This window comes from Acinonyx jubatus, chromosome B1 (genome assembly GCF_027475565.1).
Source record: "Acinonyx jubatus isolate Ajub_Pintada_27869175 chromosome B1, VMU_Ajub_asm_v1.0, whole genome shotgun sequence".
Lineage (NCBI taxonomy): Eukaryota > Metazoa > Chordata > Mammalia > Carnivora > Felidae > Acinonyx > Acinonyx jubatus.
The window spans coordinates 20,957,280-21,029,368 of NC_069382.1; the positions used below are offsets into that span (position 1 = coordinate 20,957,280).

At 38.0% G+C, this 72,089-nt stretch overlaps 1 protein-coding gene and 1 pseudogene across 1 annotated transcript; both read left to right on the forward strand.

The window, feature by feature from the left end:
- Positions 1-34,033: 34,033 nt before the first annotated feature.
- LOC106972636 (putative elongation factor 1-alpha-like 3) lies at positions 34,034-35,939 on the forward strand. Its single transcript, XM_053216355.1, has one exon. It carries the CDS (start codon positions 34,996-34,998, stop codon positions 35,803-35,805), a length of 810 nt encoding a protein of 269 aa, XP_053072330.1. The 5' UTR covers positions 34,034-34,995; the 3' UTR covers positions 35,806-35,939.
- A 140-nt stretch (positions 35,940-36,079) lies between these two features.
- Positions 36,080-41,721, forward strand: LOC128314261 (elongation factor 1-alpha 1-like; annotated as a pseudogene).
- The last annotated feature ends 30,368 nt before the right edge of the window (positions 41,722-72,089 follow it).

Consider the following 72,089-nt stretch of genomic DNA (forward strand, 5'->3'; position numbering starts at 1 on the left):
AAGAATATAGCTGGGCCATGTTCCTAGAGGAACTAGAACTCCTTATTTGTGATTTTTTAACAATGAGATTTAATCATGTCATTTTTATAATTAAAATAAGGAAAGGAGAAAAAAACTGCTTTATTCTTTGTTTTATTTATTTTTTTTCTTTTCTTTTTTTTTCTTTAAAAAAAAATTTTTTTTTAACGCTTATTTATTTTTGAGACAGAGAGAGACAGAGCATGAACAGGGGAGGGGCAGAGAGAGAGGGAGACACAGAATTGGAAACAGGCTCCAGGCTCCGAGCCATCAGCCCAGAGCCTGACGCGGGGCTCGAACTCACGGACGGTGAGATCATGACCTGAGCCGAAGTCAGACGCTCAACCGACCAAGCCACCCAGGCGCCCCTACAAGCTTTGTTTTAAAAGAAGCAGGCATAGTTATAGGTATATCATGATCTGGCACCTAGCCAAATCTCTAAAAGAGTATTTGTACTGTAAATTGACTGGAACACAGGTTTCGTATTTGACTGACCATAATACAGACTGTCCCCGAAACAGACTCCTTTTACATATAGAGGTGTTTAACAAACTTCCTCCAACCATTCCGATTAGTTTGGAGACCATTCTAAATTGTTCTACTTACTAAATCTCCTTAACTTAAAAAATGCTTTACTTCCCTCTTTAATCTATGGTTTTTTTTTTTTTAAGCACATTAGAGATTGTTGTTTGTGTGTTTTTCTAAAATGTAACTGATACTTTTTCTTTCCTAGTAAAGTTCATGGTTGTCTGAAGGATTATGATATGGTTTGGAGGCAGACGTTTACAAATATTTCCCTTGGGTTCAATTTTAAGTTGATACAATTTATAAGCTGGGTTTTAAGTAATTTAGGTGATTTTTTAGTGTGGAACCCAGATAGAAATCCAATGATTAATCACTGCCTCCTACTTGATGAACTCCTTCAGAGATCAAAGGATAACTTATTAGCCACTTAGAAAATACAACAGGTTGGTTAAAGCCCATGGAGTCCTGAACTGTTCTGATTTCCAAAGTTACCTGTCAGACTTTGAACTAGAGAAAAGTGACAAGTTGAAAGGACTAAACAAAAGTTACCTTCCTGAAGGGGCTGCTGACAATGATAAAACAGTCATTCACAGGTAGCCTGTGTGGGGGTGTTTTACCCCAAAGATAACAATGCAGCTTTCGTGATGGTGTTGAAGTGTATTTCTATTTTGGTACTTAATTTTTCTGAACACAAAGCAGTCTGCATGCTGTCAAATAAAAACACGAATGTTGAAATCTGACAAGTTATTTATGGTACATACTTCCAGAGCATGTTGCATATTCTTCCAGCACTTTTCACAGTTTCAGTGATTTAATTATTTTGAAATTGTCGATTATCTGGCTTCTCAGCTATACCATCAGCTACAGAGGAAAGGGCTGTGTCTGTTTCGTCTAAAACTGTCTCCACCTGTTAGGACGGAATCCAGCCCTCGGTGTATACTTATTGACTAACAAACATCAAGCCGGATCAAAGTGCGGTGAGATCTTTCCAGCACTTGTGGGTTAGGCTCGTAATGGGAACTTTAGAGCTTAAACTGCAAACAAGCACTCCAGTGTTGGTGGCTTTACTTGGACTCCTGTTCTAAGGCTGCTCTTTCAAAAACTCGTTCAATAGGATTTCTACTCATTGGTATAATCAGTGGTACCTATATAAAATTACTTTCCCCCATAGTGCTCTGCTCTCTGTTACCCTTTTCTCTTCCACTCTTTCACTGACGTTACTTTGTCACTTCTAGGCTTTAGGGCCAGGACTGGGTATTTCCAGTAGGGACCCCATTTTTGTCGATTGATTGACTGCTTGGTTGAATATGTAAAAAATTACCAATTCATCATTAACATAAATGTCCTCATTGAGTGAGCTGCTACCAAGAAAATAATTCTTAAGCAAAAGTCACATTTTGGCTTAAATATATTTACCCCAGTCCTCTTGGTGGGGAGAGAGAAATTATGAAATATCTAATGTATTATAAAAATGTGAGTTATCTGTAAATAAAACTAGCCAGAACTCAATATTGGAACAGATGCTATCCCCATGGAAGCACTGTCATTAAAAATAAACTGTTCTTAAATATTTACAATTTTTTTTACAAGTTTACAAAGCCTACTTTCATGTTGCATCTCATGTAATCCTTAAAACCAGGAGTTTTTTGGCATGTACTTTACAGAAAAGGAAACTGAAATATAGAGACATTCAATAGTTACTTAGGACCTACCGGTTTGTCGGTTTTCAGATTTTACAGTCCACTGTCTTGAGGAAAGACTCAAGACTTCTCTTGGATCTGCTTTTCATGTTTGGATGGGTTACCTTTCCCATCTGAACCACATGGGTTGGGATGGTTTGATTTCCTACAAATTTGACATAAAAACTAAGCACCATAGAGCAATGTCTCTGTGATTCCAAGATGATGGAAGCAAATGTAGTTAGAACGAAGAAACACAAGGTGATTCAAGCTGGTGACAAAATTCTCAAAGATACTTGAAAACTTCTTTATTTAGTAGTGTGAAGTTTTTTAGCCTCTGAGTTATGGATTTTTTAAAATGAGGCATATCATTGCAGGAGTGAAAAATAAACAATGCTTTTTGTAAAAGTTGATTGAACTCTCTGTTCTTTCCCTTAGTCTCTCCTCATACACATGCATGTATCTTATTAAAACGTACAAGATCACTATTAAATTCTGCATTTGCTTTCTATTCTACCCTAAGATTTTCTGTTCTATTCCTAACATTGAATGGAGAGCTAGCTGGGATGTTCGGAATGGAGAATTTTTATTTCAAAAGATGAACTTCAAATAAAATCTTTGATATCGATTTTGGATTTTACTCTTGTTCCAGCAGGATTTAACTTGCAGTAGGCTTTCTTTTACCACGTATGTGACTTGAGAAAAAGATGTGAAAGAAATGGTTCATCCAGGGTCACTTAAGAGCTTCCAAATGACCATAGTGGGCAGCTTTTGGCCTTTGGATTAGCAAAAGAAATAAACTTGTCTAAGAAAATCCCAACTTGTTGTTATCTGAATTTAAGACATTGACAAACATTTGACCTCGATGGTCCTAGTAAAATGAGACAGTAAACATATGAACTACTACTTTTCTTTTTTCCTTTCTTACTCTGTTGCCCAAACTTAAAGCAACATTGAGTAAGTTTGAGACTTTTTTGATTTTGACATTGTCAATGCTGTCAGAAATGAATAAGGTCTGTATTCATTTCATAGGTTGATATACTAATATATTCATTATTTACAATCTTAAGAAGAAATAGAAGTGGTGAACATTTTAGAATTCTAATTTCTTTAATTCTCTGGCTCTCTAGAGGGATGGATTCTAGAAGACAAATATAATACCAGTTGTGATGTGCCTAATTTACTGTAAAACTTGCAATCAAATGCAAAAGAAATGAGCAATATTTAATTTACCTTGGGAAAAATTTAGAATACAGTAATAAATAGAGTCGATACAAAAATATTCAGGATTTCACTAAGCAGAAGGTATGGAAGTTTCTTTGTAAGTTCAAGATTTGTATTTACCATCTCATTGCCAATTCATTATTTAATTAATGAAGCAAACTGTGCACCACGATTACCAGTCCTTGTTCCAGGCTCTTGATATTTGTAGGCTAACAAAATAGACAAACAAAACAGATAACATAATCCTGCCTAACAATTACCTACATATACAGTGTACATTTTATGCACATTTATGCTGTGTTTAAAATGCATGTGCACTCTTAATTTTGTAACACAGTAAACAATGTAAATGGTGCACCTAAAGGCTAAAGAACCATTCGAATGCATCATATTAAGTCACATGTTAGAGACCCATTATTCATGATCCAAAAAATACTTTGCATACACAGCATGGAAATGCTATGTGAAAAACTTTGTCGATCTTAGTGATTGCATAATCATGGAGTTGTCAATCCAAAAATGCAATAACTTGATATGGAAGGTGGATGAGAAAAGCTCAGATACTGACATCTAAACAGCGTTGTTAACCCATGCGATTGTTTCCATAACCCTCAGTGATGCAGTGCAGTTTTTTTCTTGATGAAGTATACTTGTCAAGCCATAGATGATCAGTGTGGCTTATAGCTGCACATTCCATTTGGGTCACGCAAAATACGCTTGTTGGGACTTCTTCATCTATTTACAGGAGACTGGAAAAGGAGGTGATTCCCTCTCCCACTACTCCCCAGTACGTTTCACACTGTGGCTGGAGAATATCTCTGGAAAAATACCAACATTTTCTGAAGTATAAGACATAATTTCATTAAATTATATATCTTTCACTGATTTTTTTAAGTTTATTTACTTATGTGAGAGAGATGGGGAAAGAGTGCATGCGTGCGTGCAAACGGGGGAGGGGCAGAGAAAGAGGGAGAGAGAGAGAATCCAAAGCAGGCTCTGCCGTGACAGGGCAGAGCCCAATCTCCCCGACTGTGAGATCATGACCTGAGCTGAAATCAAGAGCTGGACACTTAACTGACTGAGCCACCCACGTGCCCCGGTCCTACACTGATTTTTAAATTATTTTTGGAGATTTTTATTTATTATAAATTATTTATGTATTTTATCCATATTTATTAAATGGCTTATTTATTTACATTATACTTTTTTTATACTTAGAAATACGTTGAATACAAGTAAAATGTTTTAGGTAAGTTTAAGAACCTATAGAAGAGATTTAATAATCTTTCTACACCGAGAACTAAATAAAATCGATGATTATTTAAATGGCTGGTTGTTTTTAGACACATTGGGGCAATTTATCTGAGATAGAGTCATTCCAGCAAGCCCCTTCCAAAACCCAGCAATTCACCCAACTTAAGCATTTTAATAAAAAAGACCTTCTGTTCCCGTTGCTTTTGTCCCAGAAGCAGGGGGAGTGGGGGGCTGCGGGGGAGGAGCAAACTATAGAGTAAGCTTTTAAAAACAGACAAAATGATATTTTCCTTTAGAATGGGCAAGGCAAGTTTCACTGAAAGAAACACATCTCAGGTAAAGCTAGTTTTACTTTTATTCTTCATCTTCTTAAAACTGACTGGAGAGAGGCCCATTGTGTGCCCTACACTTTTTGTTCTGGGCACCTGAGCAGCGCACAATGTATCACTTATCAGTGGAACAAAAGACTCCTTCATCAGGCAAGGGCTGGGGAGCATGACAGCTGCAGACTCAGAGCCTCTCTAGGCTGCTCCTTTGCTGAGACGGAACAGGAAATAGACTATTCATGTGGACTTTCATGTCTGACCCTATTTAATTTGACTCAAGTAAGATTAGCCTCTTTCAAAACATATCCATCCATGTTGAAGGGTAATCCTAGATCTTTGCTTCTTATGAGAGACTTGGTTCAGAAAATGTAGAAAATAATTTGTATTAGGTGGATTTTACAGTAGAAACAATAACGATTTTTAGGTAACCAAAGAAAGAGTACTGCTGTATATTTTGAACAGCTTACATTTTGGAATATTTTTTTATTAAAAAATGCAATATAAAAATAATAGGTTTTTTTTCCCCTGACTGCAAGACCAAAGAAAACCAGGAAGGTTTTGTGCTGTTGAGGATGTAAATAAATACTAAAACAATTCTCATTTCATTACATTGTAGTTTAATTCTAAATAGTGATCTTGTTACTGAGCGTATTCCTTTCCCTTTATGTAAATATATTTTTCTTGTAGCCTTCTAAAATTATGCTTGTATTCCCATTGAACTAAGACAAAAATTCTGTTTGGAAGGTTACTTAAATGTAGAACTCTAAATTCTTGAGCAATTATTGAAAGAAAAAACTTTTTTTAATAGCTCAAAGAGTTCTTGGCTGCTATGTAGGTCACCCCATGTTAGAATAATTTAATGCAGAATATTTCATGCATAAGAAGTCCACACTGATCACATTTTTTTCATTCCATTTTTTGTGTGTCTCTGACATAAATGTTTGAATAATCATAAATTCGAATAGAAATAATGATATTTATGGTACCGTATACTCTATGTCAAGACTGAAAACAGGATAATGTTGTATGTTTGCAAAATGATTAATTGTAAAACCGTACTGAAAACTCTGGAGGAAGGAAAGTCTATATAAAAAACTTAATAAAGTAAAAACATTTTACAAAACACCTAAATTTATAGCCGGAATCTTAGTGACTTAGTAAAGACATGTCATAGAGAGGTTCTTGTTTCAATAAATAGTTAAGAATTGCGTCTATCAGTTTTTGCCAGTAGATGCTTCTATAAGCTTGAAGATAATTTTCTTCTTTCCCACAATTACCTCTGATCTCCTATAATATTTATGTCACTGGTTTAGATACTGAGAATAGCTATAAAACAAAATGACTTATTTTAAATAGTTTGATCATAAACACTGTTAGTCACTTGAATCACTGATTACAATTATTTTTATCACAGTATAATTACAAACTTAACGTTTTGCACAGATCTAAGCTTTTATTCAGTATTTTCTCATCTGTGTCAGGTCAGAACATTGGTCCAACATTCAATAACTAGTACCTGAAATGTGTATCTGTATGTTGCTTTTGTTATAATTTGGCACCTGAATGTATGTGCATCTCTCTCTCTCTCTCTCTCTCTCTCTCTCTCTCTCTCTCTTTCTAATCTATTGATCTAGGTACATAGAGTATATATATCTATATAACTACATAAAGATATATATATACCTATATCTTTAGATATAGGTATATATATGTACACCTGGGTCCATATAAAATGGGCCTGATAAAAATGATCTTGTAGAACATCAGGAAGAAGAAAAACATACTTGTCTCTTTAAAAATATTCCCTTTTTCTTTACTTTTCATAAGATTTTTGTTAAATTGAAATAAAAATGTTGAAATAATAAAAAAGGAATTTGAATTGAAAATTGATTTCTGAAGATCTTTTTGAAAAAAAATTTTTTTTTAGTTGAGAACTTAATTATTTACTGCTGCTTTTGATAATGTTATTTGGGCATTGTTACATTATATTTCCTCCAACCTGGTTGTGTTTTCCAAAACCTGGCTTTTGTCTTCATCACCTTCTGTTTTAAAATCAGCCAACTCATCTGTGTTCCAGAGCTATTGTTTCCCTCAACTTACACAGTGGGCTGTAGAATTTACCAGGCATAATTTTTCAGAATAGCTCAAATTTTCTTATTCTCCTCCATTCTCAGAATGTCCAACCATATGTGCCCTGATCATGGTACAGTTAGAACCAATGTGTCTTTTTTCAGTTTACTTTTAAAAATTCATTGACCAACATCTGAGAAATGTTGGGCTTCAGTAGCGTTTCTTATTCTCTTCACAAACCTCTTTCTTCATTTCTTTGCCACTGCTGTAGCTGTTAGCAAAGCAGTTCATTCTTTATGATGAAATACAAATGACTCATCTTAACAGTAAGAGCATGTATTTGTCCCTGATATTCCTTCCTTCCCTCCTTCCTTCCTTCCTTCCTTCCTTCCTTCCTTCCTTCCTTCTCCTTCCTTTCCTTCTTCTTTCTTTTTCTTTCTTTCTTTCTTTCTTTCTTTCTTTCTTTCTCCTCCTCCTCCTCCTCCTCCTCCTCCTCCTCTCCTCCTCCTCCTCCTCCTCCTTCTCCTTCTTGTTTTAGTTATCAGAGGCTCATTTCTTTTCAATATTGTTCTTCCAGGGAAAACAATTTTTGTAGATTGTATAGCTGCTGGAAAAATGGAAACTATTAGTGTCCTAATAAAACTAAGCTAAAGAGAAAATTCGCCTCCTTTATTGCTTTCTTTTCCTCTGCTGGAGTCGTTGTTCTTCTATACAATTCTGCCTTGATATTCCTTGTTTTCTTATTTTTATTGCAGGAATTTACCTCTTTTAACCTGTGCACTCTGCAATGCGGCGACACGATGTCTGTACATCTCAGCCCAGACCTTGGGAAACTTGCCTGTTTTGGTGTGCATCAGGTATGTGAGTATGCTTGGACAAATATATTACTGATGAAAATCATGGCCTCTCTCCCCTCCCTACTATTCAGGCTGGTTGAAAGTCATGGTTTACATACTGTAAACTGTACAGTTTTATGTGCTCCCATGACTTCACTCTCTTTATACCAAAGGACCCCCAATCTATTACTTATACAGAGGTATTTATCTTTCATCTCTGATTTACATTGTATGTGCATATGCCTGTGTACATCCGCATGACCAGGCTTCTGAGACGAACCTTAGTGTCTTCTGTGTTCTCTTCTTCATGCCCCTTACCCATTCAGTGCTTTGATTCCACTAAATGTAGTTCTACCATCATCGTGCTCTCCTTGGTTCCTCTCTACTTTCTTGTCTGGATGATTCTATTTGCTCCCCAACTCTTCCAATGGGCATTTCTATCACTTCTCAGTTACCCTACTTCCTCATGATGCTATTAGAATTATTTTTTGATGATTGAACTTCTGTTTTTAAAAAGTTGGTAAGTTGTCAGCATCTCAACAGAACAACCAACAAACCTTAACATGGCAGATAGAATCTCATACAAAGTGGCCCAAATCTTCCCCTCTCTTTGCCGTACCTTGTTACCACAGAAAAAGTTCTGCACAGAGCCTGGCACGTAGTAGGCCCTCCATGAATGATTGTTGGTGAACAAGAAGACACTGTGTAGGCACCAATAGCAATTTAAAAATAAACTAAAAATAGACAAATAGAAATGTGTGAATTCTGTAGCGATGCAAGCAATGGTCTCATTCACTGGCTTTTAGACTCTAGCATCAGAATTACCCACTGGGCTTGTTAAAACTGAGATTTCTGGGGTTACATTCAAGTTTCAGATTCAGTAGGTCTGCGATGGGGCCCAAGACAAGGTCCTGTGATGGTGCCACACTTTAAGATCTACTGGTCTAGTTAATACCATGTAAATTGTTAACAGGGATGAAAGTCATTAGTTTTTTTGTTGTTCACTGGTGCATCTAACCAAAGGGCCTACTCTTCTTCATGGCACTCATGTGCCATCTACATAATTTCTGTTGTATCTTGAAGTCTTCCAAATCTCCTGTGATGGTTAATTTTATATACCAACTTAGCTAGGCAATGGTACCCAGCTATTTGGTCAAACACCAGCCCTGGATGTCCCTGTGAAGCTCTTTTAAAGATGATATTAACATTTAAGTCAGTAAACTTTGAGTAAAGAAGGACTACCCTCCCTAATGTGGGTGGGCCTCATCCAATCAGTTGAAGACCCTAAAAGAAAAGACCCTGGTCCCTTGAGGAAGAGGAAATTTTGCCAGCAGTAGGCCTTTGGACTCCAGATGCAATGTCACCTCTTCCCAGAGTCTCCAGCTTGACCAACTATCCTGCAAATTTCAGACTTGCCAGCTCCCATAATAGAATGACTCGATTCCTTAAAATAAATCTCTTTCTACCTCCCATTCCTCCCTCCCATCTCTCTCTCTTTTCTCTCTCTCCATATATATTTCCTAATGCTTCTGTTTCTCTGGAGAGCCCTGACTAACACACCCAGTGTGTCCAGGATTAAGAATCACTTGTCATCTGTACTCAGTCTTTTCCCTGGACTGTATAAAGTGGATTGATGCCTTAAAAACTATAATTCTTCTAGTATTTTGGATAGATATGATATAAGCACTAAGATAAAAAAAAGTACTATTCAAGTGTAATGTAAATTATATTATACACGTGAGCCTTAAAATTTCTAATCTTTGCTTATACTAACAAAGTCCTTCTGATTTTTTTAATGACTTAGCTACTTAGAGAAGTATTAAGCTAAGAAATAGAATATAGAAGAAACAGTATGCCTTTTCTTTTTATTTCCATTCAAGAGCTAACACTTTTTATTGGCAGGCCAGTTCAATTAGGAAGAGAGAAAAAATTAATGGTCATTGCAATGGTTAATAAAATAGGGACAGCAATGTTGAATTTAGGATTATCACTCTAGTTTCTAATTTCTTTAAAGGAATGCAGTGGTGCCTTTGTTTAGTTGTGTAAATGTACACTATTTTAAGGAGAAATAAAGTGCTAGAGAAATAAAGTGGAAAAGTAATGAAAAAATGTCCCTATTTCAAGCTTCTTTGTTCATTGTAAGAAAAATATTTTTCATTTTCTCTTAGTTGTAGGTCCTTCAGTGGCTTGATTACATTTCAGCAGAAAGAAGCATTGGGGACAGCATTTTGTCCACTTTCACACTAAGGAACATGATCATCATATATACATTTTTCTCTTCTCTAGCTTATACCAATAGGAATGTAAAGATTACACTAAATAATTGCATAAACGGTTACTTCCTGCCAATATAAAATGTCTTTGAGCACAATGGTAGGGTCTTTCTCCAAATCACTACTGACTTTTTGGTCTGACCTACGAAGGGTAAATCACATAAGCTACTTAAAGTTGGAATAATAGTCTTTGCAGATTAAAATGATGAAAGCTCTAAGGCTGGCGTGATGCCAAATTTTGATTTCCTGTTGTACCTTTGGGGCATCGTGTGGCGAATTTTGCAAAGTTGTTCTTCTGTTTGGTGTTCAGGTACTTTTCTGCAATTCACTCCAATTTAGCTACTGTCCTACTTTAATAGCTGGCAAATTTTTGCTCAGGTAATAAGTTCTAAGAAACATGACACTCTGATATCATTTTCACATTTATTAGTAATACGGCTGTGTGGACTAGAGGGTAGGGCACAGATTTGGGGCAGAAAGAAGAATGGGTCCAAATTCCAGATTTGCCTTCTATTAGTTCAGTGATCTCGGGCAAGTTAATTAACATCTGGGTAAAAATTATGAATAAAAGTGTTGTGAGAATCATCTCAAATAGAATGATGCATATAAAATGCCTAGTATGATACTGGTCACTGTTTTATCATTTGGGAGAGAAATGCATTTCCATTTCAGTGTCTTCTAGGAATCTCCAATTTAACAGCCCAATATTGGACTCCCGATCTGCAGTCCCTGCAAATGTACTCATCTCAGTTGATGGCAAATCCATTGTCCAATTACTCAGCCTCACCTTTTCTCATTCCCCACATAAATCTTTGAGGAAAGCTTTTAGATTTCATTTTTTACTTACTGCCATTTTGTGGCAAGCTATCATCATCTTCCCATTGGGTGACTGCAGTGGCCTCCTAACTTATCTCCCTGCGTTCAGCCTTGACCCATTAGAGTTGATTTTCAATAAAGCCAACATAGTGGTCTTTTAAAAATGTATGACAGAACAGGTCACACCTACTCATGAACCTCCAGTGGTTCTGCATTTCCCCCAGAGTAAATGGCTCACATGGCTCTGTGTTTGGTCCGAAGCTGTATCTATTGCATCAGCACTCTGTGACCTTATATCTGCCTTCTCTCCCCTAACACATTTCTCCAGGGGCCTTCCCTATTTCCCTTAACCTGTGCTCGCGAGTTACCTTCTCAGGAAGGCCTGCCTTGACCATGGCACTCCAAAATCCTTTGACCTTGCTATACTTCTCCATACGATTTACTACCTTCTACTGCATCTGATAATGTATGATTTACCATGTTTGCTATTTATTTTGCTTCTCATGTTACTGTCTCTCTCTCTCTCTCTCTGCTAAAATATAAAGCCCACAATGGCAGGGATTTTTGTTTTTTTCATGGACATATATACCCAGCACCTAGAACAGCGTCTGACACATAGTAAGCTGATGCGTTATTTTTATATACATATATAATCAATATCATGTTGGTTCACCATTAATTTAAAGATACACAGAACATTTTCATTTATATTATTTTCTTTGAATTATCACTTGTCTTCTCCCAAAGTACAATGAGTATATTATGTAGTCAGGATTCAAATTCATGTTTTCTCATGCTGTTCCTATTTTTCTTCCTCTGTTTATTACACTTCCCTTGGAAAGGTAATAGGAGAGCATATCTAAATTTGGATCAAAGAGTAATATGATTTAATCTGTGCCTTAGGATCAGTCATCCAGGGGAAGTATGTAATGATATTGAAAGGAAAAGAGGCTTTACAAATATCAAGGAGGACTGCATTAAGCTTCTGACATTGTTGATAGAAACAGATCGTGTGAAAGTATTTTTAGGGTAGAGTCATAAAACTTTCAAACTGGGCTTGAAGGGCTAGAAACAGAATTTAAAGATGACTAAAATTTGACCTTGAATAATTAGACAATAGGGCTATCAAAAAAGTTATTTATTTTCAAGAGGCTCAAGGAAGACAGTTTAGTCAATAGGACTAAATTATTTCATTGCAGTTATTAGTTACTGAGATACAAGAACCTCTCTGTTCAGTCTACACTATATTAACCCATTTTCAAGTTTCCTAACATCGTAGCAGAATTCATGATTGAAACGCTCCTGTTGATTGAGATATACTGCAAAGTACTTGGGAAAAAGGAGATGATAATCCTTTTGGATAAGAAAATACTGTATTTGATATAGAAATGAAAATTGTGGTAGCTAAATACACTTTTTATTTTCTGATAAGTGATGTCATGTTGGATATCACTTTATCCAAATTTTTTCCATGTTGATTTACACTGAACCTTTTTTGTTTGGTTTTTATTTTGCCTTATACCTGATAGCTCAAGCTATGAAATTTGGTTAATTAATATGGTATAATTTGCCTTTAAAAATTTCTTATTATGGAAACTGAAGAAATAGTACAATGAACCCCACATACTCACAACTCGGCTTCAACAGTGATCAACTCTTGACCAGTCTTATTTTATGTATTCTTCCTCTGCATCTTGTCTCTCCTCAACTGGGCAATTTTGAATTATATTCCATCATATATTTTGTCTATAAATATTCAACATATATTTATTAAAGATAAAATCTTGACTTTTTAAAGAATCCCAATGCCTTTCAATGCACTAATAGTGAATAATTTCCTTTATAATTTATTCTTAAAAAATTTTTTTAATGTTTATTTTTGAGAGAGAGAGACAGAATGTGAGTGGGGGTGGGGAACAGAGAGAGAGAGGGAGACATAGAACTGAGGCAGGCTCCAGGCTCTAGGCAGTCAGCGCAAAGCCTGACATGGGACTCAAACTCACAAACGTGAGATCATGACATGAGCCAAAGTCAGACGCTTAATCGACTGAGCCACCCAGGTGCCCTGTGAATAATTTCTTAATATCAGTTAATATCCAGTTATGTCATTATCCTAATATTATATATTCAAATATAATTGAGTGTCTCATTTAAGGATAACTTTTGTCCTCTTATCCCATGTTTTATTTTGGCAATATCTATAAGGTGATTTTCAAAATGAGTTGTTTTGCAAATAACCAATATGCTCCTCAAGTAATAAACGGTAAATGAAATGCAATAAAAGAAGGGATTCTTGTATAATTTGTTCACCAGTAATCACCAGCTTTTGGAACATTACTGGTATATAACAATTATTGACTGACTGAATGAATATTCTACCCATTATTTGTATATTTTGTCTTTTAAGCTCATAGTAATTTTTGTATATACTAGGTTTTTCTACTGGGCTATAATGTTCTTCCATTGCTCTGATTTTTTTGACTTTATTGTTTTAGTTACAATTAGTTAAATATGTTTTTAATGCTCTAACTTTGATTAACTTCCCTTTCTCTTCTCATAAAACACTTCAAAATTTTTCCAATATCTAAATTTACCGATATCTATAAATTACATGTATATAAATCTGTCTTTAAAAAAATTTTTTTTAATGTTTATTCATTTTTGAGAGACAGAAAGAGAGCATGAGTCGGGGAGGGGCAGAGAGTGAGGGAGATACAGAATCCAAACAGGCTCCAGGCTCTGAGCTGTCAGCACAGAGCCCGATGCGGGGCTTGAATCCATGAACTGTGAGGTCATGACCTGAGCCGAAGTTGGACGCTTAGCCGACTGAGCCACCCAGGTGCCGCATAAATTTCCTTCCTTAAGGAAGAAAAGACAACTTTCTTTTTGGCAGTTGTTTGCTGGGTAACCAATAATATGTGTATATGTATATATTTTATTTATTTACTTATCAATGTATTTGTTGTAATCTTTTCACTTATTCGTTAAAATCATTTTCCTTCTCAATTATACTTTTCCTTTATTTAGTATAATTATATTCTTCTTTAGATAAGATTAACCTTACAGGAAAATTTGCATCATACACAACCTGTTTTAGCAAAAGAGATCCTCTGAATTAATTGTCCATAGATATTTTATTAATTATGTGTCAGAACGCATTCAGGTCCGGGTGCCTGGGTGGCTCGGTTGGTTAAGCGGTTGATTTTGGCTCAGATCATCATCTCGTGGTCCATGAATTCTAGTCATGCATCGGGCCCTGCAATGACAGTGTGAAGCCTGCTTGGGATTCTCTCCCTCTCTCTGCCCATCTCCCACTCTCTCTTTGTCTAAAAATAAATAAATAAACATTAAAAAAAGAATGCATTCGGTTGCTTGTAATGTAATACTCAAATCAGGTGAGTTAACGCAATGATGGAATTAATTGGCTCACAAAATAGGAAGTTCAGAATTAGGACAGCCTTTGCAGTTGGTTGATACTTAAGTCATCAAAGACTCAGGTTTTTCCTGGTTACTTGAATTTCCTTCAGTGGTTTCTACTTCATACTAATGCTGGTCCCCCTTTAAACTGCAGGATTACCAAAAGTAGCCAAGTAGGAGAGAGTGCGTATCTTTCTGTGGCTTTCTTAAAAGAAAGGGGAGTTTTCATAATTCCCCAGCAAAACTCTCTTTACATCATTCGTCTTCATTGGGTCATTTACTCATTCCTGAACCTGTCTCTGCTTTCAGAGAGATGTGCTGACAATTTAAGGTCAATATTCCTAAACTAACCTACAAGACAAATAAATCCAATGATTGGTTTCAGTGACTACAAGCCTTGCTCTGAAACTGTAATGTTGATACGTAAAATGTCCTGGGGAAAAGGTGTAAGAGAGGTGTAGGGAGATTGAATTACAATAGGCAATACAACACCTTTAACACGTTTTAAAAATATTAATATGCATATATTTATCATACACATATTTATTATATTTTTATAATATACAAATATGCATTATACATAAAAGCATATATATTCATATTCTGGCAGGCAATATGAAGACTCTGGATGAGAAAACAGATCATTTATTAGTTTATTTATTATCTTAGCACTGGTTTCCAGAGCACCCACCTCTGTGGGGCATCATGGTGAATGCCTGACGTTACCCTGTACTAAAGTAGGATTATATCCCAGGAGAGGAACTCTGAAATTCTGAGACTCCGAGCTCATGCAGAGAGACTGTCATCCCAACCCATCCTGGCCTCTGCAAGAAGGGAGAAGGAAATCTTTACCCTGCAGTGTATACAACTCTTCTCCAGGGAGGTGGAGGAAAAGGTCTCCAGACTCCCTGCAATATAAGCAAATGGCTCCAGGGGAGATAGCTCTAAATCTCTCTGCAGCAATATATTATCTCTAGTTTCTGGCATTTTTGTTCTCAATCACCCTTTAACCAACGCCCTTTGCTCAGAAAGCTCAGATTGTCCAGAAATGTGAAAATACTCATGAAAAATTGTTTGCCAACATCTAATAGCTGACCCAGACTCTTAAATGGAGATTGGAGAATTTCATGAAAATTTTGGTCTGGTATGTTAAAAATGCTACTTCTTCGATTTTAATTTAAAGTCAAAATTGAGACTTTGTGGTTCGGAGAATATTTTCGGATCAGCAGTTGATTGAAAACAGAGAGCAGCAACCACCCAACATCTCATGCTTTCACTAATTCTCAAGTAAACACATCTGAATTCTATCCCTCCATCGCCCACTCTATGCAATGTACCCATCCCAATCTGCCGCCACAGGATGGCCTCCATCTTGTACACCTTCCTTGAATTGCCAGGAGTAAGTTTGTGCCATCCTGCTACTCTCCATTAATAAACTTGCGACTGTAGTCTATTGCCATGCATATTTGTTTCATTTACCAGAATCTACTCTACATCTCTAGTTTGGGTTCTCACATGCATTTTGGGAAAGGTTGTAAGACGAATTTGTGGCTCTCTTGTTCCTTGTCACCAGTGACCCCTCTGCACGATCCTGTAACTGTGATGTTTGTATGTTGACATCCTTGTCTCCGTTGTGATCTTGAAGGGGTGGTGTGGTATTTTACTCACTTTTGTATCCCTGATGCTAAATCCCAAGTCTAGGGATTGATCCCTCGGCGAGTATTCTTAACAGTTATTTTAAATTAAGATATTCATTACCTACAATAATGATCACTCATTGTACATGTACAGTTTAATGAATGTTAGTAATTATATATAGTCGTGTAAGCAGACCACAACCTAGACCTAATCCAGTTCCCTTTCCCCCAAATCTTTCCTTCTGCCCCTTTGCTCTTGTCCACCTCTGAAACCTGGCTAATATAGCCATTAATCTACTCTAGAAAAGAGCGGTTTTGTCTATTGTAAAATTTTGTGTAAAAAGAAAAAAAAAAACCACCTGGGATTCAGGCTTTTGTCTTATGTTGGACTGTCTGATATTATCTATCAGGTTCCTGGAGTACATTTTCTCTCTTTTTTAATTTTTTCACTCTATTCCTCATCTTGGGTGATTATCTGGTAGTGTTGTGGTCCTTCACACTTGGAACTTGAAGTCCTCTACAAGCATTAATAAATAAAATCTGAATTGAATTAGAAGTTAGAAGAAGGACATCCTTTGGGTAGGAAGAAACCAAGTTTTGTATTAGAATTTATGGACATACAGTCAGAAGGACGTGACCGATGGAATGTGAGAGTTAGATAAGAGCAGAGAGGTTAAATGGAATTCTGAACGGTTTGACTTCAGCAGTGGTATAAAAGTCATGGAATTAAGTGAGCTATTACGCAAGAGCAAATCGAAGCAGGCTTTTAAAATGATGCAGTTTTAACCTATTTAACGAGCCTTTCTGAATTCTTGATCAAAAGTACAGTGATAAGAATTTCATGTTAAGAATATCTTACAGTCATAAGATAGTTCTGGAAGAGGCTTGGATTATTTCCAGTTCCATTTCTGTATTTCATCAATACAGTAGTTAATATCAGAATAAGATCTTCTGAATCTAGCATTGATCACGTGTTGTCATTGCCGTTTCACCATATGAACTTCCTCTTCATGGTTTCATTCTGTACTTGCTGGATTAACCACTTCCCCTTCTTCCTTGAAAAGGTTTTCCTCCCTCTGCTCCCCTTAGAAATTTTGTCCATTTTTCTCCATCAGACCATGTCTACTTCTCGAAGCCTTCCCAGACAGCTGGCATGGTGTGTTCATTCTACAGGCCTATCATTTCCATTATATGAATACCCCATTCCAGAGCGCCACGTAAGTGTCTCTGTGTGGCCTTGTGCTTCTGCTGTTCATGCCTTATTAGAAAAAATTTAACAAGCTAAAATTTATCAAGTACCAGGGACAAAGCTTTTCACTTTTCTGGGGGGAGGCTAATTCTTTCTTTTACTTCTCACAATGGCATTAGAGGGCAGCACTCTAATTTTGCAATTGAAAACAGAGGCAGGAAGAGATTAGATTCTTGAACACTGATCACCCAGTTGACACCCGGCAGCATTTGCGTTTATCTAATAAGAAAATGCACCTGGAGTTCTCGCTACGAGCTGTACATTTCCGTGCCTGCTGCTAGGGTTAGAAATATTTGTTCTTCCGTCTCGTCTGTTAGATATGAAATTACTTTAGGGTGGGACTAATATCTTTTTTCGCCTTGCAATCTCCCGGTGTTCCCAGGGTTATCCCTACTTAGTTTTGAGTGACCAGATGGTTATCTCTGCCTGTAAAAGCAATTGTTCCACGGGTCCACGCAGAGCAGTAGCGACCAGACATTTGCTAGCAAAGGCCAGCAGCGGTGCAAGCCAAACCATATTGCTTATGGAGGTCCACCAGAGCCCTGGTCACTGAGGCAGCGGCTGTTCTTTCAGCCAATCCCTTGCCACTCGCTGCCTCCGCCGGTAACTGTGGCCAGCGAGTCCCTGCTGTTCTGCAGCCTGCTCTTTAATATAGATCGTTTGCCAGAAGCAAACCTATCTTACAATGGTCATCTTTCCAATGACTTTGAGAAAGACTCAGGGCAGCAATTATTCAACTTTATTGACTAAAGAATTTTGCGCTTTAATGGGCTGCCAAGCTATATATAGAGAAAGCGCTTGTGGCTTGCCCAGAAAGAGGAGTTAGAAAAGCTAACTCCTCTCCCTGGGGCTTGAGCTAAATAGCTGGCTTTTAGATTTCTGTGTTTCAAGGAACTCTCTAATATTGGCAGCTGTGATTAGGTATTTGACCCCCTTTGTCACCTGTTCATGTTAACACAGCGAAGTTTACAGTGTTGTTTCTTGTCAAAAGAACTAGGCTAAGATAGGCGAGCCTAATTGCGTATTTTGTCATGCTGATATTAACGACCCGGAGGGAGGCAGACCACCAAAACATCTTGAGTAGAGAGAATATTTTACAAAGGTGCGAACCCAAGGCACACAGTGCCCTGGAAAGATGCGATTTGGGCACACCCAGCCAGATCTCAAATTGATCTGTTACCTCATGCTTATGCTGTCTGTGGGGAACAGGTGCCTGAGGTATCATTTGAATGGGGACAATCACTACTTTTTTTTTTTTTTTTATAATCCGGGGTTGCTCTTATCAACAGATACAAGTGTATTAAGTGCATCTTAAAAGGACACACCAAGTAGGTAAGATAATAGAAATTTGATCCTTAATGAAGACTTTTATCTTACTTTCTATTACTTTGACAGTGTATTATATTCCATTAGGCCGATTTGACTTACAATATTGTGGAATACAACAGCATTTAAAATCGTTCCAGGAAATTTGGTCTGCCTTACGTGACTTCGTACTTAGCCATGGAGGGTATAGTGTGAGATTTAAGGCAGTTGAAAACAAAGTACCCAGCAGGTGATTTCAAGGCTATGGGTTCTATTTCGGTTGAGGATGAAATGAAAGAAATATGTTCCTGTGAGATACCTGTGGGAGGTTCAGTGATAAGCATAACCTCAACATAAGAGGTGAGGAACTAGAATTAAGGAAGAGTTTTCTTTCACAACTGTTAGCAAGGGTGTGAAATGGCTTGCCAAAGTAGTGATGCTCCAAAGGCTGATGTAGCTGAACCAACTTACCACCACCAGCAAAAGAGTATTATTTACTGTATAAAAATTTTACTGTATAAAGATGGTGAAGGCAGTGAGATTTCATACCAGGAAATCTTTTTTAAAAGTCTGTATATTCTTTCCTTTCCTTGGATAATCTTAAAATGAAGTAATTATATGCATATATACATGCGTAGTATAATGTAACATAATAATGATAATTAACCCCCCAGAATTATTGTAGGGAGTTAAACTATGAATGTTATAATTTATTTCCTTATATCTTTTAAAACAACACACTTTTTTAAGGTTTATAACATCATGTTTGACTAAGAAGTGAACTACTATTTGACTAAAAATAAACCAATACTTTAGAATATGATTTTTGTATAAGACATCCCTTGTATGATGGCTTCTGCAGTCCAATTTGAAGGTGTGGGCAAGAAATTCCCCCCTTCCTTCCTGCTGAGGGGAGGTCTAAAAGGAGTAAAAATAATGAGAAATGACAAGTAGAAATGTTTGTAAACATTCTCCATTGAAAAACTTGTGAAGCTGTGCGTAGGTTGGTTGGGGGAAGAGTCCAGTGATCAATTAGGGCTGCCTTTCATGGGCCATGGAATAAGGGAGGGGGGATATTTGTCTTTTTTTCGCTGAGGTTGTAGGTGAAATAGTGTTTTGATTCTAATCCAAAATGTAGAGAAGGCAATTCCTCGGGCTGCCCTGGGTTGATGGAAATGTTCTATAAGTGGCTGCACCATTTTATATTCTTAGTGGTATAGAATGGCTAATGATGTTGAGCATCTCTTCATGTGCATATTGGCTATTCCTATATCTTCTTGGATGAAATACCTATTCAAATATTTTGGCTACTTTATTGGGTTGTGTATCTTCTCAATTATGAAGTTGTAAGAGTTCATTCTATATTCTAGATAGAATTCTCTATGGGATATGTGATGCCAAACATGTTTTTAGTGTGTGGCTTGTCTTTGTACTTTCTTGCTGGTGTATTGTGAAGCACAAAAGTTGTGAATTTTGATGAAGTCCAAATTGTTAATGCTTCTTTTCCTCATGTATTTAATGTATTCAAAAACATCATTACAGAGTCCTATGTGACCGACATTGACTTCTACATTTTCTTCTATAAGGTTTTAAAGTGTTAGTACTTACGTTTATGTTTATGATAGTTACTTTTTGTGTGTGGAGTGAGGTAAGGGTTCAGATCCATCCTTCTGCATGAGGATATCCAAGTGTCTTAGCACCATTTGTTGAAAAGACTTCCTCCATTAAATTGTCTTCGCGCCTTTGCTCAGTCATAAATTTTTGTTGCGCGCAATTCTCGTTGAAAGTTAATGTGCATATATTTGGTTTCTGCATACTGTAGTCAATATCCTCACCATGCTTACAAAGCAACTTACAGGTAAATGCTAAACTTAAAAACTAATATAAAAGGCTTTGTGTGTTTAGCCTTTGCTACTTTAGAGGCATATCTAAATGCAAGAAAGTGGCTATAGCAAGACATTAGTCACATAATGACATAATGTACATATAGTTATGAACTGTGGAAGTAGTAACACGATTTTTTATTATTAAAAACAATAGTTCAGTAATAAAGCTACCATCAATTGCACTTTTCTTCTAGAAATGAAAATTTAATTTTTATATGGATTTTATCATTTTACATCTGGAAAATATTATCATGCTCATGTTGCCAACTTTTGTTGTGTGGATTGTAAAAAGAAGCTACGTAACAAAAGTCATTTGCTGTCGTCTGAATATTTATGGCTTCCCCAAATTTATACATTGAAGCACATGCCATGTGAGGGCACAAAAGAAATCTGAGACCCAGAAGAGGTCCTTACCCCACTGTACTGGCACCCTAATCTCAGATTTCCAGCCTCCGGTACTGTGAGAAATAGATTTCTATTGTTTATAAGCTACTCAGCCTGTGGTATTTTGTCATAGCAGCTCACATGAACTAAGACATCCCCTAAAAGTCGGGGAAGATGAATTTTTTCACCAGATTTTATCACGCACTGAACTAAGCATTGAGCACCTCTTATATTCCTTTGTAAACATTTGCATTTCATTTTCCTTTGAAAGTTAAAGCCAACACTTCATTCTTAGGACTCTGGGCGAGTCCCTTAACTTTGTTTTGTCCTGGGTTTCTTTTCTCTTAAGAGGGGAGACTAATTATATCAATCTCAGCAGGATGTTGGTTGTTGTAAGGATTAAATGAGTTAATATATATATATATATATATATATATATATATATATATATGTATATAAAATACTAAAAATAGCACTTCACTCACAATAAGCGTGAACTATTACTCACTTAAATGTAAGCTTTTTTGAGGACAAAGATTTTTGTTACTTTAATTCACTGATACATTCTAATTTCCTGGACACATATTTGGGGTTTAAAAATTCGTAAGATGGAGATTGAAAGGCTGGCTTTCGGTAGGGAGAATTGTAAGAATTTGTCAGACTGATGGCTTGTGCCATTGAAAGCCTTTCCCATGACCTTCACCTGTTACAATTTCCAAGAGCCTATGGTATGTCAAGAGGATACATCGTCATAGAATTACCTTCGTAAACCGCAGATTTGGAATAATGTCACATATTGGACATTATGGAAGTTTTACAGGGATGTGTGGACTAAACTGAGGTAAGTGTAGAGCAAGCCACGCACAAATTGGAAAAACAAAAACAAAAACAAAAACAAAAAACCAAAACTATTCTCCCAGACTACCCACTTAAAGAATTTAAAAGATTTTAGGGGAAAACCTTGTCAGAACTACTAGAGGGTACCGGCTGTTGTGAAGAGAGTGTAGGGGAAAAAAGGAGAGTCAGAACGGTAGGTCTCCTCAGTTTCTGCAAGGCTCCCCATAAAATTACTGAGTTTCCAATAACATTTAGGATGGTTTGAGAGAAGAGTCAGTTTCTAGAAATAAATTTAAATGTGAATACCACAGCCAACGACCCCTTGGAAACTCTCATTGCTTGCCACTCTGAGCTAAATATCCAGTCAAGTGTAGATTCTATCAAATGAAGATTCTTACTTTAAAAGGAAAGAGAAATTTGATCACTGCTGGGAGTAGGTAAAGTCAATTGCTGAGGTGAATAGGAAAAGGACACAGTTTCAAAAAGAAAGTGAGAGTATCGAAGTTGGCTCTTTCGATATGCTTCTTGGTGTGCCATCTCTGAGCCTCTGTTCTTCAGGTAGTTAAGGAAGTGAGTCTCTGACAAAGAGGGCTCTCATGTGCCTCCCTGTGTAGAAGGCGGCTTCTCTAATTGCATTCGGTTCCTTTGAAAAGCCGTAGTTCTTATGGTTGGAGCTTTTGTGGTTTTCAGGAAAAAAGTTTGAGGAAGGCTAATAGATTTATTTCCAGAATCCAGAGAGACAGATGTCATTGAAATATGTCCAGTGTATCTTTTATTAAAACTGAAATATAATGCTAACTGTCTCTGGAGCAAGTAGTTTACTAACCAGAGGTGTTTCATTGCAATCTAGGTGAGTATTAGTTTATCATAATCTTCCCCATTATCTCAGTGGGCTTGTTTCAATTTACATTTGTATATGTTGATTTAAGCCTTGGTTTGTTTTGGAAGAAGAGCTATTCTCTTTTGGATCAGTTCTGCTATATGTCTGATATTGCTGAGATTTTCCTTAGGAGTCCACTATTTGCCATGGTGGGTTCTGAATGAGAGGAGATGAGAACGCCCGCTCTAGTTATCATAGAGCAAAACAAAACACAACAGAAAACAAAGAAGTAAGAGAAAACCGAAAAGTTGCCAAGCAAACGAAAGTTGGAATCACTCTTTCAGCTGGAGGAAAAACAGTTTGTAGATTCCACATAGTAACGATAGAGATACTGTTATAGGTGCAAGAGTACTTTAAATTGTGTATTTTCACACATACACTGGATCCATACATTGGATTCTTGCGGCACTGTTGTGACAGATCACAGGCCAGGTTGGGCTTTTGTAAATGGTGAAGCTGGGTGTATTCGTTGCCTAAGGCTGCCATCACAAATGGCCATAAACTCAGTGGGTTTACGATGACAAATGTATTCTCTCACAGTTCTGGAAACTTGAAGGCTGAAATCAAGTAGTCAGCAGGGCTGTGTCCTTTCTGGAGGCTCGAGGGGAGAATCCATTTCTTGTCTCTTCCAGCTTCTGTTGGCTGTCAGCATTCATTGGCTTGTGGCCACAGCCCTCCCACCTCTGCCTCTGTGGCCAGCTTGCCCCCTCCTCTTTTTTTCTGTGTCTCAAACCTCGCTCTATCTTTCTCCTGTAAATGTGGACTTGCAGCCCACCGAGATAATCCAGGATATCTCTTTATCTCAAGATTCTTAACTAACTTTGATCTGCAAAGACCTACTATACCCCAGTGCTTCCAAAATAAGCTCCTTTGAAACTGTTTGGTTTCCTTGTGTGGTAAAGAAGAATGAAATGGTGTCATCAGAGATGGAACCAAAGGCTCAAGTGGTCTTGGAAATTTGAGACTCATAAAGTTAACCCGAAACTTCTTAATTGCAGACCTTTCAAAGCTTTTAGCATTTCAGTTTCAGTGCCTTTTGAGTTTTCAAGGCAAATGCTGCGGTTTCCGGGATGATTCGATGAAGGTAATTCTTTTTTTCTGAGCTTTAGGGATTAGTGGGCTTCAGAACATAGTCTGGAAAACAGTGCCTTTGCCACGTGGCTAAGAGAAATTTAGCTCAATTCCTATAAATAACCTGGGGGAATAGTAATAGGAATGCATATTATCTATTGAGGGTTTACTATGAGTTAGGTACCATGTTAAGTGCTTTAGATGAGTTAACTCATGTGAGCTTTCCAATGCACGTGTAAGAATGTTCTGTTCAGGGTCACTCAGGCTGGCTTTCTGAGCAAGGCAGTCTACCTGATCAAGCCTGCTGTGTGAATCCTCATGCCATTGTAATATTAAAATGTTCTAACATCGGTTCCAGTGCACCCAGGTAATTAAATATATATATGCAAATCAGGTCTCAAGAGTCTGGAAAGCAGCAGCTGGGTGACTGTGGTCTGTATCTGCATCAGGGGAGTGAGGCTTGCTGTCCAATCAGTCCGTCATCGTTTCCGTCATTTGGGGCTCTGAGATGAAACGAAGCTAGTGTTCTCAAGGAGGGCAAGAAATATGTTGCTCTGTTCTTAAGACTTATGTCAAAAATGTTTCAGTCCTCAGGTAATTTGCTAGGGCTGCTTCTATTCCTATTTACTTCAAAGCTTCAGTAAAAATGAAAGGGATGCAACATGGTATTTGGTTTTGCAGAGAGACATCTGGATTCTTCTCCTGGATCTGGCCTTGCTGACAGGAAATGTCCTCTGACGATCACATGGCCCTGCCGAGGTGGAAGGTATTTATTTTCTTTTCTCTTAAATAAAATTCCACATGGTTTTTTTTTTTAATATTCTCCAGCAAATTTTCTATGGTGCATTTAAAGCTTTCCCCCACAGTTAACCACTACTGCCCTTGCTCCCCCATTTAGTTTAGGAGTGAACGCTGAAATATTTTACAATGAAGAAAAGGTTTTAGGTAGAATAAGACCATAGGCCATATTTCAAGGGGTGGCATCGAGCTTATAGGATCAAGTCAGGTATGGTTTGGAAAGTGCTTTGAACAAATGCCTGCCACAAATAACTGCTTGTCAACTAGCGAAATGAAAATACAACTCAGGGAGAGCTTGTCTTCTGTGGGGTTTCTGAGAAAATATGAGAGGAGTCAGCGACCGAAGTTAAAGCAAGTGTTTGTAGGTGAGCTGAGAGCTCAATGCGTAATATGTAATGATTTCCAACTTTCTAAGCCTTGCCAGTTTGGCACAGTGACATGCTCCCCAAAGGTGACTGGCTTCTATTTAGATGGAAAAGGGGCTCTAAGGAGCCTCAGGAAATATATAGAGAGAGATCATTGTTTTTCACACAAGGAAGTTGAGCCTCAAAGAGACCAGGTCAGGCTGAGTGTGGAGTTAAAACCACCGCTCTTGGGCCCACATCATCCATCCTGTATTGAGGAGCTTCCATAGCGCTAGTCAAGGCAAATAGGCATGGTCCTAAATATTCTCAGTAGAGCAAATATTTGTTTATCTTAGTGTTTTGATCTCATCAAATTTGGCTCCAAGAAAGAGAGCGAGAGAGATCGCTGTGGCAAAATTTAAATGGACAGGTTTCCTTTGCTCAAACAAATGCTTTCCAGGATAGGCTCAGAGAGGTGGCAACATGCTGATTATGTTGATTACAGGGGAAGTTATGTGCTTTGGGAGCATGGGAATTTATATCTTCTTAAAAATAACTGATGGGAACAGGGGAAGTGATTTAAAAGTTTAGTTGTACGTGATCTGGAGTCATTCATTTAGCAAACATTTTTTGAAAAGAAACTTTTCTACAAGTGGCTGTCCTGAGCTTGCGGAATAGAAAGATGAGGAAGACATACATGCGTCTTGTAATGAGCTTACGACCCAACATACATGCCGTCTTGTCAAGCAACTTGCAGTTTTCGGACATACTAAATATTGCAAAAGAAAGCAGAAACCATTTATTTTTCAACCACTAAGCTAATGTGTTCAAGCAACAATTAATCTTCTGTGGCCAAAAGTTGTATGTATCCATATAAATAGATATAAATAAATGTTTGCATATGTATCTGTATTTTCAGTCACTCTGTCTCTTACGTTATGTCAAAGTCTGGCCATGAGGAGGAAGAAGAGATAAGGATAATTTATATTACGTGTGAAATAAAAACGCTAATAAAAAGATTGCCAAAATGAATCCCATCAAACCAAATTGTACTTATACTATGATAATGATAACTAGAGACCATTTCTTTAATAATTCTCTGGATCAGATGCTATGCTTTTTCACACAACGTTTCATTTGCTTACTTATTGTAGGTATTTTCCACTTAGTACCAACCCAATTATATCTTTTACTTTAAAACGATGGGGGCGCCTGGGTGGCTTTGTCAGTTAAGGGTCCAACTTCGGCACAGGTCATGATCTCACAGTTTGTGGGTTCGAGCCCCGCGTTGAGTTCTGTGCTGACAGCTCGGAGCCTGGATCCTGCTTCAGATTCTGTGTCTCCTTCTCTTTCTCTCTCTGCCCCTCTCTCACTTGTGCTCTGTCTCTCTGTCTCTCAAAAATAAGTAACACTAAAAAAATTTCAAAATAAATAAAACTATGACTAGCTAATACAATAATAGAAGTACCAGCTTCCATTAACTATTAGTTTTCACTAAACAGTATTCACGAAATACTCCGCCCACAGGAGTATGTCCCTCTATGCTCTCTCTCCATCCCTTGGCAATACATATTGGACATTTGCCATGAACTACGGAATGTGTCTCCTAAAATTTTCTCAAGACTTAAATTTCAGGGGGCCAGAAATAAAACATTGTGAAAGGCCCACATCCTGCCTCTTGTCTAAACATCTCCAAATCTGCACAGCATGGTATACACCTTCCAATTTCACAGTTGATATGACTAAGTGTTATGGAATTAATTTTTAAATTGTACATATTATGAGAGGAATATTCCTAGAGACCTTAAACCTAAGTGTGACTTAGAATAACCTAGTAAATAACAAAATTATGGTAATGGGGTTCACAGAATTATTACCTCATTTTTATCTTTCTGTGAGTGTTCTTTATTTTCCCCACAATTTTCTACAACAGATTCCCCCCCCTCCACCGTTCAGTTCTTTGAATCTGTTTTTGCTTTAGCATAATGGATAACTTTTAGTTTTAGCAACCAGCAGAGACTACATCTTATTCTTCCAGGTAAGTGGGTAAGCGATGAGTGCCTTCAGGCTGCTTTTTTAGAAAAAAGCCTTCAGTATGAATTTGTACAACATACTGCGTCTTTCGTGTCTGTTATTTTTCACTGAGGGCAAATGGATCGACTTCACCCTCAGACCCCCATCAGGCAAGTTTGCCTTCCCTTTTCCCATCCCCAAGACAAATTAAGAATGCTGAAACCTTTCACTCATAACAAAACAGTGATAAAGCAGGTAACAAGACCTCACATTAATCAGGTCTTTCAAAGAAAAGGCCCCAACCTGTACCCTTTGTCTAGCCTGCTGGTAGGTGGGTTTTTTTCAAGCTCTTTTTAGGGTCCTAGCATTCTTTAGTGCCGCAGCACATTCTCCTTGGAAATGTTTCTCTTTTCAGACAGCCTCTGTGTTGATCAAAAAACCCAGAGAGCACTACAGAAATCTGAACTTCTAATGATCTTCTTTTATATTTTCTTACAATGGACAATGGCTCTCTCAATACTAATGGCATCAGCACACAAGGAGGCAACAATGCAAAGAGATGGAAGGCGGAGAAAGAGTAGCCACTATCACAAGATGTTCTGTATCATCTTGGTGGAAAAAAATATCCTGTTTTCCGTAGCCAAATTGTTGTTATCTCTTCTTGAAAATATTCAAGGTCCCTGCAAACCAACGCCGAGATGAAACAAGATAAGAGTAGATGAACAATTTTCTTCTCAGGAAGAAACATTACCGTCGGTTAAGTGTAATACGGAATCTTCTAGTGCTTTTCTATTCCCTTTCACCACCAACACAACAATAGAAAACCAACTCACCAATTCTGTTAAATTTCCTCCACGCAGTGCTTGACCTTTTCTGGGCGAAATGAAGCACGCAGCCATTGTGTGCATATAATTATGTTGAATCAAGCGCTCCCTCTACTGGTCAATCGAAATATTACCAAATTGGTACAGGATTTACCAGGTTACTGAAACGAGAAAGGAAAGATGTTTGGGGGCAGTTTTATTTCTAAGTATGTTTTTTGAAACATCATTATATTAGAAAACTGTGAAAATTTTTGTATCAGATTTAATGGAAACAGAATTAAGTATAAATCACTTTTTATGATTTAACTCATTCATAATTTACAAATTGACATGAGTTTTTTGGAAAAATTAACATAACTATATCTTTGCTCTCAAGAATTAACATTTTTAATAGTACATGGAAATGGGTTATTGTTATAAAGCAGGGGTTAGCAGGCTTTTTTTGGATGAGTCAGGTGATAATATTTTAGGTTTTGCTAGGCAAAATGTCTCTTTTTCAACTACTCAGCTCTGCCAGGCAAAAGTATTCAGTCAATAGCGAATGAATGGGAATCGCTGAGTTCCAATGAAACTTTGTTTACAAAAACAAACCTCAGGCCAGATTTGATCTATAAAGCAGTAAACCTGCAGGTCTATTGAGCCATGAAGGAATGCAAACACCTCCAAAGTGTGGCATTATTTGAAAAAAAAAAAAAAAGTTACAGCAAGGCAGTGCCTGTAATTTTTGCTTGACGATTCTATCACTTTCAAACATTTGGGCACTTTCCTTTTTGATTCGTTTCCAGACTGAACTGACAAATAAAATAATGAAAAATTATTAATGAAAAAAAGACCAATTATGCACTAAAAATAATGAAAAATTAGAACTGGCAGGATCTTCAGAGGTCATTTAATACAAGTCTGTCATTTACAGAGGAGACTACAACCCAGAGGAATTCTTGAATGCTACTTACTCTAACTGACTATTGTTCACTGAGTCAGCTTTAGATACTTTGGGGCTATTTTGGTAAGATAATGTGTGGAATATGCTTTGAAATTAGAAAGAATTAAACAAATGTTATTAATATGTCAAGAAAAGAAAGTAAAAGACGTTTTCATTTTCTCTCCTTTTGAAGACCAAATCTATGTAAATGATGAAACTACCACAATTAGTAACCCCAAGATGGTTCCTTCATTGGAACCACCACCAACTTTAAAGGTATGAACACACATGGGTATTTTATATAAATATCACAGTTTCATAGGTGTAAGAATTTTTATTGGCAATCAAGTGTAGAGGTGACCTTGGTATTTGAACAAAATTTTGACTTAGATGTGGTGCTCATGATAACAAAAGAAAGATGTGTTTTCACTATTGGATTATTCTTAGCAAAGGATGTCATTATGTGAAGACACAATTTTTGTGGCAACGCATATAACTAAATTTCCCTGAACTTGATTCATTGCTGCCTTTTCTGACAAAACAGGGAATTTCAGATGTCTTTAAAACTAAAGGTAACAATGAAGTCTTGAAAAAAAAATCAATTCAACACTTATCCATTTATTCAACATTCATTCAAAATAGTGACAGGCACTACGTTAAGTGGTAGTGATACATTTCTGATAAAAAAAAATGTATCTGGTTGTTGCTCTCAGTGCTCTTTCCGACTATAGAGAAATTATTGTTGACATGGCCTTGCGTTCTGACTTTGAGAGCACAAAAATAAACTTGACACCAAGTTCATGCTCAAGGATTTTATAAAGAGATAGGGACAGAATATATGAGGAATATTGAGGTGAGGATACAAATGTAACTATAAAGTGGGAATAATAATTAGCTGGCACTAAAATGTCATATAGAGAGGTTATTTCCTTACGGGACAACTTTGTAGTAGAGTGACTATTTGATCCCGGCCTTGAAGCTTGAATAGGATTGAACAAGTAGAGATGAAGCAAGAGAGGAAAGAGTGAACAAGTTTTCCTAACAAAAGAAGCAGTGTCATTAACGGTATAAAATAATGAACAACTGGGGTTCAGCCATGTATGCTTTTGTGAGGAGACAGTTATGACAGAGAGACTGTTTGGACCTACATCATGGGGAATATTAAAGATAACGAAAAGAGGCTGAGTAGGTAGTGGAGGGCCATTGAATGATCGGAACTGTGTTTTTGGACAGTAAACTTAAATGGATCAAGTTCAAGGAAATTTTATTTATAACCATGAGACTGGTTGTTGCGATAATGGGAGGAAAGTGCCAAAGGCCTGAACTTCCCAGTGGAATATGTGAATGGATGGAAACTCAATCTGATTCAAATGGTGGAGAGAAGTCTACAGAACCAGATGACTGAATAACTGAGGAGCTTGTTGATAAAGGAAGAAAGGGAGATGGCTTTCAGAATTGGTCCCATTGGTCTAATAGGTTGGTAATGGCATTAACAGATGAGGAAGCAGGGAAACATACCTATTCAATGGGGGAGAATGTGAAGTTTTCTTTTGGCCCTATGAGTTTGAAGTAAGAATAGAATAACTACATAAATTGTAGGAATTCGCCAAAGTTTCTGATTCCTAAAAGAGATTTAAATTTAGAAGTCATCTGTACAAAGTGGTAATTGAAGCACTGGAAAGTGATGTTTTCTCCTTATGGCTTTAAAGTTTTAATTTTAATAGGACAAAACTTCACTTTCAAATTGCAGCTATAAAATCTTTGGAAACCGTGATATAAATTTGTATGCACTGCATATTTGATAAGAATCTCTCTAGTGCTTAAATTGGAAGAAATTCATTTAGAATGGTAGCACTTTGGACTCAGCAACTTGTTTTTTCTCCTAAATGGGTAAGAAGAAAGAAAAATTATTAATTTGGAAGGAATGCTTAAGATCTTGGTATACTGAATATGTTGCCTACTTGTCAGTGGGATGGAATAGAAAGAAAGAAAGAAAAAAGAGCTCCTTGAAGTTTCTCTGCAGTCATTATTATTAAGGAATGACAGCATTAAAATCATTTTCAGGAAGTTGAGTTCAACTTATGAGCATATAGAGTTGAGAAGGGGAATGTAGCCATCTCCGGTTTTCCAGCTTGTATTTCATTCTGAGATCATTTCTAACCAGATTTACTAATTTAATCCCTCATAATGTTTTATTATGGCATTTACAGAGCAGGAACAGATTAAAGGATAGGTTGAAAGCCTCTCATTTGCACTTAGGAACTTAACATTCAGCTAAAAAGGGAGAAAAAAACCTACCCAGAGTGGGTAATACTTTGTGAAATGAAGGCACAGAAGCTCACTCTAAATGAAGGGAATAGGTCAACCTGTGACTGGACAAAAGAAAATACAGACTAGATTTTATGAAATGGATAAGAACATGGAGAAGGGACCAACATCACCAATCCATACTGCCCATGGCTGCCTTTCCTTCCTCTCATCACCTCCTGTTTACAAGTAAATGAAGAGCAGGGTGAATCCAGCCCAGTCTTTACAATGGTGCCATGAAAGACTCAGATAAGATAGTAAGGGATTTGAGGAGAGTTCACACATGGGAAAAAAAGAAGACCTACCCAAACTAATATGGTTGAAATGAGAAAAGATAGGATAACAACTATGAGAAATTCTTATGGGTATTTTAAAAATAAGATAAATAAACTTCCCATGCAGAGCACTCTAAATGATTACATACCCTAGTATTAAAGGAGAAATATTCACAACTAATGATTTGCATTTTCAAAGAAATTAAAGAGAATATAGGATACATGAAACCATAAGCCAGAGATGAAAAGAATATTAAAGAAGATAATTTGAGAGAGTTAGATAAATAAATTGAATATAAAAAGACATAATTTTGGAACTAATTGCAAATAATGTCATAGTGTTGAATAGTGTTGAAAATTGAACCAGTGGTAAAGAGGCTAGGAAAATAATTCAGATAATATGAAGAAGAAAAATGAGACTAAAAGAAATTAGAGAAATATAATATATATGAAAGTTAATGAATACCATTGTAGAGTTAAAAAAAACCTGAAAATATTCCAAAATATAATTTTAAAAAGTTCTTGAAATGAAATTAATGTTATAACATCTGAAAATTGAAATGTACATGGGGCGCCGGGGTGGCTCAGTCGGTTGAGCGTCCGACTTCAGCTCAGGTCACGATCTCGCGGTCCGTGAGTTCGAGCCCCGCGTCGGGCTCTGGGCTGATGGCTCAGAGCTTGGAGCCTGCTTCCATTCTGTGTCTCCCGCTCTCTCTGCCCCTACCCCGTTCATGCTCTGTCTCTCTCTGTCTCAAAAATAAATACAACGTTAAAAAAAAAATTAAAAAAAAAGAAGAAATGTACAGCATGTTCCAGAACAGTCAATGCTAATCTATATCAAGGTGAAGTTACTGATCCTCAAGGAAAATTAAATGATTACTCAGGATTCCAGGAAAAAACTCACCTCAAATATCAGGACAATTTTTTCACAATAGCCAGAAGACAGTGGAAGAATATTTGAAATGTTGTGGGAGGTAGAGGGTAAATTTTTGAAGAAAAATATACCTGAGACATTTCAGTTAAGGTGTAAATGTTACAGATGAATCGACTCAAAACTGCAAGGGCTCAGGGAGTATAGCACCCATGAGTTCTTGGATGAAGTATATAATAAAGAAATCCAACCAACCAAGAGATTAATCAGCATATAGAACTCAGGGTTGGATTTGGAATTGAATTTAAGCACGATTGATGTTTTGTTAGCTGAATAGAATGAAGGCAAAGAAGATCTAGGACTGGAAGGTGTAGGAGTTAGTGATTATTATGATTGCTCATAGAATGTAAGCTGGGTAAGTAAGGAAGTGAGGGCATGAGATGTGTGATACAGCATAAAAAAGTGGTCCGGTCAGCGGATTGGAAGTTGCAGTGAGTTCTTGGAACGAGGATTGTTGGAGTGATGGTTCTAGAGGGTGCGCTCTAAAGATAGGATGCAATGATCAAGGAATGGGTTGACTGCAACAGATACTGGAGATGATGTAGTTATTAGTAGAAGAGGTAAAATGAAAGACAAAATTATTGAAAGCAGAGAGGTCAAGAAAATGGGGTGGTCAAAGTGTTGAATCTATATAGGCATAGTGTCAGTCTAATTGTTGATGGGGCTAGTGGTTGAAAGAAAAACACTATCTAGGTGGTAAAGTTCTCTGCGAATGAACGGTATCATGTTTCTATGGCATGTACTCGAAATTTTCAAGTTTCAGGAAGTAAGGATAAGTTGTCTGGATGCAGCAAGGAGGAGCAAGTCTTACACCTAATTGACCTCTAGTTTTCGTGGTATGTATGGAGTGGAAGAAAAATCTCCTGAGAGAGCTGCAGGAAATTGGAGTCCTCAGGAAACACCCTGTAATCATGAGCAAAAAGGGGAAATACATGTTTAAAAAAAGAGGCGGAAGATATAATAGAATATGTTGATGAGTGAACATGACTTTTAGAGGAGGAATATAGAAAGTTGGGGAGAATTGGAGTATTGGGTTTACATGTAGATGTACAAAGCCATATGAGATGGAAAGTCTGGATAGGGAGGGATGCCCAAGAAGACTGGACTTCTTGAGGTGAAATGGAATGAGGGCATAATGTTGATCTCTCAGGAAAAGAAGGTGGGGGGTGGGTGGAAAACGTATTCCAATAACATACTGCTTCTTGGCACTGGCCTGTTAGTTACTTTATTGTAGCGAATGGTAATTCTGTAAAGGTAAGATTGGGTAGGAAAGAGCATTACCAGGAGAATACAGGTTTTTCCCTGGGCCTCCTTTAACTTTTATCTAGGGTAATAACATCAGAAGAAGCATAGTTGTACTTGGGCCGTGAAGGAAAATTTTTTGGACAAAGCCAATATAACACCACTATCAAAACCCTGACAAAGTTCGCACACATACGTGAGCACACGTACACACACATACACATGCACACACACGCAGACGGGCCTACATTAAGACAAATCATATTTATGGATATTAATTCAGGTCTTAAATGAGACACTAGCCAGTAGATATGGCATTGGAAGTTTTGACGGAGGCCCAAATCTGATTCATGTTTGGGTGCACGTTTGTGCGTTCTTTGGATGTCCCATTTTGCAGTTTTATGAGTGGATGATGCACTCTCTAGCTAACCTTCTCTGACTCACCTTCCGAGCCTTTTCTTGCTGGCGTGAGCCGTAGCCTCTCACTGCTGTGGTATGCTCACCCTGGCTGGGTCTCCTTTTTGGATACATCTGTTGAGAGGATTCAGCCTGCTTCACTCTCATGCATCAAGGGAAGAAAAGTTGCTTCCTTACCTTTTCTCTTTCTTTGTCCTGACGTTGCAGGCAGCTCACAGCATTGTCTTTTGCATTTGCCGTCCTCAGGTGAGCGTCAAATGCCTCTTACACAATTGGGAGCAAACTTCTGGCTCTACCTATGGTCTTCTCAAACCTCCTCCTCTCAACTTACAACGAGGGCTGGTGGGCGAAAAAATGACACAGTTCTCTGACTTTCCTTGTTCCAGGCTCTTCAATTGCCAACTGTTTCTTGCTGTTGGCTGATTGTAAGCTAAGTCTGCAAAAGAGTTTATGACCATCCCTTCTGCAAATTTTGTACCTTTTATTTTGTTTCTGGGCCTTTTATAACCTCAGCAAAATTTGGGGCCAAAAAAAATTCCCATTTTAACAACCCATCACACAGTTATTCCTCCAAAGACTAGATATTTCCTAAGTAACAGACTTCCACTGTCTCTACCATGTTCTCAGTCTTCATGTATGGGACTTAAAAGGAATTAGAAAATATGTGCTATTTACATTTGAAATGAAATTATTTCATTTTACTTGGCTGTAACAGAAATCAGTATAGTGAAGCAGCTATGAGTTGGGCTTTGGTATCAGACAGCCAAGGTTCTAGTTCTGGCTCCATGACTGTGACTCTTATAAATTGTGACCCTTGAGCAAGTAGATTAACCATCCTATAAAATGGTAATAATAATGTCCTACCTCATGTTGTTTTCAAAGAGGTTAAGATTTAAAATGTTAATGTATGTTAATCATATTCAAGAAATAATATCCATTTTATAAACCTCATCCAGAAAATTCTTCCCAATTTATCTAAATATGATGCTGATGCCAAAACTGGACAAAAATATTGCAAGGAAACTACGGACCAATGGCCTTCATGAAGATAAACGCAAACATTTCTCTAAAATCTTCAGTAACTCAAATCCAAAAATATTTATAAATAATAATATGTCATGATCAAATGATGTTTATGCAGGAGTCCACGTCGGTTTAACACTTGAAATTCAGCCTACGAAGGTTTGCCACCGGAACACAGGTGTCGTAGAAAACACTGCTAAACTTAAACCAAAATGGAAAAGGCAAAGCCTTATATCAACATCGTCGTCATTGGACACCCAGGTTCGGGCAAGTCTACCACTGCTGGTCATCTGATCTACAAATGTGGTGGAATCAACAAGAGAACTATTGAAAAATTTGGGAAGAAGGCTGCTGAGGTGAGAAAGGGCTCTCTCAAGTATCCCTGGGTCTTTGATAAACTGAAAGCTGAACATAAACATGGTGTCACCATTGACATCTCCCTGTGGAAATTTGCGACCAGCAATTATTATGTGACCATCATCGATACCCCAGGACACAGAGATTTTATCAAAAATACGATTATAGACACATCTCAGGCTGACTGTGCTGTCCTGATTGTCGCTGCTGGTGTTGGTGAATTTGAAGCAAGTCTCTCCAAGAATGGGCAGACCCCTGAGGCATGCCTTCTGGCTTACACACTGGGTGTAAGACAACTCATTGTTAGTGTTAACAAAATGGATTCTGCTGAGCCGCCCTACAGCCTGAAGAGATATGAGGAAATCGTTAAGGCAGTCAGCGCCTACATTAAGAAAATTGGCTACCACCCCGACACAGTAGCATTTGTGCCAATTTCTGGTTGGAATGGTGACAACATGCTGGAGCTAAGCGCTAACATGCCTTCGTTCAAGGGATGGAAAGTCACCCGTAAAGATGGCAATGCCAGTGGAACCACGATGCTTGAAGCTCTGGATTGCATTCTGCCAACAACTCATCCAACTGACAAGCCTACCCCTCCAGGATGTCTACAAAATTGGTGGTATCGGTACTGTTCCTGTGGGCCGCATGGAGATTGGTGTTCTTAAACCAGGCGTGGTAGTCACTTTTGCTCCAGTCAATGTTATAACTGAAGTGAAGTCTATTGAAATGCACCACGGGGGTGCCTGGGTGGCTCAGTCGGTTAAGCGCTGGACTTCAGCTCAGGTCGTGATCTTGAGGTTTGTGGGTTCGAGCCCTGCATCAGGCTCTGTGCTGACGGCTCAGAGCCTGTAGCCTGCTTCGGATTCTGTGTCTCCTTTTGTCTCTGCCCCTCCCCGCTCTCGCACACTGTATCTCTCAAAAATAAATAAACATTAAAAAAAAATCCACCATGAAGTGTTGAGTGAAGCTCTTCCTGGGGACAATGTGGGCTTCAATGTCAAGAATGTATCTGTCAAAGATGTTTGTCATGGCATTGTGGCTGGTGATAGCAAAAGTGACCCATCAATGGAAGCAGCTGGCTTCCTAGTTCAGGTGCTTATCCTGAACCATCCAGGCCATGTCAGTGCTGGCTATGCACTTGTGCTGCATCGTCACACAGCTCACAGTGCTTGCAAGTTCGCTGAGCTGAAGGAGAAGATTGATCGTCGTTCAGGACAAAAAGCTATAAGATGGTCCTGAGTTCTTGCAATCTGTTGGTGCTGCCATCATTGATATGGTTCCTGACAAGCCCATGTGTGTTGAAAGCTTCTCCATCCTCCTCTGGACTGTTTTGCTGTTTTGACGTGAGACAGATGGTGGCTGTGCGTGTCATCAAAGCAGTGGACAAGAAGGCAACTGGAGCTGGCACGGTCACCAAGTCTGCCCAGAAGACTCTGAAGGCTAAACGAATATTATCCCCAATACCTGTCACCCCGTCTTCATCAATGGTGGAAGGAAGGTCTCAGAACTGTTTGTGTCAATTGGCCATTTAAGTTGAATGGTAAAAGACTGGTTAATGATAGCAATGCCTCGTAAAACCTTCAGAAGGAAAGGAGAATGTTTTGTGGACCATTTGTTATTTGTGTGTATGTATGTATGTACGTATGTATGTGGCAGTTTTAAGTTATTAGTTTTTAAAATCAGTACTTCTTAATAGAAACAACGATCTAAAATCTGTCACAGAATTTTGAGACCTATTAAAACAAAAGTTTAGTGAGAAAAAAAATGTGATCTGCCTAATCCACCACGTTAACAGATTACAAAAGAAAAACCATATGATTATCTCTTTAGATGTGAAAAAAAGCTTTGACAAAACCCAGCATCCATTTCCAATAAAAATTCTCAGTAGAGAAGGGAGTTTTCCTAACCTAATAAGGGCATCTATGAAAAAACTGTTGTTAACATGTAACTTAATGATGAAAGACTGAATGCTTTCTCTCAAAAAAATAGAAACAAATCAAGATGTTTGCTTTCACCATTTCTACTCAATCTTGTACTATAGGGCACTAGCCCATGCAATAGGAAATAACGACAAATAAATGGCATATAAATAAGAAAGGAAGTAGTAAAACTAGTTTTATTTACAGATGACATTAAACAAAATTCAATTATATTTCTACATTTGGGCAATAAGCAATCAGAAATAAAAATTTAGTAAGTACTTTAAAAATAACATTGAAATAATTAGGAATGCATTTAACAAAAGATGTATAAATCCTATACCTGGAACACTATCAGGTGCTAAGATGATTTAAAGAAGGCTCAAATAATTGGAGAAATATATTGTGTTTAGATTAGAAGATACAATATTATCATTTCTTTTTAAATTGCTTGATATGTTCAACACAATCATACTTAAAAATCACAGAAAGTTTGTTTCTGGAAACTTAAAACATTGTTCTAAAGTTTACATAGAGATGTAGAAGATCTAGATATTACCAAAAAAAAAAAAAGAAAGAAAGAAAAAAGAAAAACAAATTTAAAAAGAAGAAATTTTGAGGTCTTCACTACCTGCTTTTAAGACTTACCTATAAACCTGCAGTAATCAAGAAAGTGTGATATTGTAACAAATCTGAAAGGAATAATAGACATTACAATAATAGTAGTGAACTTCAATACCCAGATTTTCAACAATGGGTAGGTTATCTAGCCAGAAAATCATAAAGGAAACATTGGGTTTGAACGATACTTTAGACCCAAATGACCTAAAGACATATACAGAACATTCTATGCGACAGTAGTAGAATTCACAGTCTTCTCACACATATAGAAAATTCTGCAGGATAGATCATTTGTTAGATCACAAAACAAGTATCATCAATTTTAAAAAGCTTGTATTCATACCGAGTATCTTTTTTGGACCATAGTAGAATGAAACTGAAATCAGTAACAGGAGGAAAACAGGGAAACTTGCAACATGTGAAAATTAAACAACACACTCCTGAATAACCAATGGCTCAAAGATGAAATCAAAGAGGAAATAAAAACCTATCTTGAAATAAATGAAACTGGAAACACAACACACCAAACTTAATTGGCTGCAGCAAAGTGGTACTAAGAGGGAATTTTATAGTGATAAATGCCTATATTAATTAAAAAAAAAGTCTTGGGGCGCCTGGGTGGTTCAGTTGGTTAAGCGGCCGACTTCGGCTCAGGTCATGATCTCACGGTCCATGAGTTCGAGCCCCGCGTCAGGCTCTGTGTTGACAGCTCAGAGCCTGGAGCCTGTTTCGGATTCTGTGTCTCCCTCTCTCTGACCCTCCCCTGTTCATGCTCTGTCTCTCCCTGTCTCAAAAATAAATAAAACGTTAACAAAAAATTTAAAAAAAGTCTTACATAGACAAACTAACTATACACATGAAGGAACTAGAAAAACAAGAATAAACTGAGTCCAAAGTTAGGATAAGAAAGGAAATAACAAGATCAGAGTAGAAATAAATGAAATAGGGACTAAAAAGACAGTAGAAAAGATCAAAGAAACTAAGGGTTGATTTTTTGAAAAGATAAACAAATTTGACAAACCTTTAGCTAGACTTGCCAAGAAAAGAAAAGGTATTCAAATAATAAAGTTATAAATGAAAGAGAAGAATTACAAATAATACCACAGAAATACAAAGAATCATGAGAGACTATTACGAACAATTTTATGTCAACAAATTGAACAACCTAGAAAAAATGGAGAATTTCCTAGAAACATAAAACCTACCATTTGAATCAAGAAGAAATACAAAATCTGAAAAGGCGAATAATAAGCAAGAAGAAAAATCAGTAAATAATCCAATTAAAAAACAGGCAGAGGTCTTGAATAGATGTTTTTGCAAAGAAGACATAAAGGTGGCCAAGTACATGAAAAGGAGCTAATATCACTTATCATCAGGGACATGCAAATCGAAACCATAATTATTAATGAGTAAGTTCCAGGAGTCTAATATATAGCACGCAGCCTCTAGTAACCAATACTGTATTGCATACTTGGAAGTTGCTATGAGAGTAGAGCTTTAATTATGTAATATAATGACAATAACAACAAAATGATAATTATGTGAGGTGAAAGATGTGCCAACTAACTTTACTGGGGTATACATTTCATAATGTGTATATGTATCAAATCATCACATGGTCCACCTTAAACTTCATATTATATGCTAATTATATCTCAGTAAAACTGGGGGCAAAGGTGTGGTATTGGTGTAAAGATAGACAAACAGATAAATGGAATTTAGTGATGATATAAATTCAGTGGTGAAAGGACAATCCTTTCAACAAATGGTACAGAACAATTGCACAGCCACAGGCAAAAAACTGAAGCTCAACTCTTACCTTACAATGTAAGCAAAAATTGCCTTGAAATTGTTCAAAACCTTAAATATTAAGAGCTTACACCCTAGCACTTCTAGAGGATCACAGAGGAGACAGCTTAAGTGATGTTGGCCTTGGGAAAGACTTCTCAAATACAGCACCAAAACACAATTCATAAGAGAAAAATAATCAATATGGTAGATGTTATCAAAACTAAAATCTTGTGCTCGGTTAAGTAAATAAAACTGGGAGAAGATATTGCAAGAGGTGCATCTGTTAAAGGACCTGTATTTTGAGTATAAAAAGTGTCTTACAACTTAATAAAACGAAAACAGTTTAGTAGAAAATAGAAATAGACATTTGAACAGATATTTTTTTCAGAGAAATTATACAGATGGTAAATAAACCCATAAAAAGATTCTCAAGGTCATTAGCCATCATGGAAAATATAAATTAAACTAATCGCCCACTTGAATGACTAAAGTTTATAATGTCTGGCTACATTTTAGTGTTGGTAAAGATGTGAACTTTCATATGCTCCCGGTGGGAATGATAAAACCACTTTGGACAAAAGGTTAGCATTTTCTTAAAAGGTGTATGTACATCCACCATATGATCCAACCATTCCATTCCTAGGTATTTACCCAGGAGAAACAGAGTACATGTACCTAAAAAGGCTTGTACGTGAATATTCAGAGTGGCTCTATTTGTGATAGCTAAAAACTGGAAATGACCAAAATTTTCGTTAATGGTTGAATGGATATAAAATAGAATATCTATACAATGAGAGGGAATGAATTATTGACATGTGCAACATTATGGATGAATCTCAAAATGATTAGATGAAGTGGATGAAGCTAAACCAAAAGAGTACATAGTATATAATTCCATTTATATAAAATTACAAAAATGTAGACTAATCTATCATGATAGAAAGCAGTTCAGTTGCCTGGGGATGGGAAGACAGGAGAGGAGGAGAGAGGGATTCTACCACAAGTGCTCAACAAATTTTAGCTATTATGATAATAGTAATTACGGTTATTATTATGAGTCTGTCAACACTCCCCATGTCCCTAAATGGAGAAGGAATAAAAGAGGGGGAAATACTGAGCTTAAATAAAAAATGGTTGAGTAAACCCTGGTATTTGATTTTAATGATTAGATCAAATTTCTTTTATTATGTGGAGTAGGGTATTGAAATTAAGGTTAAGTTATAGAAAAATAGGAAAGGCATCTACTTTTTGGCCAGCCCAGACTATCTTTGAACTATCCTACCTTTTACATGTACAAGCATTTTTGCCACCCCCTTCCCCAACCCACGCACACCATGCCTGTAAATCTTGTTTTGCATTTTCCTGTGTCTGATGAATTACCACTGCATGTTAAGGACCAAAAATCATAGTTCCATATTTCAAAAGCTAACTTCTAAATCTGTAAAAAGCCAGGAGTGAGACTAAAAAGATCACAACAGGAACCACTCACAATTTGTGTGCTGCACTCTGCTTTGGATCCTGTCTTCCATACTAGGGAAAGTGAAACCTCCCCCCGCCCCCCCCCCCCCCCACCTCCGCCTGACCGGCCCCCCTGGGCAATCATATATGTCTGTTGACTGGTTGATTCAAAGCACATATGGTTTGTGGTTTCTCCTCTCTGGTGATATCTCTTTATATTTTGTAAACTTAGAGGAAACTGAGGGGCGAAGATTCCAGGGCCTGAAGCAATTTTATCATGCTTTTTACCAAGAGGCTGTGCTGTTTCAGGTAGAGGTGAGTTTGGGAATGTGCAGAGCTGTATTGGCATTTTAAAGGTGGGGGCCAAAGCTGTTAACTCTCTTGCACTCATGAGATAATCCTGCGAAACCAAGGTTTGTTGCCCTAAAGGCATTACCATGGGGGAACACTGATTTCTAGTCAATGTTGTTGAGGAAAGAAAATGGAGACTCCAAGGATGTTGTACCAAATGATCCTAATGCTCTCTCAAGTGTATTCCTCTAACAAATGGAAGTTTGGGCTCCTGTTTTATATTGTTATGATTGCCTTGCAGTGGGAATGGGAACATATTTATCCATGTTAGAGATGACCCTACTGTGTCCCATTGGCTTCAATACAACACCAAATGGCTTCTATACTAGGAACACTAGAAAAAGAGGCAAGTCATTTCATCACAAAGCTTAAAGCAATTGTCTAAGGTTAAAAGGGGAGTGAAGTCAAAGACAAAGGTAGAGCCCGGGACTTCAGAGGATTACTTCAGTTCTTGTTCTAACATTGAATTGGGATGTTAATGATGTCTTGAAAATTATCAAATAAATGTTATAAGAAAAAGATGTACATATATCCTTGACCACATTGAGAAATATGCATTTATTTTATATTTTACTAACTTTATTCCTCTTTTCATTCAGAGATTGGGAGCGTGGCTGGGGTTTGACTTGCTGGCTCAAATTCCAGTCTGCCACTTGATGCTGTGTGTTTTGAAGTTCCTTCACCTGTATAAAGGGAGAGCTTCAGATTGTTTTGGGGATTATATAAATAATTTATATCAAGTCTTTACCAGTGCCTAGAACAAGGTGAATCCTCAAAAATTAGCATAATTTTTGTTTAATCTCTACACTAGTGCGGAGATTTTAAAAAATACGTTATATAGCAGAGTTATAAACCTGAAATCTGTTATTGTCTAGAATTTTAATACGCTCAATAAAAGTCATACAATTTGGAAACTATTGTATAGCGTTAGGGATTTCCTATAATTGCCTCTGATAATGACATAATTTAGAAGCACAGTTACTTTTTGTCTCCTGACCCCACAAAATCTTGGCCTGTGCACAGGACTGGTGAGGGAAATAACCCAGACACTGGTGGCCTGTGTTCTGTGACAATTCATGTGGTGTTGAGGATTTACAATGGAAAGTCACTGTTGCTTTCAGTCATGCACATTTGTAATCATTTAGCTAAATGTTCTCCATCCTTCTGAAGCTTGCCTTCTTTCTCTACCTTCTATCGCCTACATTTACTTTTAAACATGTTATTGGTGACTGTGCCCTTTCCCTGTTTCCCTGAAAGATTGTGGGATTCTTTCCAGGTTTTTCTAGGCTTCAAATGTAAATAGGAATTAATTATTGACATTTCTGTTTTGTCTCTCTATAGATCTATTATGCCATTTTACTGTGTAAACCCCAATGTAAACTGTAAAAAACCAAATTCTTGAATTATCCACTAGGTGGGGGCCTTGTTCTTCCATTAAATATAGATTTTTCTTTTTTTCTTTCTTTTTTTTCTAAGTGAAATTTCTATTTTTCCCCTTGTGAAAAGTTGAATGCATCAGTCCTGGTATTACGAACTCTGCTTAAGAAGTCATGGTTATATCTCAGCTCCTTTGAGGGAGACAATGGAGAATTCACTTAAGGAGGGGAGGTGTGTTGATCTGTGAACAGTGTTTAGTTTCCTTTTTTCCCTTTATCCTTCATGGGCTACTTACAATCTCGCATGAAACATTGTTTTCCACAGAAATGTCACACTCCTCTAAAGACTCAATCTGAGGACTCCCTTTTGTCTCTTGACATAGGTGATTTACCGAAGGATCTCCCCAATGCCCATACTCCTCATTAGTCTTCATTGCTTTACCATTTTGATGTAACTCACAGCAAACCTAATAGTGATATGAATGTTTCTGACATTTTTCAAGCAGATTTATGAAAAAAGGATGGTAGCTTTTAATGGTCCATTTGTATTTGAATTTTCTAATGGCTCCGAGGAAACAGAATTTAATTTTATCAAATCCTCATTGTGGCAATATATAGGGTCATTGAAAATTATGGAATGATGGAGGTGCGGTAATTAGTAAGCACTGGCAGAAGTTTAGAGTCCACTCGGGTTGGGAACTCTGGACTTGTTCTAAGCACAGTGACATTTATCTGGTACTCAGGAAACTTCAAGTTAGGTGGCATGACGGTGCACTTTGTAAAAACAGTTTGACACTTTCTTGAAATAAGAAACATGAATATACCATCCGACCCAGCAATATCACTCATACTTATCTAGCCAAAGAAATGACGTTATATATCTACCCAAAGACTTGTACGTAAATGTTCATTAGCGGCATTATTTATATTAGCCAGAGAAAGGAAAACAGTGCAAAAGTCCATCAACTAGTGAATAGACAAAAAATCGTGCATCCCTGTAATGCTGTGGTACAGAACAATCAAAGGGCGTGAAGCAGTGATATGAACTATAGCATGGATGAACTTCAAATACACGTTAAGTGGAAGAAGCCAGACACAGAAGATTACCCGTTGTATAACTTCATTTCAAAGAAAAGGTAAATTTATGGTGACAGAAAGTAAATTACTGGTTGCCTGGGAGTTGCAGTGGGAATGAGAAATACCCGCACACAGGCACGAAGTTCCTTTCTGTGGTGATGGAAGTGTTTTATAATTGGATTGTGGTGATGGTTGCAGTACTCTGTATATTGACTAGAAATTATTGAATCTGTACGCTTAAATCTTATCGTATGTGGAAATCTTGTAAAAATTAGTAGAATAAATCTGAAGGTGAAAGGTTCTTATAAAATCCAGAGAGAGAAACTCAAACTCATTAGATATTCCAGCCTCTAGGTCATGCCAGCCTCTTGTCTCAAAGTTTCAGAAAAGATTAAGAATGTGTGACTTTCATTTCTAGTACTCTGAAAAAAAAAAAAAAACAGTCAAATGCTCCTGAATCAAAGCATCAGAATTCAAGTTATGGGGCTTGTGTTTGCCAGTGACCTATGATACTTTCCTCTCTAGCACACACAATCTATCACACACCGAATGCAACCAGACTCCATCAGGTCTGGTCCTTTTCTCTCAAGGACACTATGTTGTTTGCATATCTTGTACAATTTAATGTTACTATTTGGAAGTGAGGTGGATACTAAGAAAAAAATTTTTCCTGGCTTTTTAAAATTATTATTGAAATTTTAGTTAGTTAATATACGGTGCCATATTGATTTCACAAGTAGAATTCAGTGATTCATCACTTTTGTACAATACCCAGTGCTCATCACAAGTGCCCTCCTTAGTACCCATCACCCATCCAGTCCGTATCCCACCCATGTCCCTCCATTAATCCTCAGTTTGTGTCTATGGTTAAGAGTCTCTTGTGGTTTGTTTCCCTTTCTTCTTTTCTCCCCTCCTCCTATATGTTCATCTGTTTTGTTTCTTAAATTCCACCTTTGAGTGAAATCATGTATTTTTCCTTCACTGATTGACTTATTTTGCTTAGCATAGTACATTCTAGTTCTATCCATGTTGTCGCAAATGGCAAGATTTCATTCTTTTTTTATGGCTAAGTAATATTCCATCATAGTTAGATGATATAGATAGGTATAGATACAGATATAGATATATCACATCTTCTTTATCCTGGCTAATTTTGGGCAGCCTATAAACCTTGTTTATCTTTCTCAGTATGCCTTTGAGGCCTTCCTTTCCCATTGTCTGACCTGAACAATGTTTTGTTTTGTTTTTTTTCTGACATCAGTGATGATGAATTAATGGTATGAAATGGGTTTAAAAACTCACTCACTTAAGACATAAATCTTAAGGAGAATATATAAAATGGAAGATTATTCACAAATATATTGGTTAATCTCACTTATAGAAATGAATTTCTTCTTACTGCCCCTCCCAATAGCATTAATAATTGTGACTATTTGGGAATTAGATATCACCCTATAGTAAACTCAATTCCCTGGTCCAAACTTTCTTTCACGCAATAACTGAGGACTTATTATGTGCCAGGCTCTGTATTAGGCCTGGCTCTGGTGTTACAGCAACTAACTCATTACAGTGTGTCTTCAAAAGCCATCCTTGAAAATGATCTTTGGGGCGCCTGGGTGGCTCAGTCGGTTGAGCGTCTGACTTTGGCTCAGGTCATGATCTCGTGGTCTGTGAGTTTGAGCCCCGCATGGGGCTCTGTGTTGATAGCTTGGAGCCTGGACCTGCTTCAGAATCTGTGTCTCCCTCTCTCTCTGCCCCTCCCTCACTCATGCTCTGTCTCTCTCTGTCTCAGAAATACACATTAAAAAAATTAAAAAAAAGAAAATGATCTTCAAAACAGAATAAACAGATAATGATCAACTGAGGTACAGGAAAACTTAGAACCTCTATTTACCTTTTCAGAAAAAAATTCTTTATTTCTGTTTCTTAGAACATACATCATACATTAGCACAATAGAACATATGTATAGTTTATAAATCATAAAATCCACCAATATGAAAAGTGCATGAGGTTTCAATCAAAAATATTTTGAGACCTCTGGTTTAGCACATTAGTGGTACTAACCTCTGGCTTATGAGAAATCTTAGACCCTCTGTCTCCTTGTAGTATTTATTAATCCCCCCACATGCAGTAAACAGTAAATGGTAAATATAAGTGAAAATGGTACGCTTACCATTTAAATTCAGCTTGAAGAGAAGTCGCCCTCCCTCTACCCCCTCAATTACTTTTTTTTTGCTCTTAAGTGCCTTATAGATAGGAAACTTATGGCACTAACATGGTCTCGTGGTCAATAAAAGAAGAAACTAAGCAACTACAGCACCACATGGGTAGGGATAAGTATTAGGTGTGTTGGCAGCCCCCTGGGGGCATGTGAGCCAGTTCTCAGGGTTAGGAGACATGTACATAGAAACATGGTAGCAGAGAGTAGGCAAAGCTTCTGGGAAGACTCATGAGCACCCAAGCATCCCAGGATCAAGAGAGAGTAGGTGAGCTTGGGGGAATTAAACCTGTGGTAGAAGTGTGGTGCATACAGGTAATAAGGGTGAGATACAAAGCATGAGAGCCAAGCAGGACTAGACCATGAAGAGCCTTGTTAAGAAGTTTGGCTTCCTTCCTGACGGCCCTGGGGAGCCAATGACACCTTGTAGGCAGAGACATGACATGGTGAAGGACGTGTTTTACAAAGACATCTCTCTAACTGCAGTCTGATAGTATGACCACATGTGCTAGCTTTCCAAGATGGATCTAATTTCCGTTTATTGTTCTGTAAATATCATTAGTGCCTGTTTTCAAGCATAAAATTTTGTTTTGATGATGTATGGTTTTCCCAAGAATGGACTGAAGGAGGCCGCATAGCAAGAGGATCTTGGCTGCACGGGGGTGCGGTCTTCTGGAGGAGAGATGACATCTTTTATTGAGTTAGTGATAGGATGCGCAGGGTAGAGGACAGATATGAGTCGTAGTGGTATTTAAGAAGTACATACAGAGCAGGTGATGGTTGATTTGATATGAAGGATGAGAGAGAAAGACAAAGGTTGTAATACCCAGCTTTCTCCTCTGGTAGCTGGGTACATGGTGGGCTGTTTACTGAGATACAGAATACCAGAGGATGGTTAAGTTTTGGGGATGGGGAATTGATAACTGAAATTTGGGAACTGTGGAATAAAATGTCCGATGAATATCTAAGAGATCTGGTAGACATTTTGCTGTATGGATCTGAACTTCTGAATAGAATTCTGAGCTTAAGATAGAGATTTCAGGGTTGTCTGCATAAATATGGAACCCAAAACAACATGAATGGATGAGATGGCCCAGACTGGGTCCACAGAGAAGAGGCCTGAGGAAATCCAACATTTGGTGGATGAGCCAAAGAGCAGTAGCCCCCAGGAGAAATGGTGTGAACGAGGCAGAGAAATAGGAAACAAGGAGCTGTGATGTCCTGGTACCAAAGAAAGGGGCTATTCCAAATGGAGGAAGATGTCAACAGTGTTGAAGGCTGTAGAGAGTGAGGACTGAAAATACCCAGTGGATCTGACAATAGGGTGACCTTGCAAGAGAGTCTCAGTAAAAATATGGGACACATATAGGACTTGAAAAAGTCGAGTGGGAAAACACCTCTTTCTAGAAATCCTAATACTTGAGATTAAATTGTAAGTATCTCTGTTAATCACAAAGAGAGAGTAGTGGATGAATTAATTCCTTCATTTTATTAGCTAAGGCGTTCCGTTTCCTACAAAACAGAACAATCGACCCAGTTAAGATATGTGTGTCCTTATAAAAAAGCCCACAAGGATGTTTAGAGCATTTGGCTCTAAAGAAAACTAGCAAGAAAGGTCTTTACTGTCTGTGTGAAAGAAGTTTTAAGGTCTCTGTAGATGTCATTACATAGTCTTTTACAAGGCCTGCTTTTCCTATAGAGAAGGCTGGAACTTTCTGTAATTTTTCTTTTTCTTAGAGCCTGAAGGCAATCAATTACCTGCTGGCATTTGCCCTGCACTATTTTTAGAACTGCTTTTTAGAATTATCAGTAATTTTCAAATGCCTGGACAGTTAAATGCTGATGGAAGAAACGCATACTGTGGGGGTGCAAACTCAGACAGGCATGGGAGTTCAGGCCCCGGTAGCAGATAGACCTGATTCTGCACCAAACCTCAGTTTCCCCATCTGTATGTGGAAGTTAATAGTTGTTCTCATCATAGTGTTCTAAGGATTAAGCACTTATTTGCCTGGTCCACAGTGGCCACCCGAATAAAAGTTCATCACTAGATCAATTATTGTTTCCTTTTCTCTTTTTTCTTTTTCCGTAAAACGCCATTTCAAAAAGGCTTTGTGTGTATAGGAGAAGCCATTTCAAGGTCAGGATTAAAGTCACTATCAGAGCTGTAAGAAGAAGGTTGATAGTGCATTTATCAGCAATATTCATTTGCCTGCTGTATTGAAACTCAGGGATAATCTTCTTAGTGTCAGTCAACCCTCTTCTGCTTCTACCGTGCATGAGCAAAAACTCGACTGTCCTTTCCTGCCATATATTGCTAATTGATGATTGTTGTCATCCCCATTTCCTGTAGAGGGCTTTTGGCTTTTTGGGGTATCATTGAAATGCTATAAAGTTTACCTGAATCTGCCAAAAAAAAAAAATCCCAAGTCACTGGGCACAGGATTTCTTTCTTTCTTTCTTTTAAGTTTATTTTATTTATTTTGAGAGAGAGAGGGAGCGAGCACGGGTGGGGCAGAGAGAGAGGGAGAGAGGATCCCAAGCAGGCTCTGCACTGCCTGCATTGAGCCCGACGTGGGGCTCAAACCCACAAACCATGAGGTCATGACCTGAGCTGAAATCAAGAATCAGATGCTTAACTAATGGAGCCACCCAGGCGCCCCAAGGGCACAGGATTTATTAATTGTGTGATGATGTTTGCAGCATCTTCAGCCAGAGCTGTCGGAGGCTGGGCATATATCCCCTATATTGAACCATGTTGAAAGGTCAGCTCATGGCGTCTTAAGGATTCTTAGGTGTATTTGTTTTAAGATTATTAGCATTATGAATTCATTAGCCACCAATATCAAATGAACAAGGTCATCAGGAAGTGAAGAAAATATCCTTTTCTCAGCAGCCAACCAGAGATAACAGTGATAAAAGGTAAAAATGCATGTAGTATAGCCTCACTGTGCAGAAAAATTGCAAATTCTGGGATTGGCTAAAATGTACTCTACACAGGGACTATGGAAGGATTTGATACAAATGGAACTTTCATGTGTTAAGCAGCTACTGGCCTGATTTGAGCGTCTCTCATTAATTTATAATGACTACAACTTGGGTAAGGAAGAACAATGACACAAGGGATTTGGGACTTTTGACAACGTGAGAAAAATGTGACAGATGGCAGAATATATACAATTAGTATAGAAGGTGAAGACAGGGTGGGTTTGAAAAGATTCCAAGAAAGGGGAAGGAAGGGGCACTGGATCTCGGAAGTAGAAGATGCGGTAGGGTGGGAATTCAATGCCTCTAAGTCAGATCAGTTCTAGATATCACCTCACAAGTTACGAGCCCCTGGTCTTGTCCAACTGTTCCGTTCTGCTCATCCGCAGCAGCTACCATGACTGCAGCTTTTGGAGACACTGCGGACTGGAAGTAAGTTAACTTTATAGCATTTGAAAAATGTAGCAGGATGCTAGCTTACCCTGGGGGGAAATGAGTCACTTTCCCTTTTACAGTGAGGAGATACCAATCTGTCTTCCTACATAAATTTCCACACTCATTTAACTGTTTTATGATGTGCTTTGGGATCATTTGAATTCAGAGAATACTGTATGTGAGTCAGTATTTTGTGATCACATTTCCTAATTTAGATTTTTTTTACCTTTTTTAAGTGTGGTTTCCAGAATTACCTTAAGAAGAGTGGCTCTAAAAAACCATGTATTAAAAAAATTCATTGCACAGTCAGCTGCATAGTATTCTTAGAATTTTTCATGACAGGAGTTTGTGAGCTACAGCCCAAAAAATGATCAAAGAACTATTAGAGCTAACGTCACCTATATTAATAGTGATCATAATGGCCCCCAGCCCCAGTGGTTCCTCTTGTTCAATGTCAGTCACCCTGAACCCATCACCGAGCTTTCAACGGATGGGCTTAGTCTCTTACTTAAAGTTTCACTGATGATTGTTTTTCCCTATTTGGTACCTGCCTTTGGAAAGATAGCTGCAAGCAAAGAACACTCATTAACTCAGTTATCTGTGGGGGAAGCGTTGAAGAAAGGCAAACTTTTCTTATTGCTGTAAAGCCATTTTTGGAACTATTAAACCTCTAGAGGAGAAAATGATTTTTCAGTGCATAGTCCATGTCTTGGAGAGTGTGCCCCAAACAGAGCCACTGATTTGTAAAGATACGATTAAAAAAAACAACAACAAACCGCACAGCTGTAGGCATAATATTTAAATATTGCCCCAACATGATGCCCAGCAGCTGTTGCTGAATAGCATGTGAGCGCATCGTGGAGTGAACACAGTCTTGGGGGGAAGGGGGGTATTCGGAGAGCATGAACTGAGACCTGTTCACTGGCCTTTTTCTCCCTGATGGGAGGCAATAGCGGCAGGAAGGAGAGGGCAGGACAGAAGAGACAAAAGGTGGATGCTTCTGTGTAGGTGAGTGGATGAGATAATGAAGTAAGTTAATTGGGGCTCCACTGACTAATCTATCTGTTCCTGGCACTTTTGTCTGTACAAACACAGGAAGCCGCCTCCTTCGTGAGGTTCCTAATGAAACAATTTACTTGAAATGATAAAAAAAAAAAAAAAAAAAAAAAGAGCTTCACATGCTGTTTGCATTTAAATGAGAGTCCCTTGGGTCTCTGTTATTGATTGGTAACAGTGGGATGAGAATATCCTGACTGTCTCTGGGAAAACTGGATTAATTCACTTGTGGCCCACCAAATGATGTGGATTGTTTTACTCCTTCACTTAAAATGTGACCATGACAGTCCTTCAGAAGGTTAATATATGTATTGTACTTACAAAAGAGAAAAGCAATTAAAAAAAAAAAAAGACCAAACAGAAAAATGCTTTTAGTCTTATAAAGCTGTGATCAGTGTTCCTTTCAAAAGTTGTATAATTCTAATTTTAAAAGTGATTTATAGGGGCACTGGGATGGCTCAGTCAGTTGAGCATCTGACTCTTGGTTTTGGCTAAGGTCATGATCTCACGGTTCATGAGTGTGAGTCCAGTGTTGGGCTCTGGGATGACAGTGTGGAGCCTGCTTGGGATTCTCTCTCTCTCCCTCTCTCTCAGGTCCTCCTCTGCTCTCTCTCTCTCTCTCTCTCTCTCTCAAAATAAATACGTAAACTTTAAAAAATAAAAGTGATTTATAACTCACACTTTAAAATGAATATAGATCGACCTTGTGAAATATTTGGATTGTGCCGTTCTGTACAGAATGTGGACCCAGAAAGGGCAAGCGCTTCATTTTGGCAACGTTTGCTTAGTGTCAGGTATTTTGTGAGTACAGAGTGTTGATTGGTGGTGTTGACTCCAGAGGGACTTGGGCAGGGCTGTATTTTGGAAAACTGAGTGTGTTTTAAAAGCATTTGGGATTGAAGCATACATCTATTTTTGTGTTTAAACCTCCAGGAGGATATTCTTCATTTGTCCCATGACTGGTGCCACCGCCTAAAAATCTCGTGTTAGGAAACTAGTATATTTAAGTATGATTAGAGAATCCCAGAACTCCTCTTTAGGGGGTTCTTTGTGTCTGGGTAGCCCCTAGAGAGGCCACTTCAACATTTAAAAACCTAAAATCCTATGGATTCAACATTGCCATTTTTCTTTAGCTTATAATCCAGTCAAGTGATGTCTACAGTTGAGAACTTTTTCACACCCAAACTAAATTCCTCCCTTTCACTTTTAAGTCTGTATATCAGCACCCAGAACTAGGCACTGTCTACCCACTTTGCACAAAGCTATCATTCTCCTTTTCTCCCAGAATGCTGGGATTGAAGAAAAAGCTGTTTGGGTTTGTGTCAGGAGCCAATCTTTCCCTTGACCAACTCATGAGTTTACTGTATTTACTGCATAATTCCACGACTGATCTTTGAGTCTTCTGTTTGGAGATTTTACCACTTTTGACTGTAAGGGGAAGAGAAAGTTATGTGCATCTACTGCTCCAAGAGCATTGAGTACTTGGAGAATAAAAACTGTGGGATAATAATTTCACCCAGCAGGCTCTAGGATACTAGCAGCAGCTTTGTAGGTGATTAAAATTTCAAAGAACCCAGATAGCCATTTAAATGTAATGGGATTGACGATGAAAGTGCTCAGGGTGTTTGGTTATTTCCTTAAGATCTAGCCTAGACTTGTTACAACTAATGTCCAATAATGGGACAATGTCCATTATTAGTCTAAGGCTTTTTCTCAATTTCCATTTTCAATGCAAATCTAATTATCACATTATCACAAGCATATTAAACTATTGGGGATGAATAGAACAACCAGGAAGACATAATTGTAGTATATTAACCCTTGCTTTCATTTATATAGTCCGTGCCCTGTTGGAGATCAAAAGCTATATAATAGAGTGTTCTTGCTTTTAAAGAACTAAGGCTCTAGAGGGGACAAGAGGTAAGTACAAAACATGTTTTTCACAATATGAGAAGAGAAGAAACACACAGATGGAAGAAAAGTCATAATTATTGGGGGTGAGACCAGTAAATCCCATCATGAGTATTGACCACAGTGCTGACTGGGATGGGGAAGAAATGTGTAGAATTGAAGAAGGAAAGATATTACCTCTACTAGAGATCCAGCCATTTCAAAAAGCAGCAGGAGTTATTCACAAATAACTCTTTAAGTGACATGAATGAGAAGACATAGCCAGATTTTTATAAAAAATATTCCAAGTCTTTACTTAAATTTATAATGACTATTTTTATTGCTTCGAGATTTAAGACTACTGCCATACTGAAAAAAAAAATGAGAACAAAAACTTTTCAGTATTTCCAGAAAATCGCCTGGAAGGAGAAAAGGAAGCAATAAATGAAGATGACAAAAGAGTCAAGGTGATGATAGGATTTTCCCATTATTTTAAAGCTTTACATCTTTTGTATTGCCTGGTTGTCTTAAGAACAAATCGTGTAATTTACTTCTCGACTAAAGAAGAAATGATCGTAAGAAATGTATATTTTCAGGGCACCTTGGTGGCTTAGTCAGTTAAACATCTGACTCTTGGTTTTGGCTCAGGTCATGATATCACAATTTGGGGGTTTGAGCCCCACGTTGGGCTCTGTGCTGGAAGTGCAGAACTTACTTGGATTCTCTCTCTTCCTCTCTCTCTCTCTGCCCCTCGCCTGCTTGCTCTCTCTCTCTCTCTCAAAATAAATAAACTAAAAATAAAAAAAATAAAAAAGTATATTTTCATAGTAAGCTTCTTTAAAACTTTTCTTTTCTTTTTCATATTCTCAATGAGACAAGTGATTAAAGCATGGCATAGGAGGGAAGACAATGCCTTCTAGTTGGGAGACCTGTTCGATGTTCAGTCTCATTAGCACTCTGAGCCTCAGGATCTCATCTATAGCATTTCAAGCTATTAGAGAAGAGCTAGCTTGAGCCATCCAAATCATGATTCTTTTTCTTGGATTCTACCATAATCTTCCTAGGTTTTCTGAGGGCTTCTCACCTCCTCATGAAGGACGTAGTTCAAATTACAGTGGAAGAAAGAGAAGGAAAGCAAAGCAGCACACATAGAACACATACAAACTAAAATAGACAAAACAGTTGCCCTACCCAAGTAACGCAGAGAGAGAGAGAGCAATTGAAAAAAGAGTAATCTAGTCAGTCATTTCAGGTAGATGATTGACTGGTTGATTCATTTGTTCATCCAACTCTTATAGAGTACCTACTATGGGCCAGACACTTCTTGAGGGACTAAGGCAGACAAGGAGCCTTCATTCATGGAATTTACATTTTAGAGGGATGAGAGAAACAATAAACAAGTAAATGCATAGCTGAATGATTTAATTATTTATTATACAAAGAAGTATGAAGAAAGAAAAATCAGACACTCTGATAGTAAATGGAAGGGGGCTAAGTTAAGTCAGCCTGTGTCTTTACAGAGAGCTTCACCATTCAGTCAACATTGATTTGGTATCTGTGAGGCACTGGTATTGACACCCATTGATGACTGTGTCTTTTACCAAAAGTTCTTCCCCTGGTTTCCCGATGGAGTTCCATTTCTATGATAACACCTGAGGGGCTGTCCTTCATTAGTCTCCATCTACAGGCTAAGGCATGTGACTGGTATCTACTCCTCAAGACTGCTGGGTCAGGTGAGATCACATGAGATCATATACAGGAAATTGTTTTATAAACTCTATTGGGCAAATATTTATTATACACCTTCTATATGTCAGCCATGCATCAGTGAATCACACACACACACACACACACACACACACACACACACACACACACAGCCCTTACAGGGTTTACATTCTGTTCAAAGATATATTATGATTCTTCAGTTTCTTTTTTTAACAAGAGGCAAACTTAACGCCAGATTTTCTATAATGAAACCTTTTTTGGGGGCTCTATTAATTTGAGATTTCAAAAAATTCCAAAGAAAATACTCATTGTATTTATTCAGAGGTATTTCTACTCAACATTCTGGCACCTTTCACGTTTGCTTTATTCTTAATCAGGTTCAGTCACCAAGGGAAGCGAGGTATCTCTATTTCAACTTGATCAGTTAGCTTTTTATATTCCTTGCCTTCTGGCTTATTTAAAGATTTTATTTACCCAGAATCTGTCTATTTCTGAAGTTATTTATTAGACTATAAGCGGGCATGAAGCTATCTCTTCCACATACCTTATAGTTCAATCCACTACCTCAAACAGCTAGGTGGGTCTATTTATCTTTCCTATCTTTAATGCATTTCAGCAGACTAAGGCATATTGGTTGAAGATGTAGAAACATACATCTTATGAGAAAATGGGTCGGCTTAACATCTTCCACTTTGAGATGGGCATTCTGCCCAAAACATTCACAGCAATAAAATTATTCCTTAGCTTACAATGATTAATGAGAAAAAAGTGCCTCTTTACCTCAGCTAAATCCCACAGATGACAGAGCAAATAGAAGAGAAGAAATAAAAGTTGTTCATGGATTTTTCATGACTCAATAGAGGTTAGAAAAACCAGAAACCAATGGGACGTAGAATCTCCTCTTTCTAGTAGGTGAAAGAACTTCATGCCACTACTGACACGGAAACTTCCCGTACGTAAATGAACAACACTCACGTTTTCCTAGGTACATGGTATTCAGGGAGGAAACGGAATCCAGTTTTTAAACACTTACTCCGCGATCTGTGCTCATGATTTTCTGCAGTGGAAATGACTTAAGGGAAATAAAATTAACACTATATTGTAGGATTCCCTTGAAAAGTGTTTTTGCTCACTTAATCATAAGAGAACACATAGTTTCAAATGAGAAAAGGGAACCAGATAAGAGCTAAAAAAATATCGGATGCAACAGTTAAAAATTTTTTTTTTAAATGAGAAGACAATTAGTTTATCTTCCATTGATTCAAATCCCCTATATTTTTTCTCCAATTGTAATGAAGGAAGCTATGAAAAATGGTGAAATTCTCCCTAATTTATATATTTTTAATGGGTGATACATTCATAGTAATTTGTTACTGGTAAGAGATCCCTTTTGGAGATTACAGTGTGATCAGTCACTTTCAGATTCTGGCTGGGAGGTTGTATAGCCTCTAGGAAAGGCCAAACAAGTGCCTGACAAGAAGAAACAGTGGATAAGGACTGGGGTGGTAGGCACATAGGAAAAGGGTGAAGTGAAAAAAATAATTCAGACAAGGATCTTTTATTTCAGACGACGGTACGTTTTTGTAGTGTATTTTTTTTTGAAATGTCACTTTCTAATTTTATGTGTCAAGCTAGGCTGCTCTGAGCTTATCTAGAGCTTATCTAGGTGCACACAAGAAGTTTTTCCCTTTATTTATTTATTTATTTATTTAGCCATCTCACCTATTTTCTATCCAAAAATTGTTTGACTAGACAATGAACCCATGACCAGCAGATACACGATTACAAAACATTACCTTTTAGCTATCACAGCACTGGTTTTCCTGTTATTTTTACTTCTGTGATAACCACTGTATTGAAAGGCTGCAGATTATGCCCAAGGACAGAGTTGTTGCTGAATAAGTTAAAGATTAATCCATCTGAGGCTCTGTAAAATTCAGTTCAGAAACTTCTGGCTTTAAGTTAGAATATTTTTTCTCTTTCAGAGGGCTTTGAGCAAATTTTTCATACTCAAGTACAATAATTAGACCTTGCCTGTCAAAGACAGAAAATTCTGCTTCATTTAGTAGGCTCAAGAGAGGAGGCTCTCTGAACTTGCTTTAGCATCCAGCTGGAGAGAGTCAGGATTCAGTAGAGCAGCATCTGGGCTACTAAGGGGGTTGGGGAGCATTTTGGGGCGGTTCCTCCTAAGGACTAAAATACTGCTTGCTCAAAGAGTTCTATGATAGCAGGGTCAGGGGGAAAGCAAACTGAGAGTAAGGAATCAATTCTCTGCAGCCAGAAACTTCTTTCTCTTGCTGACAAATGCCAGGCTTGGGAATTACTGTTAAGCATGGCTTGATCAATGTTTTCTCCATTTCCTCCCATTATAATTAAATATGAAAGAAGGAGTTGTAATACCTGCTTAAGGATATTGGGTTCCAGATTAAGATGCTTATGACATCTGACTATTCAAAAGATGCTTCTGGGCCAAAATGATTTCTGTGAGAATGGAGTAAGAGGTTAAAGCAAAGGGCGATTTCCAATTTTTTCTCTTTGCTTCATTTTCTGGTGTGCTGGTGTAATGAGGCCAGAATATCTTCGTCATGTCAATGGCATTAAATGGAACTTTCTGTGGTAATGGCAATGTTCCGTATCTGCACCGTACGATATGGTAGCCAGTAACCATATGCGTCTATTAAGCCCTTCAAGGTGGATAATATGATTGGGAAATCAATTTTATATATATATTTTAATTTTAGCTAATTTAAATTTAAATAGCTACATGTTGCTAGTGGCTACCCCCTTGACAGGGAGATCTGAGAGACGGAACAAAGCCATGGGTGCCGCATTTATCTTCATTGACTAGAATTCTTAGATGCCAGAATCAGAATTAAAATGTCACATAGTGTTGCCACTGCACAAAAATGACGCTACTTTGCCTTTTACCTTTAAACCAAGGGAGGAGTGTACATTTTCAGATAGGGTAGGCAATTTAGGGCCTATGCTTTCACGGATGATTTTCCTTCTCCTATTCTCTGTAGGCAATGGATCTCTGAATCATGTGAAGGGAAGCACTTGCCCTGCAGAAGACATATCGTGACACTCAGTAGTCATTGAACGCAAATTGTCAGAAAATTGCCATGTCTCAGCCTTGTTCTGGATTCAACTTGCTTTCTCCAACAGGCCAGGAGGACTGTCTAGGTGTTAGATGAGAAGAATTCAGGGAAGGCTTCAGGTGTGCTGGGTTCTTTGCGTTGCAGTTGCATTTGTAATTGAATGCCAAATAGCAGATCTTTTCATGTCTTTTCCCCCCCGATCATTTTATTATTCCAGTGGGTTCTGTTACATGACTTTTTGTGTCCGTGTTTTAACTATATTATGGCAAACCAAAGTGTCACTTCAGATCAAGAGCCGACAATGTCACTCTTTCAGGATGAAAGGGAGAACGTAGCCTCTCTTACTCTCATGAAGATACCAACACTTTTTCATAGCACATCATTTATACTACGGCAAGAAAAAAATGCAAAAACGTGCAAATATAAATATGAGCTATTGAAATGAGTTTCTATTTCTATGAACATTTTTAATTATGTACTTTCATAGCTATTCACAGCATTCTGGCATTATCCAGTGACTGAGGCGTGCGTTCCATAAGAGATAAATGTGGCTTTTACAAAAGAATTATGGCAATTTAGAATGGCAAGCACCATGGGAGCTGACAATTTGGCTTTTTCACCCCTGTCCTTGCTGCCATCCTCATTGTCCCTGTTGCCATGCAGAGACGATCCTGTTACATTGTATCGAAGCGCTCGCGGTAGTTCCCCAGGGCAGACTGTGCATCATTTCTCGACTCTGTGTTCAATGTCATCACGTTGGGAGCTTGAAATTGGCCACATGGCAGGTATTTGTACCAAACAATTGTAAAGCTCTACACATCAAGGTTGTTTTATTTTGAGAGAGCGGATTGTTAGACACTGACGAGCATACCCCTAGACATGGAGGTGACCGGCTTGATTTTTCCACCATTAATTATAATAGGGAAAGAGAAGTCATGGGAATAAGAGATAACTGTGTCCCCTTTCCAATCCTGTCTCCTCATTTCCACTGACAATTTTCTATATGGCAATGAGGGGGAAATAATGTGCTGGTCAAAATGTGCCACACTCTGTACAGCCTTTATGGTAAGCGTTGGAGAATTATTTCAGAGGCTCTTACGTAAGTAGAGCCCCCAGTGTGAGGTGTTGAAAGAAATTCATAGCTGAAATGAAAGCATCACAAAGCTGCAGATAAGCCTCGTCACTGACCCATCTCATTTAGGATCCTCCAATCATTACTGAAGTTGCAAATCCTACCACATTCCTGAAGAACATTGAGATGACTAACAAAAATGGGTTTGTACCAGAGCCATACAAATTAAACCCTGCAGGATTTTATGGTGGAGTTCAACAACACCGAAAAGCAAATATACCCCCTTCCCAGTAATAAAGTTAGGGTGAAGTTCATTGTATTGTACGCAAGGCTAAGTGTTCCTTCCTGACTGTTACGTATGGCTCACTACTGCCTATAATTTTTGTCTCAATTCTAGTTGCATGTTTTTCTGCCGTTGGATTTTTCTGTGTTGACACAAACTTCAATCTCCTCTGGACTCAGGAAATAAAGCGAAGAGGAAAGTGGGAAAATAAGAGACTTTAGCAAAATTAATAGAATCACAGACCTGTGAAATGTTCACCCCTTCTGTTCCGTATCATTCTGGTTGCCTTCCTTCTACAAATGTTTTCCTAAGTAGAAAGTCCGGTCAATTTAGATATACAAAATATGTAAAATATTGTCAGCCTAAAAAATTGCCCTCTAACCCCTTCCTTTTTAGACAGATGGTAACTACCTGTGAGCTACTATAGTGCCTAGAGCTGTTGAATTACTATGTCGTACACCTGAAGCTAATGTAACATCGGGTGTCGACTATACTTTGAGAAAAACAACAGCATTACTCTGGAGATGTTTTTTTACAAGAAGGAGGTGAAATTACACTCAAGATGTCTGAGTGAGTTATTACCACACTTCTTACTAAAGAGGACTTGATCATTTCCCCCTCTCCTGTCTTCATTTTGAGCTTTACGTAATTCAGCACACGCTCCCATCTTGTGTACCCTAGTTCTCCTTTCAATTAACCAGATCCTAAAACTCATGTTTTCCAGAAAATTTAGAGAGAAAGCATCAGGCCAAGTTACCTACCTTTCCTAAATATATTTCAGAAAAGCACCTTTCTTCCGCTACTGACCACAGAGAATCTTTCTAATGTTCCTCAGTACTTCCCAGTATGAACTTCTACAACAGAGGACAATCATATTGGTCAAAAGATTTTTGGGATGAGAGTGTGTTCAGGAAGATGCAGTGCCAAATTGTGAAAGCTGTCTGGGTGGATAGATTAGGAATGCAGGCAGCCCTGAAAGAAAGTCTCTTCGGAAGATTTTTTTCTCTGCAACAAGAATTCTGCTGCAGGTGAGCATCAGCATATGGCAAAATGATAATCCTGTAATGCTGGTTCTCCCATGTGGGTAAGCAGGGTTAGAGATAAATACGATTCCAAGTTCCCCTTCTCACGCAGACGTTCACACGTTTCAGAAAGCAATCTACTTTCTGGAGAGCCTGGCAATGAAAACAGTCTCACTTCACGTCAAATCCAAATGGTAATGAGTTATCCTTCAGTGCTTTGTTTCAGAGCACATCTTAAGAGACTGAAGGAAAGGCAGAAGGAAAGAAAAGAACACAAAACCTCCCTCCAACTCTGACAACTTACAGAACTTAAAACAAAACTGGAGTTCTCCATCTAGCAAACACACAGCAGATGCATCCTTACAAAATATTGTAAAGTGTTCAGTTGGATTCTGAACAGGCTGGCTTAGGAAGTGTTAAAGTGAATGCTATTTTTCTTTCCCCACAAACGACACATCTTCATCTAACTTCTAAACTGGCAGAGTCAGAAATTCCTGTGCTTGAACCCCAGCTTCTCTTTGGCTATGTTTTAAATTCTACACGCCTTAGTTTCTTTATCTACCAAATTAGGATAACTGTCAGACCCATTCCACAGGTTTATTATTGCTATTTGTTTTTCTTTTTACCCCCAGTCATCGTGTGATTGGACATGTCTGCACATCTGTCGTCACTGTCCTCACCTAATTGCCTGGCATCTCTCTCTTGGACACTGCTTTGAGTCCCTCTTGGTCCTTCTTATTCCTGTCTTGATTTTCTCTGTTTGCCATCCCGTCACACAGCAGCCGAAGTGATTGAGAAAACCAAAACAACTGGATCAGATTGTGTTACCCTCTCACCTAAAAATCATTCTACGTTTTCCTTGTGCTCGTAGAATAAAACCTAAACGCCTTTCCATGACCAGCAGGGACGTCAGACATTTGTTTCCTCGTCTACTTCATCTGCTTTGGGCTGTTGCACTCATTGCCTCTTCTGCCTGGAAGGTTTTTTTCACACCGCCCCCCCCCCCCCCCCCCCCCCGCCGGTTCCGGGTACAGGAGGCTCACTGTCATTTCTCAGGTCCACCTTAAATGATCCCTCTACCTACGGGCCTTCCTTACTCCTTTATCTCAGTTGATCTCCCCTAGCTCTTGCCAATTCAATCACCACGTTCATTTTCTTCATCATAATACAAAGTTATCTTTTGCAAAATTACTCTTTTCTAATTTGTGTGTTTTTTCCCCCATTGGAATGTCAGTTTCTTGAGGTAAAAAAACCTCGGGTATCTTGTTCATCACACTCTCTCCAGGGCCAGTAATCATGTGGAGTAGAGTTGTCATGCACAGTAACAGCTACATTTATTGTGAGCTGGGGTAGGCAGGCCCCCTTCAAGTCCTTTACATGCACATGTTCTTTGTGTGTGTATGCATTCTAAAACGATGTTTATTTATTTTTGAGAGAGAGCCTGAGCAGGTGAAAAGCAGAGAGAGAGAGGCACAGAGGATCTGAAGTGGGCTCTGAGCTGACAGCGGAGAGCTTGATGTGGGGCTGGAACTCACGAACCGTGAGATCATGACCCAAGCTGAAGTCCGACCCTCAACCGACTGAGCCACCCGGGCACCCTCATTTTTTAAAACTGAAATATAATCGATGTCCGATATCTTATTTCAGGTGTACGTAATAGTGACTTGATATTTCTATACATTATGAAATGATCTCCACAGTAACTCTAAGTTACCATCTGTCAACATACAGTTACAATATTATTGACTGTTACTCCTATGCTGTACATTACATCCCCATGACATATTTATTTTATAACTGCAAGTTTGTACCTCTTAATCCCACTTCATCTATTTTGCCCTTCCTCCTCATCTTGTCCCCCTCTGGTAGCCTACAGTGTTTTTGTATCTAGGAGTGGGTTTCTTTTTTGTTTTGTTGGTTCATTTGTTTTATTTTTCAGATTCCACATATAAGTGAAACCACACAGTATTTGTCTTTCTTTGTCTGACTTATTTCACTTAGTGCAATACCCTCTATCCATGTCGTCACAGTTGGCAAGATTTCATTTTTTAAAAAAATTTTTTTTTCAACGTTTATTTATTTTTGGGACAGAGAGAGACACAGCATGAACGGGGGAGGGGCAGAGAGAGAGGGAGACACAGATACGGAAACAGGCTCCAGGCTCTGAGCCATCAGCCCAGAGCCTGACGCGGGGCTCGAACTCACGGACCGCGAGATCGTGTCCTGGCTGAAGTCGGACGCTTAACCGACTGCGCCACCCAGGCGCCCCAAGATTTCATTTTTTAATGACTGGATAATATTCTATTATTATTGCTGATAATATTCTATTATATGTTATATACATTCTATTATACATTACATATAATTCTATATAATATATATTATATCCTATGATATTCTATTATATACTATATATATATCTATATATCTATTATACATAAAGAAGATGTGGGATATATACCTATGTGTGCATATACACATTTATATGTGTATCATTCATCTATCACTTGATATGAAGGTTGCTTCCATACCTTAGCTAATATAAATAATGCTGCAATGAATAGAGGGTGCATATATTTCTTCGAATTGGTGTTTCCACTTTCTTCAGATAAATATTCACTAGTAAACTTGCTGAATCATATGGTAGTTCTATTTTTAATTTTTTTGAGGAACCTCTATATAGTTTTCCATAGTGGCTGCACCAGTTTGCATTCCCATCAACAGTGTATGAAGGTTTTCTTTTCTCCAATCCTGGCCAGGATGTTATTTTTGTCTTTTTGGTAATAGCCATATATACACTGTGTATGGTATGAGGTGATACTCCATTGCAGTTTTGATATACATTTCCCTGATTAGTGATGTTTAACACACTTTCATGTACCTTTTGGCCATCTGTATGTCTTCTTTGGAAAAACGTTTGTAAGTTTTCAGCCCATTTTTAAAATCAGGTCGGTTTTTTGAAACTAAATTATGTAAGTCCTTTATATATTTTGGGTGTTAACCAAAATTGAATGTTTGATTTGCAGTGAACTTTTCCCATTCAGTGGGCTGCATTTTCATTTTGGTTATGGCTTACTTCACTTTACAAAAGCTTTTTATTTTCATGTAATCTCATTTGTTTATTTTAATTTTTTGGTGTCCTTGCCTGAAAATAGTTGGTCCAAAAAATATTTTACAAACAGATCGATGTCAAAAAGATTACTGCTTATATTTTCTTCCATGATTTTTATGGTTTTAGGTCTTACGTAAAGTCAAGTCTTTAATACATTTTGAATTTGTTTTTTGTATGTGGTGTAAGTAAATGGCCCAGTTTGATGTTTTGCATGTAGCTGTCCAGTTTCCTCAACATCATTCATTGAAGAGGCTGTTTTTCCCCATTTTATATTCTTGCCTTGTTTGTCATAGACTAGTTGACCATGTATGTGTTGGTTAATTTCTGAGCTCTCTCTTGTGTTCCATTGATTAATATGTTTGTTTTTGTGCCAGTACTATAGTTTTGATTACTATAGCTTTGTAATATGGTTTGATATCATGGAGTGTGATACTTCTAGCTTTGTTCTTTCTCAAGATTTCTTTGGCTGTTTGGGGTCTTTTGTGGTCTGTACGAATTTTAGAAATATTTATTCTAGTTTTGTGAAAAATGCCATGGATATTTTGATGGGTATTGAATTGAATCCATAGATTTTTTGGGGAGTATGAACATTTTAACAATATTAAGTCTTAATAGGGTACCTGGGTGGCTCAGTCCGTTGAGCGTCCACCTTTGGCTCAGGTCATGATCTTACAGTTCATGAGTTTGGGCCCCACATCTGGCTTGCTGTTGTCAGTGCCAAAGCTGTCCTCGCAGAGAGCCTGCTTTGGATCTTCTGTCCCCTTCCGTCTTCGTCCCTCCCCTGCTTGTGCTCACACTTGCTCTCTCTCTCAAAAATAAATAAACATTAAAAAAAAAACAATATTAACTCTTCCAATCTATGAACATACTATGTTCATTTATTTGTGTCGTCTTTAATTTCTTTCATAATATGTTATAATTTTCAGAGTATTGATATCTTCTTTCCTTGGTAAAATTTATTCCTAGATACTCCATTTTTTTGATGCAATTATAAGTAGGATTATTTTTTAAATTTCTATTTCTGATAGTTCTTTATCAGTATATGGAAATGTCACAGATGTTAATTCTGTATCCTGCAACTTTACTAAATTCACCTATTAGTTCTAATAGTTTTTGGTGGCATTTTTAGGGTTTTCTATATGTAGCATCATGTTGTCTGCAAATGGCAATAGTTTTACTTCTTTCTTTCCAATCTGGATGCTTTCATTTCTTTTTCTTGCCCAAATGCCAAATACCATTTTGAATAAAAGTGATGAGAGTGGGCTTCCTTGTCTTGTTCCTGATCTCAGAGGAAAAGCTTTCTCAAAAGTTTTTCACCATTGAGTTTGATGTTAGCTGTGGGCCTGTCATATATGGCCTTTATTATTTTGCAGTATATTCCCTCTAAACCCATTGTGTTGACTTTTTATCACAAACGGTTGTTAAATTTTGTCAATGCATTTTCTGCATCTATTGAAATTTGATTTTTATTCTTCATTTTGTTCATGTAATGTATCATATTGATTGATTTATGAATATTGAATCAGCCTTGCATCCCTGGAGTAAATCCCTCTTGATCATTGGTGTATATCCTTCCAACACATTACTGGATTTGGTTTGGTAATGTTTTGTTGAGGGTTTTACATTTATGTTATGTTTAGGGATACTGGCCTGTAATTTTGTTTTTCTCTGGTATCTTTGTGGTTTTGATATCAGGGTAATGCTGGCTTTGTAAAATGAATTTGGAAGCATTTCTTCCTCTTTAATTTCTTGAAATAATTTGTGAAAGATAATTACTATCTTCTTTAAGTTCGGTAGAATTCACCTATGAAGCCATCTGGTCCTAGACTCTGCTTTTTGAAAGCTTTAAAATTACTAATTCAATTTCATCACTTGTAATCAGCTTATTCAGATTTTCTATTTCTTTATGATTCAGCCCTGGGAGGTTATGCTTCACTTTTGGAAGGTTGTGTCTTTCCAGGGATTTATTCATTATGATCCTTTGTATTTCTGTGGTGTCAGTTGTAACTTCTACTCTTTCATTTCTGATTTTACTTATTTGAGTCCTCTCTCACTTTTTCCTGTTAAGTCAGGCTAGAGGTTTAGCCATTTTGTTTAACTATTCTGAGAACCAATTTTTAGTTTCATTGATCTTTTCTGTTGTTAAGTCTCTGTTTCATTTATTTCCACACTGATACTTATTATTTCCTTCCTTCTGCTAACTTTGGGTTTTGTTTGATCTTCTGTTTCCAGTTCCTTTAGGTGTAAATTCAGATTGTTTATTTGTGATTTTTCTTGTTTCTTGAGGTAGGCCTGTATGGCTATGAGCTTCCCTCTTAGAACTGGTTTGACATTCTGTGTTTGTTCCTATGAATTAGGTGGAAAAACTACTTCTGTTCTGGAAAGACTGGCCTTGTGTAGGAGCATCCCCTGTGTAGACTGCATGTGCCTGGCAGTTTGGCGGGTTGAGGCAGGGGTTCCAGGGTGTGCCCGGTCAGGGCACTTTGGTTGGATGGCTAGTGCTGGAGCAAGTGTGTGTGGGGGGCATGTTCATGTGGGATCATGTCTGCCTTGGTGGGATGGCTAAGACTGGAGCAAAAGTGGTCTGGGACTGTCCTGGGGTGTGCTGTACCAGGGCTTCCCTGGTGGGACAGCTAGAGATGGAGTGGGCATGGGTGGCGGGTCTGTCCCAGGATGTGTTGCACCAAGGCTGCTTTGGTGGTACAGCTGCATCGGGTACAGGCAAGTTGGTCTCAGAGTGTGCCATGCTGGGGCTACCTTGGCAGGATGGCTGGAGTTGGGGTGGGCACAGCTGGGGAGGCCTGGGGCTCATGGTGCTGGAGCCACCTTGTGAGATGGCTGGAGCTGGTGTAGGCTAGGCCTGGGATGCACTGAGGCAGCCCTAGCAGGCTGGAAAAGGCATTTGGGCCCTGCTCCCACTTGCACCCAAGATAGAGGGGAATGTAAAAAAATGGCACTCACCAGTGTCTTGGACTCTAGAAAGAATTCCAACAGTTTCCTCCCAGTTTGGTAGATGCCCTAGGGTTAGTAAATGGTTTTTCCTTACTTAGAAGTCTAGTTTCCCTTTAAACAGGTGTCTTTTTTTTCCCACTTTGTCCCAGTGTGGGTGAGTCTGCCCATTGATATCACTGCTCAGTGATATTCCTCTCTACTGCCTTCCCCACCGTGGGGGTAGGGTTCCCATCATTACTTGTCCCCAACTCTTCTACCCTGTCTGTGTGGTCCCTCTACCATTTGTTCTGCAAATGCTGCTCATTCAGCCCTCAGTTCTTCAGAACGACTTGGTCTACATAGGTATAGATTCAGTGTGTCAGTGGGAGGAGGTGAGTTCATTGTCTTTCTACATTGCCGTCTGGGGCCTCCGTCTTGCACACACTCTTGTGTTTCTCACAATCTGTGAGGTAGATACTATCTTTTTTAGCCTGTTTGACACACGAGAATTTAAATGTTGTGGCCAAGACTATTTAGTTAAAAGTGGTAGACCTGAGACCATAGCGAGGGAGATTAGTTGAAGACTCTAACTCTATAATCATTTTTCAATTTCCTGATTAATATTTGTTGAACGTTTAGTGCATAGTAAATGCCTAGCGTCTAATAAGTGTTAAAAATAAAAGCTGTTATTAATATTGTTATTATTCAAAGTGAAACAGTTTTATTCTCCAATTGGCTTGCTTCCTTGGAGTATAGTGGCCAGGGTCTGAGGGAAAGCTGTTAGAAAGTTGAATGGACAAGTCTGTGAAACTTCTCCGAAAAAGTCTGTCTACAATAATTCTGGGGCAGATATGCCTTGAGTCAAATCAGCTGATTTGGCCTAAGGCTATCTCAAACAGCCTTGTAGAATACCAATCCTCATTTTAAATTTGAGGATCTAATGCTGCTGGATGTTTCACAAATCTTACTTACAATCAATGTTACACTTCCATGGAAGCTATAAAATATATTTCAGTGACTGGAAGCCATTCAAAAGATTATCTAGAGATTTACTACTTTTAAATTGGAAGCAGAATAAATGCAGTGGCTGAGCAACAGAGGAGAAACGTCAGGGCTGAATCTTCACCTAATCCTTACCACCATTTTCTGTTGGTCTTTCCTCATTTCCATCAAATTTGACCTTTAATAAAAGATTTATGGTAATAAAAGGGGAATACTCATTTAAATTTAAAATGGTTGTACTGATTTAGAGTAACAGCATGTCCAAAAAGATTAGGTAATATGCCAGGATATATAGAGCATGTTGGACAGAATTCTGTTCACAGAGGAGTGGGTTCCCCACGTTAACTCTAATGGTTAGATAAGGGGTTCTCATGATCCTATCTCACAGGTTAGGCAGATTTGAAAATAATTATACACGTAAAACACTTGTGCAGTGCTGAACACATAGTAGATTGTATTATTTTTCCTACCCCAATTATTAATATAAAAATACCTCGAGGGCTTTTTTTTTCTTATTGGAGACTTCTAGATACCTAAAGGGATGTGTTGAGGATGACTGAATGAACCCCCTTTTAAAAATGAAAATACTACATAAATTACTGAATTTGTATGTGTTTATAGCACTATATGAAGTTAGGGGGAGAGGGAAGGCATTATTTTCTTGTTAAAAATCTCTGAGGAACTGGGAACGTCCATTAACCTCTCTGGCTAAGGTAAGAGCCTAAGAAAAACAAAACAGAGTGGTTTGGACTGTCTTTTGTTACCATGTAGTCTAGCCTTGACCAAAGAACTGCTTATTACATTAGGTCCTTTATTATTGAAGACACTTGCTCTAATTCTTAGTTTTTAACCTGTCAGTGATATCTAGCTAACTTGATTCCTGCAAATGTGCTCGTTTGTTTTGTTTTTCATTTTATGGATATTGCAAGATGGAAGCGGGTCTTTTCTTGAGACAAAGCTTTTATCTCTCTTCTCAGTGCTCTGACACTTCCTTCTTAAGAATATTAGATACAGTATTGGCACTAGCAATAAATAGAAGTTTCTGGGGGAAATATTTAAAAAATTTCTTTTCCTTCAGTATCTTTCCACCCCCGTTGAAGTAGTCTACTTGTTATTCATTGACTCACGGTAGAGATGCAGTAGGGAGGGAAACCAGGTAAATAGTCTTTCTGGAATTGGTTTCTGAAGACTGAATTTATTAAGGAGTTTAGACTTGGGTCCATCTGCGGGGAACATCAAAAGCAAGCGTAAGTAAATTCTGAAGACCTAATGTACAACATGCTGAGTATAGTTAATAATAATGTATTGTAGACTTGTAATTTGGTTCCAGGCATCGTTCTCAGCTCTTAAAGGTCACCTACTTTCCTTGGCTAATGGGTCCCTGTGTCTTCAAAGCCAGCAACTATGGCTTGGGTTCTTTTCATGCTTCATTGTTCTGCCTTCCCTTTTGTATTCTCTCTCTCTCTCTTTCTCTGCAGACAGATAAGGTCCTCATCTTTTAAGACTATGTGATTAGCTTGAGTTCACCAGCATAATCTAGGATAATCTCCCTATTTCACTTTAATCACATCTGTCAAGTCCTTTTTGGCCTGTAATGTCATATGCATGTTCTGATGGTTAGGATATAATCACTACTCATGGTGGTGTGGGGAAATCATTCTTCTGCCCACAGAGCTTCTTTATTTTCACACTTGGTTAGTCATTTGGGAATAAGAGATTACAGGGCTTACTTCCATTCTATACTCAACTGCAATGCACAAGTTCTTAAATTCCATCTTTATTTACAGTAATCTATCTAGACCAAGGTTTCTTAACTTCCGCATTATTGACATTTTGGACTGGATAGTCTTTGTTGTGTAGATCTGACCTGTGCATGGGAGGATGTTGAACAGCATTCCTGGATTCTACCACTAGATGTCAGTAGTTCCTCTTCCAGTGTAACAACCAGGAAAACCCAGCTCCAGACACTGCTAAATGTCCTTTTGGGGGGACAGTATCACTCCTCCTTGGGAACTACTCATCTAGACTGACCAGGTATATTTGACTAAAAAACTGCTTTTGTTTTTTGTTCTAATAAGAGCTCCCCACTTTTCTTCATGTCTGTAAAATTCCACTGGCACATTTACAACAAGATCTGATCAAAATCAACTTTTCCTCTTGCGCCACGCCCCTCCTCCAGGAGGAACAAGTTACTTTCTTTCTCTTTCTTTCTTTTTAAGTAGGCTTCATGTCCAGAGTGTGGAGCCCAATGTAAGGCTTGAATTCACAACCCTGAGATCAAGACCTGAGAGAGGACTAAAAGTTGGATGTTTAACCAACTGATCCACCCAGGAGCCCCATGTAGTTACTTTCTATGAAGCCATTAACTTCTTCCTTCCTAATTTGATAGTTAACCCCTCCCTATACATTATTTCTTTTTTTGAATTTCCTTGTTAGTAACTCAATTAGTATTTTTGCAAGGCAACCATAATTCTTTCAATGTATTACCTATTGATATCTTTTACACATTTTTCTATTCCAATGATTATTTTTTGCTTATTAATTCAATAGTTCTTGCTGTATTTAATATATTAACTTACTCTACAATATATACTGTGAATGATTTTTTTTCCAGTTTTAGGAATTATAATGTATTATGATGCCCAAGATATCAGAACAGAAAATGAAGATCCAATCTATAAAGATATTCTGAAAGAAGATACCAAAATAAAAGAATGTAAGGAACAATATAAGATAAAAGGAAACAATTCTAAAATCCCATTAAAGTATTGAGAATTCATTCATTTGGCAGTTACTAATTACAGAGTGCCTTTTCTGTCCTGGGCACTGTTTTAGGCATTTTGGATACACTTTGGATATTTGGAACATGGTAGAGAATGCTTTCTGCCTTTTTGGAGTTTATTACTAGTGGGTGGGGACAGATAAAAGTAAAAATACTGAGTAAATTAAATGGCATGGAGGAGGATGAAAAGTACTATGGAAAAATAAGACAGAATAGAGCAAGGTAGGCAATCAGAAATTCTGAGGGCAGAATGGGGAGTTTCAGTTTATAATACCAAATAGCGTCGTCAGGTATCACTGTGAAGGTAAGATCAGACACATGATTTGAGGGCTGCCTGGCTTGCTCAGTTGGTAGAGCATGGGACTCTTGATCTTTGGGTTGTGAGTTCAAGCCCCATATTGGGTGTAGAGATTACTTAAAAATAAAACCTTAAGACAAATAAACAACAACAACAAAAAAGAAACAAGACTTGGAAGAGGTGAAGGAATTAGCCATGTGGGTGTCTTGGGGAAACATATTCCGGGCAGAGGAAACACCAGTGAAAGCCTCTAAGGTGGAAACTTGCCTGGCTTGTTTAAGGGACAGCAGGAGAGAACAGTGTGGAGCAGAGAGGATAATGAGTGATGAGCTCAGCTAGTTATTATGTCCGAGGAAAACTGGAAGCCATTACAGGGTTTTGGGCAGAGAAGCAGCATGATGTAATTTACATTTTTGTCTAATGTTTTATTCTGAATGAACTTCACTCTTACAAAAGTTACAAAAAGTAGTACAGAGAGTCCCTGTATACCCTTTACCCAACTTCCTTCAATGTTAATACATTATGTAGCCACAGTGTAATTATTGAAACAAGGAAATTGATATTGATGCAATACTTACTCTACAGACATTATTTAAATTTTCCCAATATTAGAACTAATGCCCCCTTTCTAGATCCTTTTCTACACTCTCATACTACTGCATTTATTTGTTACCAGTTTTGAAGACTACTAGCTATTTATTTTATAGGATGGGTCTCAAATTTCGTCTGATGTTTTGCCATGATCAAATTGATGTGTAATTTTTGCAAGACTAATGCAGAAGTGATGTGCCCTTCTGGGTGGATCATGCCAGGGTGTACATGATGTTGATAGGCTTCATTACAGTGATGATCACTTGATTAAGGTGGTACCTGCCAGATTTCTGTGATATGAAGTTACAATTGTCAATTTTTAAACCGCCAGTATATTGTGGGGAGATCCTTTGAGAATATGTTTCTTATATTATTTTCACCAACTAGATTTATTTATTTATTTATATAAATACATATATTTATATAACACCCAGTGCTCATCCCATCAAATTCCCCCCCAATGCCCATTACTGATTTTCCCCTCTCCCTTGCCCCCCACCCCCATTAACCTTCAGTTTGTTCCCTGTATTTAAGTCTCTTATGGGTTTGCCTCCCTCTCTGTTTGAAACTATTTTTTACCTTTCCCTTCCCCCATGGTCTTCTGTTAAGTCTCTCAAGTTCCTCATATGAGTGAAAACATGATTATCTTTCTCTGACTGACTTATTTCACTCAGCATGATACCCTCCAATTCCATCTATGTTGTTGCAAATGGCAGGATTTCATTCTTTCTCATTGCCAAGTAGTATTCCATTGTATGTATAAACCACTTCTTTATCCATTCATCAGTTGTTGGACATTTGGGCTCTTTCTATGATTTGGCTATTGTTGAAAGCACTGCTATAAACATTGGGGTACATGTGCCCCTATGAATCAGCACTCCTGTATCCTTTGGATAAATTCCTAGTAGTGCTGTTGCTGGGTCATAGGGTAGCTCTACTTTTCATTTTTTGAGGAACCTCCACACTGTTTGCCAGAGCGGCTGCACCAATATTTCTCATTTGTCCCAGATTTGTCCCAGCTACTTCAAGTTAGTTTTGGCGTCCTTTGACATGCCCCATTATTTTTCAACCATTTTCTTAATGTACTGGCACCGTAAGATAGAATATACGGATATAGGGATATCGGGTATGAAGATATTTCAGTAAGTTAAGTGAGATGAGGTGGCTTGGTCCATGGAAGTAACAAAAAAAGTAAAGACAAGGGGTTGGATTCTATATATATTTGGATGATGTAACCAAAAGATTTACTGCTGGAAAGGATATGGGGTATGATAAAAAGAGAGGGATCGGAGATGGTTACAATTTGGCAATGACAAAGGAAGACGGTAGAGCAGGTTTTGGGGAAAGTCTTAGGAATTTAGTTTTGAATATGCTGTGTTTGAGATGTACTGAAAACATCCAAATGGGGATTGTATTGGTCTGTTCAGGTTGCTGTAACAAAGTGCCAGAGACTAGCTGACTTAAGCGATAGAAATGTATTTCTCATAGTTCTAGAGGCTAAACATCCATGATCGAGATGTTGGCAATTATGGTTTCTGCTGAGGAAAATGGCCTGCAGATGGTTGTCTTGAGCTGTATCCAATTGGCCTTTCCTTCTGTGATTTTGATGAAGAGAGAGCAATCCTTGTGACTTCATTTAACCTTAATTACTTCTTTAGTGGCCTCATCTCCAACTACAGTCAAGCTGAAGGTTAGGGCTTCAATGCATCAGCTCTGGAGTGGACACAGACATTCAGTCCATTACAGGAATTTTGAGTAGGCAGTGGAAAAATAAGTTTTGGATTTGGAAGAGATGCTTGAACTGAAGATCTAAATGATACTTTTGGGAGGTATCTGCATGTAGATGAGAGTTTTG

Bases quoted from the DNA above. Each gene is read 5' to 3' on its own strand.
- LOC106972636 (XM_053216355.1), top strand. From the start codon at position 34,996: ATGGAAAAGGCAAAGCCTTATATCAACATCGTCGTCATTGGACACCCA.